Below are 72,089 nucleotides of genomic sequence, written 5' to 3' on the forward strand. Positions count from 1 at the left end.
AGCGCCTGTTACATTATCATGGGACTCAACAATGAGTACTAGAAGCAAAAAAACAGACTTTGCATTGGTTAAAATAGGCGAATTTGGGCTATTCTATATCCTCCTACAATGACAACGGTGGGGGTCGATAGGGGGCTCTGTGGATTTACGCGATTTTCATTTATACGTTGGTAAGTGATTTGACACACATCAAACATAACACTTAAAATGACCGGATTTCTCCTTTAAAGGATAATTAAATCATGATTTGATATCAGGGTTTGATCATCTCGACTTTTGGCATTATTTTACGTGTAGATTTAGGAAAAAAATATATCGGGGAAATCACGGGCCTGGAACACCCTAAAACCAACCAGGAAGTGGCCTTTTGAGGCACTTCCTGTTTTCCGAGAAAAATAAAACGTAAATATTTGGAATCAGTGTCATCATATTTGTCTAAAACCAGAGTCTCGAAGAAAAATATAATTTCTAAAATTTTAGCAAGAGTTGACCTTTGCAGTCTTTTCGCTGAACTTTGAGCTTTATCAGTGTCAAAAAAAATCAGGGCTGGTGCCAAAATATCCGGCTTACTCTCAATATGGATGGAGAGAAGTTTTAGATTTTTTAAAAATATCTGGAGCGATTAGTTCCAGATTTTGTGCTAACTTTTGTGACAAAAGTCAACGTCCAATCTTTTTGGTGAGCTTTTGTATTTCCCAAGGTCCTAGAAAATCGAGACCTATTCCATTCAATTCAGCGTCCTTTTCTGAGTCAGAAAAAGTGTTTTTAAATTTAAAAATAAAATATTTTTAAAAAATGTGAGAAAAGATAAACTTTTAACTATTTCAAAAATCTATAACTTCCCTATTAAACAATACTAGACTATTGTGTAACCTACCATTCGACTCAAAATGATCTAAATAAGAGGGTGGAAGGGTCAAAATAAAATAATAATAATAATAATATGTTTGTGAAAAAAGCTTCCAAGTTTATGACATTTTAACGCTTGTTTAAACCACTTTATAAGGGTCATACAAAATCGAGACCTAGCCTATTCGATTCAGCGTCCTCTTTTGAGTCTGAAAACATGTTTTTTAATTTAAAAAATATATTTTTGAAAAATGTGAGAAAAGCTTAACTTTGAACTATTTCAAAAATCTATAACTTCTTATTGCAGATCAGCTATTTTCTTTTTTTTCTTCGACCATTTTTTTAATATAGTTTGTTGATTACTTTTGATGCAGTATTTTTTTTTTTTTTTTGGTATTAAAAGGGTTACTTAAATTGTCACTTCACTGTCACTGCCACCTACAGATCCCCCCCAATCAGGTGGGGATCCCCTGGGGGTCCCGACCCACAGGTTGAGAACCTGACCAGACCTACAGTGCGACATTACGTCATTACGTCACGCAGCTGTTCAAGGCGGAGCTTATCAGTTTTGAAACGGCCGGTCGGGTTCAGCCAGAGAAACTAACCGTCGGCTAAGAGAACATGTATTTACAAACCAGTTGCTTCCGTGCTTCTACTCTACTAGATAACAGGTAAGATGAATTACTTTATGGAATTAAAGTGTTATCCAACTTGTTAGTATCGTAAACGTCGTGCATTTGTCGTGTATTAGCTATGGATCACACGACGCTCGTCCATCACGAGCGTCACGGCCGAACTTCAACCAGTTTTTTGCACTTTCTCCATTTACAACCTGTACATCTGCATAAACGTTCAGATTTTAAATATAAAGTGCTCAATCTATGGTCACGGATGTTACAAGTCTACTCGGGCACTCGGCAATACCCGTATCGTCTGTATTGTTCAATAAAAAGCATTTTAATTCGATCGATGGCCATTTTCTCCGTATTTCTGTACGCTTTGAACTACTTGACCCTATCGGTTGGGAGGAGTACTGCACTCTGTTATATTATAACTCTATGACAAAATGGCCACCGATCGGATTAAAATGCTTTTTTTTTAACAATCCGGAATATACGGGTACTTACACCGACCCGAAGTGGATTGTAACATCCGTGGCCATGGGGTAAGCACTTTATATTTGAAATCTGAACGTTAATGTAGATGTAGGGCATTACATGGAGAACGTGCAAACACCAGGTTGACGTTTCGTCATGACTGTCATAATACAGGGGGTTATACAGACTCACGCATGCCCAAACATCACTGATCTACAAGCTCACAGCGACGCATTGTGAGCTTTCAAATCAGTTTTTTTGGGGCATGCAACACAGTCTTAGACATGGCATTAGCATATTAATGTCCATGTGGTGCATGATGTCATTGTTTATTTCAGGTATAAATCAGACCACATCAGTGAGAGCTAATGTTGGCCTCATTTGTTTTGACTGTAATTCATTATTATTATTATTATTATTATTATTATTATTATTATTATTATTATTATTATTATTACATCTATGAATTTTGTTTTGAACCTACAGTACAAAGTAAAATCATTTAATTTAGGGAAAGAGAGTACAAATGTACCAATGGAATGAATGGATCCTTAAGACCAGGGGTCTTCAACGTTTTCAGGCCATGGACCCCCTAGCTGAGAGAGAGATGAGGCAGGGACCCCCTCTATATTGTATAAAATTGTGTTTCAGATTCAACTTTTTTTGTTTACTTGGTCTGTTCTTTTTCCCTCTTTGCCAAAAATAGCTGATCTACAAGCTTGCAGCGTGAGGCGTTGTGAGCTTGTAGATCTGCTATTTTTGGCTAAAGTTCTCCTCACAAAAGGGATGCTAAGGTTCAATTGGTTAAGGTAAAATAAATAATCATATCACACAAAGATTTGGCGGACCCCCTGTAGTAATTCTGAGGACCCCCTAGGGGTCCCTGACCCCCTGTTGAAGACCCCTGCTTAAGACAGTTAAATTAACATATAATCATATCACACAAAGATTTGGTGGACCCCCTGTAGTAATTCTGACCCCTTGTAGTTATTCTGAGGACCCCCTAGGGGTCCCGGACCCCCTGTTGAAGACCCCTGCTTAAGACAGTTAAATTAACACTGAGTTTAGTCTGCACATTTTTTACTGTTTTTTTCTAATCTGTTTTAAAGCATTGCAAATACGGAGACTATATGGAGGTCATGTTTTAGTTTAACAGTCTATTGTTATGTGGAAAGCAACAGACAAACACTGTTAACATGCAAACCATATATGTCAAATTATCTTTAGGTGAAGTTCTCACAGCTACACAATGGATGCTGAGCATTGAGGTCGGTCGTTGTGGCTCCACAGATCAACTTCCTGGCTGGAATGGCAGTTTTCCAGTTATTACAACTTTGGTGTACCAGGAGGAGCACGCCTGTTACACACTGGAATTCATTCAAAGGTAACTTTCTGCTTGAAGTAGAACCATCATGTGTAACTCAAAAGATGTGCTCTCTTGTAGAACAGCTGTGAGTGCACCTTTTCCATATGTGTTTTGTGATTTCAGATGTTTCGTTGGGATCAACCCATTGGCGCAATTTGGCGGTGGCACCAAACAACAAAGCTGCTCAGCCAGAAAAGTGGGTTTGTCCTCCTGTCTCCTCCCTCCTGAAGCAATTGATGGACTTCGATTGGCTTTGAGTGTAAGTTATGTGCAAAACATTTGGACCATTCTCTTCCCCACTATATGAATGACATTGTCATGGTCATATTTTAGTAGAGTTTTATTACTTAATTAGTTTTTTTTAGATCTCTATCTCAGGCTCTGATTTTAGGAGTTGTTCAGAAGTAAAGAAGTGGTCAGAACACTGTCTTAAGTTACATTTTATTTATCTATTTGTAAGAACGTTTCGATTAGCTGACCTTCATTAGGTAGCTAAGCAAATAAATCTTAAGTAATTGAATATGGTGTGCAGGACCACTTATTTTCTTCTCTACGTTGGCTGTCATCTCCTGTGTAACTGCATGTCCTTTGTAAGTAGGTGTGCAAAAGGACTTTACCTATTAGGTGTTGTTCAGAAAAGGGAAAGTCAACTAATGTAAGAAGAAAGGATCACAGGGCAGTTTCTGGATTGCCCCTCACCTCCCCAGACCTGCCATCTTCTAACTGTCCACACACCTTTCCTCATCACCTGTCTCACATGACAACTGTCCCCAATTCTCAGCCCTGTAGATACCTGACCTTCTCTGCTTGTCTTCCCACCTACACCTCATAATCAGCTTTCAATACTTATATTGTTCTTTTTTGTGCCCTTCCAGATTGTCATGTCACTGATTTCCAACCATGAGTTCCTCACCCCGGTGGATGCCTGCTGGTTTAGACATCCTGCCTGAATGGACTTTTGACATCTCCTTAACGGACTTGTTTGCCGTGTGAGTTTTATGCCTCAAGAGTTTTGGTTCCACGCCCTTTTTCTCTTTTTTTGTTTTGGTTTATTTTCAGATATTTTTTTCTAATGTTAGATTTCATGTCTCTCCAGCCTTCTGCTCAATGGTCTGCACCACAGCTAGCAAGCCCTAAGGCCATCACACCAGTCCATACCCAGGGCTTCTGTCCACAGATTCCTGACACGGTACAATGTTCTTTTCAATACTATGTAAGGTCTTTACTTAACCCATTTAGACCTGGGAACGATTCTACAAATGTCTTCTAAATCCTGACAGTTTTCTGAAAAAACCCTGTTTCTATGTCAGTCATTCTCAAACATTTTTATGTCGAGGACCCCCAAGATTATATGTAATTGGCTGCCGACCACCATCTGAAAATATGTTGTTCCAGGGACCCCCCTGAAGCAAAGATTTCAGTTAAAAACGCTCTGAAAAAAAATATCCAAAGATTTGCACTACATTTTCACGTTTTTTCAAAAAGTGCCGGGCTATGAGATTGTAGATCTGCTATTTTTCAATAGCTAAAGTATAACATAATGCTTAAAACACCAAAAGGAGTCCCGTACAAAATGGGTTAAAGATACAAATGTCGTAAGTGTTGGTTAGTTAATCTACAATTGGCTGTAGATTTTCAATTTGACAGACTACAAACTACCGCTAATATTATTTTGCTATGTCTCCAGCTTTATGATCCGTTTTCAAGTGGGGCTAGCCCTTGGGCCACACCGGTCTTTCCCCAGGCCCAGCTCTTGACACGGTAAAATGTTTTCAATACATTTAATGTCTACATTTAAGTTGTGACTTTGTAATATTTCAGATATACTGTAAGTGTTGGTTCACTAGTAGTAAGAGACCACACCTTCTGCTCAAATTTAACAGTATCGCAGGGCAAAGCTGTGGATGAGAAGGTTTGTTGGGGAGGAGGGGGGAATTAATTTGAGTCAACTGATCTCGGGTGTATTTATACTGTGGTGAATGTTATGTGATGAACACAACACTCCATTGAACACAACTTCATTTAGTAAATGTATTTGTACTGATCTTTGACAGACTACAAACTAATGTCATTTTTCTGTCTCTCAGCCTTATGACCCATTTAACTATGGTCTACAGCCATGCCCTCCGGCCTCTACACAGGCCTGTCGACCTGTTGAAGAGGTATGTTTTCTTTAGATTGAATTTATTTGTGACTTGTATTACATTCCACATTGCTTTTGATTGGTCTATCTAAAATCCACAATGCATTGCATAAAGGCATAGCTATTTTTTAAAGATCTTTGACAGACTACAAACTAAGGTTACTTTTCTATGTCTCTGCAACCTTGTGATACCTTTTACCCCGATCTACAGCCATACCCTCCAGCCTCTTCTACACAGGCCTGCCGACCTGTTGATGAGGTATGTCTTTCTTAACCCATTTAGACCTACAAGCTCGGAGCACAGCACTCGGTGCTGCGCTATGAGCTTGTATAGTAGCCTATAGTTTTGATGATTTTTGACCAAGTACAATTAAGGGCCTTTTCTCTTTTCTGCACAGCCGTATGCAGCTACATATATGGACTTGGATCAGTGGAACCAAGAAACACCCAGTGTACTGCAACCTCCATCTCCGTCCAGTGATGCTCCAGTAGAAGGTGTGGTTCCTCAGCTAAGTGTCAGCAGACTTGGCACTGTTGTCCTTCAAATTCAGGATTCATAGATGAGTTTTGCATTCTACTTTTTTTTTTTTTTTACTTTTCTTTACAGTTTTTGACGTGCTTTCAATCTTTCCAGGTCAACCAAATCCATCGGACCAGAGCATACCAGAGGGTCAAGGGTGGCAGCCTTGCGACTCTTGTCGGTTTGAGGTGGAGAAGCTCCAGCTCCAGTTGAGGAGGATAACCACTGTGCTCTCCAGTATCAGTAAGTTTTATTGCCTGTAATGTTGCAGTTTTCAGTTGTCTGCTAATGTCTTTGTCTCACTTGAAACTTTACTTTATCCTGTACCTCTTTTGTGAGTTCTCTGACATGACTGGAAAACTTTGGTATCCCAAAATATCCCTACATTTTCTGTTTACTGAAGAGCAGGGGAGATCGACCCCTGCTACTGAACAAATACTCATCAATGACTGCTATCAGAATATACTGTAGAGCTATATAGAACAGTACTCAATCTTATTGTTTTACAAATACACTCAGTAGACTCAGATTTTTTTGTCTTTGTTCTAGGCTCTGAGCAACTAGACGCACTGAAGGGCTTTATCACCCTGGTGACCTAGAGTCTGGAGTGTCCAGTCTCGGGCAGCAGGAGCTATATCCAGGTATGGATGTTTACGTTTGCCATACATTTCACACTGAACCTGACGTTCTTGGTAGCGAGTGATCCGTGTTGTGAGCTGCAACTAGATAGTGAAGTTTTCAGAAGGTCACAGTTGTCTGTTTTCATGGTGCACTGAGCGCAGAAAGGGGTCCATGTAGCTGAGCCTTACAAGTGCAAAACTGATGTCTTAAAATGCAGTTGGTTAATTGCTCGCTCTCTATTCACAGGCTGTGGACAGTTGATTTCCTCTGTGCAGCTGGCAGCCATACACCAGCGTGCCAGGAAGGACTGCAAGAGGCTATTCCACGCGTTGTTCGAGGTGTTCTTCACCCATGAGGAGTGCCGCAATGCCGTCATATGCGGAAAGCATGGTGTCATCCCAGAGGGGAAGAACAAACTGGATGAGGCGAAGAGGGATGCACTGTTCAGTAAGTATTTGTCACACCACTAGTTCCTCAGAGTAGTGTTATAGATGGCCAGTCAGTGGAGTTGGTAACCACTTATAGATATCTTGGGACCATAATCGACAATCGTCTGAAATTCGATTCCAATACTGAAATTGTTTGCAAGAAAGGCCAGCAGTGCCTTTTCTGTTTAAGGAAGTTAGCCAGGTTTCAGGTAAACAAATCAATGATATAGAGCCTTCATTGAATCTGTCATATACTTTGCTGCTATTTGCTGGTATGATAATCTAGGTATTAGACAGAAAAATGCCCTTAAAGGAGAATTCCATACTAAAAGGCTTTCTTACCTTTCTTTGTAGTTGTTAAGTACACACCAAAGAGGTCCAGGTGTTATTTTGTGCAAAAGCTCCTTATTGGCCTTATTTCCCCTACCATGAGCCCTAAATGAATTGCATTGAATGGGGCTATGGGGTGTTGTGCTAATTCGCTTATTTCTTTTGCTCAAAATTATTATTATTTTTGTATATATCCTCTTTCCATAATGTAAATAATATCCCAAGCGGCACACTTTACTACTTATTTCGATGGAAATAAGCGAATTAGCACAACACCCCATAGCCCCATTCAATTCCCATTCCATTCAATGCAATTCATTGAGGGCCTACGGTAGGGGAAATAGGCAATAAGGAGTTTTTGCACAAAATAAACACCTGGACCTCTTTGGTGGGGACGTAACAACTACAAAGAAAGGTAAGAAAGCATTCTAGCATGGAATTCTCCTTTTAAGGGGGCTAAAAAGATTGTTGGGGGTATCTTGTGACAATATACACATGTCTGTCTTACTGTATTGTGTTTTAGGGCGTTTATTATCTGCTGTGAAAGGCCCAGCTTGGGACATATAAATATACTTGATCCTTGACAAATCTTGGTTTTGTAAATTATATTCTCAATTTATGATGTCACCAATACATTATCATTGGGCAATTTGGCTGCCTTTGTGCAGTAAAAAAAATGCATGTTCCAACATGTTGCGCTGGTGGGACGTACAGTACACTCTGAACCAGGTTGGCCTCGTCTGTGGCTATGCTGTGCTCAGTCTGTAGAGTCATATAGTCTTTAAAATGTATATATTTAACCGGGGGAAACCCATGTTGACTGACTTGTGTCATGTCATTCTCTGTCTGCAGACTACGTCTTGCGGTGTTCCTCTCTGGCATCATGGACCAATGGTTTCAGTGAAGAGGGCTTGAAGAAAGCCATGACCAACAAGTGCCGAAGCCGTGCTGCAAAGGACTATGTACTCCCCAGTGTTTTTGGCAGCAGATTTTAGTTTTAGTCATTAGTCTCTTGAATAGTTTTCACTTAGTTTAGTCACCTGGAATGTTTTAGTGTTAGTCTAGTTTTAGTCAACTAAATGTCATAAGATTTTAGTCGACTAAATCTACAGTTGATTTAGTCGACTAAAAATGTATTTTGTCGGGCCTTGATGCGGTCGTAATGACTGTTTTTACACTTGCTGAAAATAGCCAATCTACAAGCTCACAACACGTTGCACCGCAACACGTGAGCTTGTAGATCTGCAATTTTCAGCATGCAACTAATTGTAAGATGACATATACTAGATCGCTTGTCCACTAGTCCCTTCCTAACATTTTAGTCTAGTTATTTGTTGACGAAATTGTCAGTATATTTAGTCATCATAGCTTTTATTTAGTTTCCATTTAGTTTGTCAGTGGAAAAAGGTAGAACATTTTTCGTCTTAGTTTTAGTCTCCCCACTCCCAGTATACCTAAGTTTCAACTTTTATGTAAATTGATGCCAATACATTTTTGTTTTTGTACATATAAATATATGTTAAAGCTGCCTGCTGTTTGTGGATACTTCAATAAATGTGTTTTTGCCACAATTAATGCTGTTTTTTAAATATTTATTAGCATGTTCACTCATTTATACCTCAATGAGAAATGGGAAATTAAATCTCAATTATTGCTAATGTATGTCTCAATGAGAAGCTAAAGAGACTTAACAAAGCCAATAGGGAGATCTCACCTATGCCTCATTTATCACTCAAATACAGCTCTTAATGTATCTCGCCTATGTCTCATGTATCTCTCAAATACAGCTTTTAATGTATCTCGCCCATGTCTCATTTATCTCCCAAATACAGCTCTTATTGTATCTTGTCTATTCCTCATCTATCTCTCAAATACAGCTCTAATGTATATACCGCTGTCTCCCCCTATGTCTCGCTTACGGATCCTAGTATTCAAGTTAGGAGCCATAAAATCCATAGGTGATCTTTAAGTGATCTTCAAATGAGAAATAAAAGCTGGTTGCTCAAGAGAAGCATCTGAGATTAAAATGAGAAGCAGATTTTTCCTCTGGGGTAATGGACACTTGACAAATTAGGGAGATACTTGTAATATAACTGTTACCTCCTTGGTTGTATTCCACATGTAGTGAAGTGCTGCTTTGCTCTCTTGTTGAAGCTGTGATGTCCAAAAGTCAAGCTCAGGAATCGCCAGTCAGGTCTTGACACTGAATAATGTGTGAGCAGTTTGACTAACAAAATAACATTATTATTATAATCAAAACAGACCAACAATCATCAGTAAGATGTTGATGCAGAGTGACTGAATTTGAAAAGAGACAAAGTGGGTGTGTTTCCACAGCTTGGCAGAAAAGGTAACCGTCTTCCATGCCGACATCTCGCCACTCCGACTAGTGGCTTCCGCGTGCGGTTAGGGTTAGGGTGAGGGTTAGGTATAGGGTTCGTTAACGTCGGAAAGGCGACATGTCGGAAAGCCGCCATGTAACCGGCAGAAAATACTGCATTCTACTGTTAAATTACAGTTTCTACTGCTATTAGTAAAATAACAGCATGAACTGTTGATATACAGGAAAGGGATTACTATTTAACAGTATTTGTGCTGCTAAATTACAGTTTCTACAGTGATTAGTAAAATAACAGCATAAACTGTTAATATACAGGAAAGGGATTACTATTTAACAGTATTTGTGCTGCTAAATTACGGTTTCTACTGTTATCAGTTAAATAACAGCATAACTGTTAATGTACAGGAAAGGGGTGACAATTTAACAGTATTTTACAATTTTGTGAAAAACAGTAAAGATACTGTTGAAAATCCACCGTAAATTCACAGTGATTGCCGTTTTGATACTTTTACTTAGGTAAAACATGTGAGTACTTTTTCCACCACTGAGTATACACCCCATAGCTTGGAATGATGGTTAGTCTGCGATTGCCTAGTTCAGTTCTACACCAGAACAACCAATGTCAGTTCGGTTCGACTGGACTACCCGAAACGAAAAAGAAGAAGAAGAACAAAGTATTTATTGGACTTGAGTCCATCTGGCCGACCAGTGCTGTGACTTCGTCACTCAGTGTGACTCAGAGACACTCGTGTTCATAGGGCTGGCCTTGCGGTCCAGCCAAAACAACTGTGTGTGTGTGTGTGTGTGTGTGTGTGTGTGTGTGTGTGTGTGTGTGTGTGTGCGTGTGCGTGCGTGTGCGTGTGTTTGTGCGTGTGTGTGCGTGCACACACGCTTGAGAGATGAGATAATCATAACAATAAATACTTTATTGTCAAGTATGGGGTACATACAAAGAGTTACTGCCTTTGCACATGGATCAGCTCATAACAAATACCCCACCCAACTCTGGCAAAGGTACATTCCGTCGCTTTAGGGTGGAAATCTTGTATGTCCAAAACCATTACTTTTCAAGAAATGGGGAAAAAAAGAACCTGTGTTCCAATTATAAAACCCACAGACACTTTCACTAGTAAAAATTGCCAAAAGCTGTGAAAATAGGCCATCAACAAGTCACAATGACAAGCTTGTTCTATAGTCTATTTCTGCTTCTTTTGTGCGACACTTGTACGATAGGCCTTTCATGTAGAATAAAAAAAAAAAAAAAAAAAAAACATTAGAGAGTTGAAATTATGGAGATAAAAAGAGTCTGCCCGACAGCGACAATATCTGATTCGCGATGAACTCGTGTGTGCGTGTGTGTGTCTGTGTGTGCGTGTGCATGTATTTGGGTTTCCACTTGGTCTCGGGGTGGGGGGGGACTGAAGGAAAAGAAGAACAAAATGGGTCACAGCTGCTCTGTATCTTTCTCCACCTCACCCCCCCGACCCCCCAACCTAAAGACCACCACCCCAACCCCCCCTACCCTCACTCTCACCCTCACACCCACACAGCACTGGGAGAGCTCTGCCCATCCCCAGACCTCACGTTTCGTCTGTTTATTTTTTGGGTCCCGGCGGGCGAAAAAAAAGAAAGAAAAAAAATCCATCCAGTCGACATTCCACAAAGCCGATGACCTCAGCTCCATTTAGAGAGAGAGAGAGAGTGTGTGTGTGTGTGTGTGTGTGTGTGTGTGTGTGTGTGTGTGTGTGTGTGTGTGTGTGTGTGTGTGTGTGTGTGTGTGTGTGTGTGTGTGTGTGTGCACGCGCACATGTCAAATATCCGAAGGCACGTCTACCCAACATTCTCCATTATGTTGCATGTCCTCATCTCCTGACATCGAAACCACATGGACCCAAAGACAGGAGACTGTATTGTTTCCTCCACTATGTTTGAGGGCAAGGAGTGCTTGTTTTTTGTTACCTCAACAAGACAAGCCTGCCGGCAGCGCAAGCACAAGGCTCGTCCGAGCCAGCCGCTAATAGGCGAGCGAGTGGCCGTGAGCTTCGGCGAGTGCTTTGTCCGCAACCTGTGGTGGATCGGTGTCATGTGAAACAAAAAGAGCACTCACTCCCCCCACCCCCCTGTCTCAGCCAATAACGGACCGAGTCCTGCAACCAATATCTCAGACAAGACAGGTAAACAGAGGCCATTTATCTTCTTACGAAGGTGAGAGATATTGTTTTGTATTCGGTTGTTTACGTTGTATTGTCTTATGTTCTGTGTCCATTTTATTGTTGTATATCAGGGACTGGGGATGAAAAATAGCATTCTTGCCGACTCCTTATACATTTGAATTGCTTTTTTTTTTTGCTTAAAGGGGATTTTAAGCCATTATTTGACAGGATAGTATAGGCTGACAGGAAAATGGGGAGATCGGGAGTCGAACCCGCGACTAGCTGTCAGGCTACATTGAGCCTAGGTGCCTGGACCTAGGCTCGGTCCCGGCCAAATGTGAATTGCTTTTTAATCGTATACGTAACTGTATGGTATTTTGAATGCATTGTTAATTCCTATATATTGTCCCGTCTCAAATAAACAAACAGACAAACCAAAAATAGATGCGAGGGGACAGGGGAGGGGAGGTGGAGGTGAGGAGGAGGAGAAAGAGAAGGAGATTGGTCGAGTGGTGCTCCTCTCCCAGGAGGTGACCATATGAGGGGTCATGGCTATGCCTGCCCCCATCCCTCCCTAAACGCGGGCACAGGCAGGGGCACCATATGGGTCCTCGGGGCCCTCGACCCGGGACACTGGCATCCCGTTTTTGTCTCCGGGGCTCGAACAGAAGCGTGGCCTTTCCATCTGTTCCCTCGTTTTTTTTCTCACTCGCTGTTCTCTCCGCTACGGTATATCTGTTTGTGTTTGTGCGCAAAATACTGAGTGTTCGTTTTAACTCTGAGAGTTAAAGGGATAGTTCACTCCCAAAATGACTTCGATTAGTCACCCCAATTCTTGGATTTTTTTAATTTATTTTTTGTCGCATTCCTAAGCCAATAATTTGATGACAGGCAGCGGTTCCGGTAGGAGACACAAAGAGTCTCCCTTGTGTCTCCTACCGGAACTGCTGCCTACCGGTCCGCTGGTCATCAAATTATTGTCTTAGGAATGCGACGAAAACCAAAGAATATCCATGAATTCAAGTCTCCGTGGGGTGACTAATCGATAGGAAAAAAAGTCATTTTGAGGGTGAACTATCCCTTTATATAAAGGGGTGTAACTCAGAGAGTGTGCAAATGGAACCAAATGGACCCCCATTTGCACACTCTCTGAGTTATATGAACTATGAGGATTTTTGCTGTGCACAACCAGATTCTCCTGGACCTCAAACCAGAATGAGAATGTTGCTATCCAACCCGTGAACCATGGAAAGTAATGTACATTATGTATTTATATAATTATACAGTAGGTAGCGTCATAGAGTTATAATAATATCTAGAGAGCGGACGGCCCCGCCCCCACCTATTCATTTCAATGAAAGTTGCTCACCAGCACATGAAGCACCCGGAAGAACGCTCTACTGTAAAATTTGGTGCTCAATTGCGGAAGACTTGAAGTTTATGAAGTTCCTTCATTTCCATCAACAGAAATGTATTTCAAGGACCCCCAGATTAATATATATTTGGCCTCGGACCCCCATCCGTATATAAAAATATTTTGTGGGACCCCCATACAAGATTTGCGTTGTTGAAAAGTTTCAGAAATATTCAACATTTTACAAAATCCTCCCCTCAGCCAACATCCGTTCCAAACTGTCGCTGCTCTCACTGCTGGCAGGGCGGAAACAAAAACATAAATATATCACACCCACCCAACTTCTGACCAGTCACACTGTCCTAACTCCCTTTGGACAGTCAGAACCCCTTCAACAGCGGGGTCCGGGACCCCTAGAGGATCCTCAGAGTTACTGCAGGGGGAGCCGCCAAATCTATTTATTTATATGTGTGTGTGTGTGTGTGTGTGGGTGTGTGTTTTTAAATAATAAAAGCTGAATAACAGATAGACCAAGTATATAGTCCAATCTCTGGTTAGGCTATGAAAACATTTCACACAGATACAAATACACACGGTGTGTAGAGGTGTGAGAGGTTAATTTGTGCACTGTCAGAGTAAAATGAACACTGCATTTTACAGTGTAGATTCCCAAAACGTTTTAGCTCAAGACCCAAAAGAAAAAAAAAAAACACGTTCGCCCGGGACAAAACTAGTGAAAATAGCAGATCTACAAGCTCAAGCAAGCTTGTAGATCTGCTAAATTGAGATTTTTTTTAAATATTTTGAAATAATAATAATTGACAAAAACAAAGCAAAAATATTTGTCTGCGCGACCCACAAATGGGAAACAGTGGTGTAGACAGACAGGCTGTCTCTCTCTCTACATGGTTGTGGTGAGACAGAGAAGGAAGGAGGCTCAGGTTTCCCCTGTGCCAGCTGGGAGGCCTGGGTTTCACACAGGAGACAAAGAACTGACCACACCTCCCCTTTCACCTCCTGCTCACCACACCTCCTCTCTCTCTCTCTCTACCATTGTTGGTTTGTGCATGTTTTACAAATGTAATCTGGGCTCTCCTCAAAGGAGAATGTTTGTTTGTCTTTCTTTCTTTCTTTGCCATGTTTTTGTTTTCAAGAAGAAGTTGGAGCTAGTTTTATTTTTGGGTACACACACACACCAGTGGCGTACCCACTGTAGAGGCAGGACAGGCGGTCGCCTGCCCAACTAAGATCTCGCCTCCCTTAGAAAACCCAAATAACCCGAAAAGGTGTCATGGCGTGCTTAATGCCCTCAAAGTCACGCATTCAACAAGCTTTGAACTGAGCAGATTGGCACGCACGTTTCACAAATACAGAAATACACAAAGAAAGAGCGACACACTCACACACACTTGCAGGATGCTAGGATTTTGAGATATGTGCACACGCACAAACACCCACACACAGACACGCACAGTACACACACACACAACACGGAGGCAATGCTTAGTTGGAGTCTCATGAGTGCTTATGTTGTTCAGGCGGGTAGAAAACAGGAAATTGGTAGCATCTCGCTGCTCTCTACCAGGCTACAATTGTTAATTGAGCGTATGCTCGCCCCGCACAGTACCTCATTAGAGAGAGAGAGAGAGAGAGAGAGAGAGAGAGAGAGAGAGAGAGAGAGAGAGAGAGAGAGAGAGAGAGAGAGAGAGAGAGAAAAAAAAGAAATATGAAGGCTTTGAAGACATGGGCAGGGTGGAAGAGGCAATAAAAGGTGATTGAGAGAGAGGGGAAATGAATTACGTTTAGCGGGGGGGGAGAGCGAGAGAGAGAGAGAGAGCGAGAGAGAGAGAGAGAGAGAGAGAGAGAGAGAGAGAGAGAGTCACTTGCCTTCAGGCAGTGAACTTGGCACAACAGTTGGGAGCCCTGTGGCATTCTGGGATTCCTCCCACCTACCGCCATCCCTGGCATACAACCCCAGGCAATGACAACACACACACACACACACACGCACGCACGCACGCACGCACACACACACACGCGCACACACACACACACACACACACACACACACACGCACACACGCACACACACAAACACAAAATGAACTGGCAGAAGTGCTAGCTTAGAAGAATGTTCACACCAAAAACGATAACTATGTAGTTTTAAAAAATGGTTTAAAGAGTGCTGCGTTCTAACCCCTAGTTGTGTCGAAAGAATGTCAATTCGTTCTGATGGCCGTTGCACTGGATTAATTGGCCAACATTTTGAAATGAAGCAATATTATTGTGGAGGGAGCAAACCAATCATGGGGCCTTCACCACTTAAACCCCAGCATCCGTATTGTTGGGGAAACGTTTACATAAAATAGCATACTATAGGCCACGGATCCCCAGTTAGACCGCAATTTTCCTTTAGATTTCTTTTTTTAACCCATTCAAACCGGGAACGCATCTGTGTGACCACTTTATCCATATTTTATACTTTGGCTATAAAAAAAACAGCAGTTCATAGCGCAGAACGAGTGCAGCTCTATGAACTTGTATATATATATATATATAGATCAGATTTTTTTTTATTTTTTTTAGAAAATCTTTGAATATACATTTTTTTAAGCGAAACATTTTAACTCAAGTTACTCAAATTTTACTTACTTTGCTTCTGGGGGGTCCCTGGAACAATATATTTTGAGATGGGGGACCGCGGCGAAATACATATCATTTTGGGGGCCCTTAACACGAAAAGGTTTAGGAACCACTGAAAAACGGTTAGAATTTAGAGGACATCTGTAGAACATATATTCATTCATAGATTTTCAAAAATGTTCACGATGTTTCAAAAACAGCAGATCTGGTGCCGTGCTACGAGCTTGTATATCTGCTATTTTTGAATAGCCAAATAAATCTAAAATGACAGGAATGCGTTCCCGGATTGAATGCGTCAACACAAATCTTCTATTCTGGGAGTCTCTGGCACAAAAAGAATAATCAGATGGGGGGGGGGGCATAACTCAAAGTGTACAAATGGAACCAAACGGACCCTTACGGGTCCGTTTGGTTCCATTTGTACACTCTCAGGAGGGGGAGAAACTCCGACAAGAGTGACTGATTGCTCAGATGTGTGCCTTGAAGGACGGCCGAATGTCCTCCATTTTTACCTAGACTACCCCCCCCCCCATCTTTCTCGGGCTGTCGCCCTTCCCTGTCGGCTGAGTTTAAGCAGAGCTGACGGCGCGCGTCTCTCTCCATCTCCGGAGCCCGTCTGCCGCTCTGCCCCAAATTGATACTTAAATCTTCCCCCCCAAATCATGAAAAATGGTCCTCGCCGCCATGAATTTTTAATCTGCACCGCCGGCAGGCTATGGCGCTCGCCCCCGACAGGACACGAAAACAACTTTCTATACGCGCTCTCTTTCTCTCTCTCTCTCTCTCTCTCTCTCTCTCTTTTTTTACCTTTTACTATCTTCACTTCATCTTTTTCTGTCCATCTCCCTTATCTTTTCATCTCCTCCCTTCTATTCAACATAATCTTCATGGCTCTCATTCTACCCCACCTCCTCTCTCCATCCCTCTCTCTCACTCTCACTCTCTCTCTCTCTCTCTCTCTCTCTCTCTCTCTCTCTCTCTCTCTCTCTCTCTCTCTCTCTCTCTCTCTCTCTCTCTCTCTCTCTCTCAGTACTCACACGGCAGGATTCCACACACTCACACACTTTAATTGGTTTGTAGCATCTGGGCTGACACACACACATGCACATAATTGCGCACACATACAGAGGCACGCACACACACGCACACACACACACACAATTGCGTGCACACACATAGAGACACAACGGTGAGGACAAGGCTTAATGGTGCGTCTTCCCTCTGACAAGAGACTAAGAAAAGTGGCACAGCCTGGTTTAAAAAAGTTACACTAATGTACTAATGTTTGTGTGTGTGTGTGTGTGTGTGTGTGCGTGTGCGTGCGCGTGCGTTATTGTATTACCATAGTTGTGAGGGCCAAATCTACAAGCTCACAATGCGTGATGCATTGTGAGCTGCAATATCTGCTATTCTTCTGGCTATTTATTTTGCTATTTTGGGACATTTTAGATGTCGTCCTAAAATCTTTATGTCCTCACAATTATAGTATTACAAATGTGTGTGTATGTGTTTGGTGGTAATGACACTGTGCCACCCTGCAGTGCGTTGAACAGTAAAGACAATAAACAGCAGCTGGCTGTGACAGCGGGCTAGAGCCACTTTGACTGTACTACCAATTGTACCACGACGACGACAACAACAAAACAAAACAACAACAATGCATAAGAGCAGCAAAACTCCATCTCGCATCACACTACGACCACGCAAACACAAAGCAATATGGCAGGGATCAGCAGCATGCTGATGCAATAGGCGCTATAGGCTACGATGTTTGTTGCGTACAGGCTCTTGTGGGTGTGTGTGTGTGTGTGTGTGTGTGTGTGTGTGTGCGTTTGTGTGGACCGCGTTTGTTTGTTTGTGTGTTTTGCGTGTCTATATCTGTGGTCGTGTTCTCTCTGATGTGTGTGTTTTTTGTGGGGTCGGTGTACGACTCGCGTCCTTTTTTTTTTTTTTTTTTTTTGTTTATTTCTTTGGAAACAAATTACATTGAGAGCATGTGTTTACCTACGAAATGTAGATAAACATTTAAACATTCACAAAACAAATCCATATAAAAGTTTCACAAAATAAAATATTTTTTTAATATCCAAAATGTTTTAAATAATCAAATCAAAAGATCAAAAATATAATACCAAAAGGGGCCTGGGCACCCTAGGCTGCAATGCCAGCCTGACAGCGTGTCGCGGGTTCGACTCCCGTTCCCGACAACCTTTGCTGTGTGTCACCCCCCCCCCCCCCCATCTCTCTCCCCATTTACTGTCAGCCTACTTTCCCCATCCCTCTCTAAAATAAAGGCATAAAAAGCTAAAGTAAAGTAATACGTCACTCTGCAAGTTTAACTAAAGTTTTCCACCTGTCCAAAGTCATTTCTGATACAGACATAACCTTTTTTAATCATCCTATCCTTGTTGATATAACACCGTTAAGGTCAATGATATAACATTATGTAGTGATATAATAATATATAAATAGCCAGCAATGTGTCATTGACTGGCAGTCAACCCCTGTGTTTTGGTAAGATTGACCGAAAATAATAATTTTGGACAAACAAGGTTTCCACTCACAGCGACGATTTACAAATTGCTCTGTGAATCAACCTCTCCACCTTATACTGTCTGTGGATTGGACACATTTCTAATAATACACCGACTACAATGAATGACACCCCCCCTCTGAAAATGTGATAATTTTTAAGTGCACAGTGCTCACCTGGCTGGAGGTTTAAGGTGCTAATTGTGGCGGGATCCTGGGCTAGCAGAACAAATTCTTCCCGAAAGCAAATATTTACAAACATGGTGGTTTCAAGTCCCACCGTAATGTACTAACCCACAGTATATAAACTAACTAAGTCTTCTGTGAACTAGATACTCTACTGTATACAAGGCCTTTCCTCCATCTGGGTTTCAAAGCTGTGTTGTCTTGTATGGGGGTCTGCAGCCAAATTCATATTAATTTGGGGGTCCTTGACATGAAAACGTTTGAGAACCACTGACTTATGCCACCATTTCACAGTCACTCTGGATAGGAGAATCAGCTAAATCTCAACCACTCAACGCAGTGGTTCTCAACCTTTTCAGGCCACGACCCCCAAAAATAATCTAATCTAATTTGAACTGGGGACCCCTCACCCTAAGTAACAGATCCACAAGCGACGCGTTTCGAGCTTGTAGATCTGCTACTTTTGCTACTTTTGAATAATAATAATTTGAATCCTGAAAAGTAACAGTTTTGGACATAATTGAGGTTCCCTCGCAGCGAGGCGTTGTTGTTTGCTTGTAGATCGGCTATTTTCGGCTTATGTTCCCCTCAGAATAAGCATGCTAGGGTTCAAGTGGTTAATGTAAAAAAGAAAGATACAGTTCCTATCACACAACGATTTAGTGGCCCCCCTGTAGTATCTCTGAGGACCGCCTAGGGGTCCCGGACCCCCTGTTGAAGACCTCTGATCTAATCTTTACACTAGACAGTGGATCTGCGTATGCGCTGCTGCATGCAATCTTTGGTTTTGCATGAGGGAATTACAATGAAGATGTGCCCCTCTTTCTTTGTTTTTTGTATCGACTATAAAAAGAGAATCCTCTCTTGACTTACAGTACACCGCATGCAGGGGCCTCTGGCAAATTGACTTGTTTGCGCAGGATCAAGCGTGAGAGAGTCTGTTTGCATCATTCCTTTAATCTGAGTTTTGGGAGGCGAGCGCGAGAGAGGCTCACAAATCAAAGATAGCTAGCAGATGAGCAACAGACACCAACCGTGTGAGAGAACAAACTATACAGTACACTCAGCAAACAACACAGCCAGAGCAGTATATAGGAGACCGCAACCACAACAAGAAGAGTTTAGTTTAGGAAGTTTTAGCTTTAGAAGCAGTGGTGAACGTGCGCGCACACACACGCGCACACACACATACACACATACACAGTGGTGGAAGAAGTACTCAGATATTTTACTTACGTAAAAGTCGCAATACCACAAAATAAAAATACTCAGTTACAAGTGAAAGGCCTGTGTTCAAAATGTTACTTGGGAGCTTTGAAAATCAAATAGCCTAGGTATAACATAGAGCTGAAGTGGTTAATGTACAGTATGTTTTATAATATAATAATGTATATCTGCAAAGTAACTAGTAACTAAAGTTGTCAAGTAATTGTAGTGGAGTAAAAGTACAATGTTTGCCTCTGAGATGAGTAGAAGTAAAAGTATTGAATATGGTAATACTCCAGTAAAGTGAAAATACCTCAGAATTAGTACAGTACTTGAGTAAATGTACTTAGTTACTTTGCACGCACGCACACGCACACACACACACACACACACACACACACACACACACACACACACACACACACACACACACACACACACACACACACACACACACACACACACACACGCGCACACGCACTCCACATGTGCTTACACAACATTATCCTTAGCGAGCTCAAACAACCTAGCAAATGAGGGCATATTCTTACACTCGCGACACACTCCGCAGCTACATTTAAGAAAATATCACAATTCTGACTTGAGGTTGTTTATTCCTTTACAGTATTAAGGAGATGAAAGAGATGTTGTTTTTTTTGCCTGCGTTACAGTAATTTTATATATGCATACGGCAGCGGAAATCTGTTTTCATTTATGGTGCGTTTACTTCCATGAAACACTGTGTAGCTTTCTTCTTAAAACTCTAGCCTCAAACCTGATGACAGATATGGTGCCTGCTACTTGCTTTGTTTATGTTTTGAATCACTGAGCTTAAGATTTATGTTCGGGCTCAAATGACTGATCGTTGAGCGCTAAATATCACTTACATGATCCCCTCATTTACTGTGTTGCTGTTTGCAACGGCTGAGGGAAGCGAGGTTATTATTATCTATGAATGCTAGTTGAAACTAGAATTTAAAAGAATAGAGAGAACTACCTAAAATCATAGAGAAAAGGTCCTTATAGTCGTTGTCAATTTATTTCATACAAAGGCCTGTATTTTGGGTGGATGTGAAATCTATTGTCACTTTAGCTGAGCCAGTTTTAACTATTTAATCCATCCACGTATGAGCTTGTAGATCTGCTATTTTTGAAAAATTGTGAAAATGTGTGCAAATCTGTGACTACATATATATTCTTTGTGAAAATGTTTTACTCAAATCTGTGCTTCAGGGGGGTCCCTGGAACAAAATGTTTTGAGATGGGGGGTCCGCGGCCAAATACAAATACCAATTTTTGTGGTCCTTGACAATTATGAAAAAGTTTGAGAACCACTGATATAGCAACATACGTTTTTTTAGAGAACTGTTGGGATTTAGACGACATTTGTAGAATCGGCTTCAGGTCTTAATGGGTTAAGACTTACTGTCAAAAATCATGAAAAATAGCCAATCTTACACCCTTGTGAACCTCACAATATGACCTTGTAGTTCGACCATTTTCATCGCGTGACACGGTGCACAACCAAGCATAAACTAGGCATGACAGCGACGACTGTCTCTGTTCACCCTGGCTGGCACAGGGCCAAATGAAGGCCGACCTTGATGCCTGGCGTTAAACGCCCTTCTCGCAGCTTCTCTTCTCGCCTGCGTGACCCTCGCCCACTCCAGAGCACCGCCGGGACCCCCACATCGGAGTGACACATTATAACGCATACACACCGTGCTGCCTTAAACGAAAACTTCCGCCATTTTCAACCTTATCTTCGTATAATATTGGTCCTCACTCATGCTCCTCATGAATGTTGTTTGAAACGACCAAGCCCACCGGTGATGTCACTGGTAGGCAGGTTTCTGAACTGTCCACAGCCCTCCTCCTCTGAGGCACAGAGTAGACCCTCTTGCAGTGGTGGAAAGTAACTAAGTCCATTTACTTAAGTACTGTACTCAAGTAAAATGTTGAAGTATTTGTACTTTACTTGAGTATTTCCAATTTCTAATACTTTTACTTCTTCTCCACTACATCTCGGATCCAAATATTATACTTTTACTCCACTACATTTATTTGAAAACTTTAGTTACTAGTTACTTTGTAGATTTTTATTATTATTACAAAACAAACACTAACCCCTTCAGCTCTGGGGCCATTTGAAAATAGACGATCTACAAGCCCGCAATGTGACGCATTGTGGGCTTGTAGATCTGCTATTTTCAAAAGATTGTTATACATTTGAAAACATTAAATGGGACATTCTGCATAATGAGTACTTTGGCTTTTGGTACTTTGAGTACATTTTGATGCCAATACTTCTGTACTTTTACTCAAGTAGATTTTTAATTCCGGACTTTTACTTGTAACAGAGTATTTCTACATTGCAGTATTGATACTTTCACTTAAGTAAAGCAATTGAGTACTTTTTCCACCACCTATTGTAATGGGCATTAGTGAGGACCACAACTATGTGAAGATAAAGTTGGAAGGTGCTCTCCAAAAAAACAAACAAAAAAAACATCCTCTCCCACCTAGTGTGTCCCCTTCCACCCCAGCCCAACCCCCAAGCATGGCGTATTAGATTTTTCTTCAGCCCACCGAGTTCACAGACAGACGGGTCTCAAAGTTGACACTCAAATGCGTCACCGACGATAACACTCAGGTCGCCGGCGGGCCGACAGTGACTGCCTTCGCCTGGCGTCGTCCTGCGGAGCCTCCGCTGCGGAGCTCCGACTGTGGGGACGGCGAGCTTTGGACGAAGGGGAGGAGTGGAAGTTGGAAACCTCAGGATCTGTATGGACACCACAACGCCGTCAAATCTACACAAAATATCATCATTATTATAATTATTATTATTATTACCCTTATCATTACATTGGTCACCAATACAGATTGCAAGTACAGCCACTTGAACCCTACTACAGCAAATCACTGAAAATATCCAATATGAGGTCACAACGTGCTTTAATTCGGCACTTTGTGAGCTTATATTGACTATTTCCTGTGAATGTTCGTCTATAATGACAGACCCCGAATAGGGATGCTACGGTTTGTGTGGATATTTACACCATCATGCATGTGTGTGCGCTCACATGCATGATGGTGTAAATACACACACACACACACACACACACACACACACACACACACACACACACACACACACACACACACACACACACACACACACACACACACACACACACACACACACACACGTTTCTCTCTATCTCAAAGTCGTCGTGTCCCGGCTTTTGATCCCCCGGCACTTTGTCAGTGTCCAGTCAGTCGGCCGGCCTGTCGCCCTGTGTGTAAGTGACAGAGTGAGTCCCCATGGCCCGCGGCCCCCTGTATGTGTGTGCGTGCGTGCGTACGTGTGTGTGTGTGTGTGTCTGTGTGTGTGAATGACAGTGTGTGCGTGTGTGTGTGTGTGTGTGTGTGTGTGTGTGTGTGTGTGTGTGTGTGTGTGTGAATGACAGTGTGTGTGTAAGTGACAGAGTGAGTCCCCATGGCCCACGGCCCCCTGTATATGTGTGTGTGTGTGTGTGTGTGCGTGTGTGTGACTGTGTGTGTGTGGGGGGGGGCACCAACCCCCCGCTGTCACAGCGATCATTCCACCATGGTGTGAACTTGGCCTGGGACAAAGCGGGAGCCTGGCCGACCTCAGCCTGGCCGTGGGGACTCCACAGACACAGAGAGAGAGAGAGAGAGAGAGAGAGAGAGAGAGAGAGAGAGAGAGAGAGAGAGAGAGAGAGAGAGTGTGTGTGTTGCAGAGGACCGGTGCCCAGGGAGGTGCCCCTGTGGGAGCAGCTGGCACCCTGGCAGAATTAGACACAGAGCCAAAGCCTCGGCTGACATAGAAAGATGGAGGGCATCAAACTCCCACACGCTCTCGCCCTCAGTCCCTTTTCCTCCTTTCTCTGTCTGTGACTGTGTCTCTCTCACTCTCTGTCTGTCTGTCTGTCTGTCTGTCTATCATTTCCCCTCGTGCTCTCTCTCTGACTTCAACTCGTTGTCTCTCTCCCACCTTGCAGAGGGTAAACAAGTCAATAAGAACGGTGCCAGGGACACCAGCGATGCCCAGCGCCGTGCCGCTGTGCCCCGGGCTCCTCCGACCATCTGATATCAACACCATGCAAGTTGGAAGCTATAAGGCACAGACTTGGTGGAGATGCTCGGCCGGCGGGGCTGGCAGTCACCGGTCCGTGCAGTAAATACGTCAAAAGGACAAACATCCGACCGAGAGGAACACCTTTTGCTTCAGCTTGAGCCCATGGTAAACACCATTCTTCAACTGTCTTCTACAAGATCCATGCTGCACACTTTTAGGGACATTGGGGTTTTGTTTCTGTGTTGATTTTGGGGCTTTTCCCCCCTTTTTTAGTGGAGAGCAATGACAGCAATGAGCAATGACGCACAGAAAATTGTCCTTCTGACTCTCTATGCACAGCAGCCATATTGGAAAGAAATTGGGCCTTTTACCTACTTCCTTCACAGGTGTTACCAATTATTCTAATGAAGGCTCTGTTCCATTTAGTGTAGCACAGCGATTCTCAAACTTCAATTTAATAATTTCCATAATGGGCCATTTGAAACCCCCTCAAGGAACCATGAGGGTCCCTGGACCACACTTTGAGAACCACTGGTCAGCAGTGTGTTTCCAGTGAGCCAACATGCACAACATCGGCACCCCGACTCTGTTTGACCAGAATGGACCACAACCTGAATTAGTACCATTTGTAATACCTACAGTATGAAGGAAGTTAGGAAGAGGCCCGATTTCTGCCTAATATGGCTGCTGTGCATAGAGCCTATTGTCCGTCCGACTGGGAATTGAATCATTGCATTCTGCACCCAATGGCTAGTGTTACTTGATGTGACCAGTGGTGGAAGACTCTGGACTTTTTTGATTTTGGACTTGAGTAGAAGGAGCAATACCATAATGTAAAAAATACATTTAATTTAAAGCACAACAGTAATAGCATCATCATATCAACTTATTGGACTATCATTATTGGTCATTAATCACTGAAGCCCTATTTTTAGTCTATTTGAAAATAGGTGATCTACAGTACAAGATCACAACACAATACGGCGCGATGTGAGCTTTTAGATCAACCATTAATGAATAATGTGGTTAATTACTAATAACCTAAGTACGTAACGTACCAGCGCAGTGGCTTCCTGGTTAGAGTGTCCGCCGTGCGATTGGCAGGTCATGGGTCAAAGGTTGGATTGGGGGTAAGTCCCTGCTACATACTAGCATCATGTCCAGGGGAATACCTGGAACCCCCTCAAGGACCACTGGTTGAGAACCACTGCTCTACAGAAACAGATTGGGGCTCCTGCCCTATGGGCCACGTGGCTCTGCAACTAAGGTGTCAAATTAATGTAACGGAGGAGGAAGTACAACAGTTGATTCTGAGATGTAGTGGAGTAGAAGTATGTGAGTAAATGTACTTAGTAAATGTACTTAGTTAGCTCCAGCTGGATAACCCCCCCCCCCCCCCCCCCCCGCCTGTGCACATAGGTGCCCACATCCTTTCTGTTGATTACCACAATTTCACAGTTCATGTGAAAGTCCTCGAAAAGCCAATTAAAATGAGTTCACGCTACATTCCTCCTGATTTCCACACATCACAGGGAGAGAGAGAGGGAGAGAAAGAGAGAGAGAGAGACAGGAAGAATTAAAAGGTAAGATCTGGTAATTACCTCCCAAACCGGGCCAAAACTCCAGATCTATTATGTGATTTCTCCAGCGGGCTTATCGCGCTCTTATCGAGGGGAGAGGCGATTACAGAGTGCCAACCGTGATGACCGTGAAGTGCCATGGAAAAAGAGCCACGCGGGGAAGCCAACAATCACACATAAACGGTGGCTTCCTTCAGTCGCTGCCGCGAATCCCGAGGCCGCGGCGGCGACGACGACTGTGGATTCTGGATAACAACTCCACAGTGGGTGACCTCCCCAATCCCTCTCCCTCGCCCCAGTGGCAGTGGACGGGTAGGAAGATGAAAGGAAGGGACGGACGGACGGAAGGACGGACGTGTGGTGAAATGATGGACGTGTGGTGAAATGAAAGGCAGATAGAGAGACAAGATGAAAGAGAAAAGGTCAAACAAGAGAGACGGGGCAATGATGATGGGAGTGTTTTTTGGTTGTTGTTGTTTTTTTTAACTTTTGGTGCTATTAAGGTGTAATTGATAGCCTTGTTTTTGTAAAACTCCACATATTCTGATAGTAATCATTGCTATAGTGTGTTTGTTCGGTTACATGGGTCTTCCCGTCTCTCCGGCTCTCTATAGTAAACAGATTTCAGGCGAACTCAGGGATGAACTTAACAGAACGCTCGCTGTTAGAGTTATTTTGACCCATATGTTTCCAATCAGTTTTGGTCAAAGCTTTGTGATTTAATGTCAAATAGTGTGTTAACTGTCCTGATTAACTGTATCTCTGTATGATGACCTGTATCTGTATGACCGGGACATGTAATTATTTGTCACTAATCCCCGGTGTCAGCTGTCATCCAATCACAGATAAAACCAGGCACATGCCCTACCATATCGAAGGAATACTTGTTTATGGAACCAAGAATTGTACACAAGGACACCATAAGATGAACAACAACTTGTTATTGAGACAGCCAGACGCCTGTCCATCCTACGACTCCATTCTACGTCTGAGGGTCTTAAAGCCAATCAAAAGGATGCACCTATGTCTGATGTCATTGAAGTCCAACTGTGTATAAATACCATTGTATGTTATTACAATATCAGTGTGATTATTATTCTGGTCTGTAACTTGTACTGTCTCCGTGTGCACACTCGGGCAATACAGATCTTGGACTTACATCCGTCTTTGTCTGAGTCTCATTTCTTTGGTGTCGGCTGGTCAACACTTGGGGTCTTAGAACGAAAACCATCTCTTCATCCTTCGTGGGCTAATGCCTTATTTATAGGGTTCAAATTCAACTCTATTAATGGTCCTTCGATTACGGTTAGATACCCATCCGAGATTATAATTATTATAATTTTCTCTCGGCCGGTGTGTTTAGAATCAGCAATCAGCTTACAAATTTTCTTTATTTTTGAATTCCTTTTGGGTGACGACTCAGCGTGAATTTAGAAACAGTTTTTTTCCCCTTTCCTTTTTTTGACCCCTGCATCTTCCTTGTTCCGGGCCAGTCGACACTGAGAGGGCTCTGGTTGCTCATCTTCGCGCGGTGAGACTTCCTTATCACCTGCCCCGGAATCCGGCAATTTGGGTATGTCACAGTTCTGTATTACTCACACGAGAAGTTGACAGTACAAACTTTGTTATATGTTTGTCTTTGTTTTTGTTGTTTTAGTTATAGTGTTTGATTGCTTTTGGTGTGCTGCACACAAGAGAGTATGCTCCGCTCTGTATATGTTCATACCACCACTGCATGCTCGGCCCCAACTGTTTTGTTCTTACACTAGTGGGGGCTTGGTCTGCCGTGTGGCCTGTACGCATATACTGGACCCATACTTTATTTATACAAACATATTTGTTTCATCATTTCCCCGTGGCTCACCCTGTGGGTTTTTGGCTCCGAGGTCTTGGTGCTTACACAAGGGTGTATGTATAATACGTTCACACCATTAGCCTTTAATTCTGGCCGTATACACCGGTAGCGCTGCTGGTTATACATGATATATTTATATATTTGTGTCCCTCACCTCCTACACACCCCCAAATACTCAACTGAGAGGGTTTTGTTTGACGTCTGGGGGCCTGTTCCCCACTTCAACCTCCTCCCTATACTCAACTTGAAGGGGCTTTGTTTGACGTGTGAGGGCCTACACACTTATATTTGATATATGGAACACAGCGAAATTGCGGGTTCCCAAGATAGATGCCAGCCTATCTTAACTTCAATTACTGCATAAGGTTCCAAAGCAGACACTCCTGTATAGGGTCCTGCATTGACAGCTTATGTTTTTGATTGATTACTGTTATTTACTCTACGAGTACATTCTCTGTTTGTTTGTCTTGGATTGATTATTTGACATTCATTAGTTCAGTTTCTGGTGGTCTGGTCTTAAGTTAAGTCTGTTTAATGTTTCTTTCTCGTTAGCAGATAGTTTAGTTTTTGTTTTGTTTTGGTAGCTGAGGGGATTCTATTTATGACGACGGGGAAATCTTTTCTGGCATAAACGGAATCCCACCTTTTTGTTTCTTTGATCAAACCCACCATTTTTTACTTCATGTTAAAATTCCACCCTATAATCAATTAAGAAAAAAAAAAAAAAAAGGGGGAGCGTTTCGAAACTAGTGTCACTCATGGCTTACACACGCACATGGACCGTCATTTCTGTTCTTTTTCTTTTCTATTGTTTCTTCCCTTGTTCTATTGCTCTTGTTCTCCCTTGTCAGGCGGATCAGAAGAACATTCTGTGGTGCGAAGATGGCAAGGTGCTTCTCCCACTCGCTGACCTGGCTCGCTCCTCTGAGGATCTGGACCCGACATCTCCTGTCACCATAAACCCAGTAGACAACGCTGTTTTTTCTGATGAAAATATAAACCTATCCACCTTATTTGGGTACACTCCTGCACACACCCGCACACACCGTGCTTTAGAACTTTGTGAGGATAACATTGCCTGTGCTCATTCAGTGTTACATCACCAAGCTCTATCGCCAGGTCATGATTGCTGGGTGTGCCGTCACATGAGACATCGTTTTACAGTAACACCCCTGTCCTCTAACTTATTAACGCACCTACATTATGAACGGGCCCTAGGTCCCAATTCCAATTGTTCACTGCCACATGCCATGCTCATGTTATTGCAAATATCACTGACCCACTCCACTAATGATTTCTCCCTGTTTCCTCCGCATAACATCTCCTGTATGGACACTGGTGAAACTGTGACCCGCAATGAAACGTTCCTAGTTCCAGTTAAGAAAGCCGAAATTTGTGTCTGCAGTATCTACGGACACCATGTCGGGTACAGTCAGTGTGACATTAACATTATTATTAGAAATGGAACTTCTCCAAACTGTATGGTTACTTGGCAAAACACCACTATACACACATTTAACTGCCCTTTTAATCAGTAGACGTCATCGCCCGGCCTGTTTTGGGTCTGTGGAAAACATGCCTTTGCCAATCTTCCCATTACAGGATGGTCAGGCTGCTGTTATCCAGCCATAGTGCAGCCCGCCATAAAGATGTATGAGGTCGACACAGATGAGGGTCCTACAGTACACCACACCCACAGGTTAAAGAGATCTACGGAGAATAAGTACTTAGGGTACATTTTGGCAGACCCGTTCACATCACAGGGACAGACAGTCGCGTGGGGAATGTTTCCATTTGGTGGTGTTGTAGCTGCTTTACAAAAGATCAATCAACTTGGTGTCGAGATTCTCACTCTGAACAGTGAAACTACTAACAGTCTAGCAGCCCTTAACTCAGAACAGCATCAAATTAGAGAGGCTGTACTTCAGAATAGAATTGTACTAGACATTGTTGAGGCAAGGCAAGGTGGCGTGTGTAGAGTGCTCAATAAGACAGATTGTTGTTTCTTTATTCAGGATAATTATGAGAATGTCTCTTCTGCCATAGACAGGATGCGTGATGCGGTACGTGAGCCCCTTCCTGCTGATGACTTTGCCACCTATCTCAGGAACTTAGGCTGGGGCTGGATCAGCTGGGTGGGGGCACTCGTACTACCAGTTTTGATACCTCTGGTATTGGGTCTATTGGTCCTGCAATGCTGTATCATTCCCCTTGTCAAACGGTTTGTACACCATCTATTCTCCACTGAACGAGACATCCTCCTGGCGGAGCCTACCTCCGACCCAGACTGGCATGAACTCTACCCGTTGGGGCCTTCTGCCAGTGTCTAATTTATGCCTTCCCTTCTTACTGTCATGAAAAAAAAAAAAAAAAAAAAAAAACTATTCACATATTTGTCATACAATATTGTACTGACAAGAGAAGGGATTGTATAAAGGTTAATATTTATCCTAGCCCACAATAACTCTGATCTCCATTTCATCCTTTTACAGATTAAACAATTGTCCTGGTTAATGAGTGACAAAAGCTTCTCCTCTCGCCTGCTCAGGAGGAAAAAGTGGGTCCTATATGTCTGTGTGAGTAAAAAGGGCACATCACGTGAGTTTTTCCCATTATAAAGTGTTTTTGTAAAAATTTGTATGGACACATTTCTCAGATATGTGTCGGACAAAAAATACCTTTTTAGGTTACTGCTTCTGGAGAGCCGCTGGTAAGGTTGTCCAATCGTTAGTTAACATATAACATATAACCCACAGTATTGCTTCAAGGCGAAGTAAGGCTAAAATATGACGGGGCCTTTACACTCTTTTTTTTTTTATATATATTTTTATTTGGTTTTCAACATTAAAAACATTTCGTTACCCCATTCCTTTCCCCCCAGCACAAATACAAGTTAACTGTTTTTCCTTCTCTCTTTGTCTTCTTTTCTGTTCTCTTAATTTGTCATTTCATCATACCCTCAGTTATTTTACATAAGAAAAAGGAAAAAGAATTAATAACAAATGATAATACTAATAACAAAAATACTTAACTAATAACATTAATGATAATAACCATAATAACAGTAATAATGATAATACATAACAAAACAAAAGCCAGGTACATAGAGAACAGCAAACAAGAAGAAAAAAAAAAAAAAAAAAAAAAAAAAAAAAAAAAAAAAAAACAGAAGCATAGTAACAGATATTATTCGAGTGTATTGCGTACTCAGCATTTTTATCATTTCGTACTTAATTGTTTATACATGATTATTCGACTTTCCATGCTGTTTGTCGCCCATGGACCTGGATGTTGAGAAGATCGGTACCACTATTTATTTCTTTTTCTTTTCTCTTTTTTTTTTATTGTTATGGACTTTTTCTTTTTTTTTTTTCCCTTTCTTTCCCCCTCTTTTTATAGTTTTTTTTTTTTTTTTTTTTTTTTTTTTTCCTTTCTTTTTCCCTCCTATTGGGATAACTTCCCTTCAATATTTCTTATGTTATTGATAATGTTTCCCCATATACTATCAAATTTCATTGGTTTCCCTTTCACATTGTACATGATTTTTTCTGAGGTGGAGTATGACAGGAGTTCTCTCCACCAATGTGTGAGTGTGGGCGGTTGGTTAGCTTTCCAATTGGTCAATATACATTTTTTTGCTGCTGTCATTATTAATAGTATCGATTTCCTCTCATCCTTGTTAAATTCCTTGAGCATCTCTACATCTCCCAATATGGATATTCGGGGGTCAGGGGGAACCTCTTTTTGTAAAATCTCAGACATAAATTTATAAATATTATTCCAAAAGCTGTTCAGATGTGTACATTTCCAAAACATATGTATGAGGTCCCCATTCTCTGATTGACATCGTGGGCATGTAGGTGGTGTGTTGGGGCTAAATCGATGCATCCTCTGTGGGGTGTAATACACACGATGGAGTATCTTAAATTGTATAAGTCTGTGATTGGTGCTAACCAGAGTTTTCTGTGAGCTCTGTAGTAGATCTTCCCATTCTTTCAACGTATATACATATCCAATATCATTTTCCCATTTCTGTTTGTGCTGTCCAGAGTTATGTTTTATTTCACAATTCATAGCGGTGTATAATTTTGAAATTAATCCTTTTTGTGATTTTGCATTCCATATAGTTTTTTCAATTGGGGTTTCTTTAATACTAGGAAAGTTCTTATTTATATTGGTTTTCACCCAGCTTCTTATTTGCAAAAATTTAAAAAAGTGTGTTCCGGGTATCTGATACAGGTTTTTTATGAATGTGAAATCCGCAAATATCTCCTTGACACAGAGATCCCCTAGTTCTATAATTCCTTTGTCTTTCCAGCTTGCAATAATGCCATATCGTATGTTATCTGGGACTAAAGGATTGTTCCATAAAGGTGTGTGTTTGAATAAGACAGGCCGAAGTCCAAGCATTTTATGGCTTTCCTGCCAACATTCAAATGTGTGGCTAATGATTTGGCTTTTTGTGATCCTATGCAAATTTTTTAATGAGCCTAAAAAAGGAATTGATCTCAATGAAATTGGTTTCACCAGTTGTTGTTCTATAGTTAACCAGGCTGGATTTGTATTGTCTCTTTGGAGCCAGGACCAGACGGTTCGTAGTTGTGATGCCAAATAGTATAATTTAAAATTAGGTAAATTTAATCCTCCTTTTGAGATTGGGGCTTGCAGTGTTGATATCTTTACTCTGATTTTTTTCTCAGCCCATAAGAACCGTGAGATGGTTCTATTTATTTCTATAAACATTTTAGAAGGACATTTTAACGGGATTGATTGAAAAAAATACATGAATTTTGGCAAGACATTCATTTTGATTATGTTAACTCTTCCGATTAACGATATAGGTAGGTTTTTCCACCTATGCAGGTCACTTTTAGCCTTCTCCAAAAGCGGTATGTAATTAGCTTGGTAGGCTTTGTTCAATTCATTTGTGACAGTTATTCCTAAATATTTTAATCCCTTTGGTTGCCATTTGAATGAGGATAACAGTTGATAATTATTGAGGTGGGTGTGGCTGTTTAGTGGCATTACTTCAGTTTTTTCGTAGTTAAGTTTGTATCCTGATAGATTGCTATATTCTTTTATTGTGTTAAATAGTTCTGGTAGAGACTGATCTGGTTTTGAGATGTATAACAATAAATCATCCGCATATAAAGATACTTTAGTCTCCTCCATACCAAATTTTATCCCTTTAATTTCTGAATTTGTTCTAATAGCGGCTGCCAATGATTCAATAGCAATAGCGAATAGTAATGGTGATAATGGGCAGCCTTGTCTGCTTCCTCTTGCCAAGGGGAAAGGTTTTGATAGAATCCCATTTGTAAGAATCTGTGCTTTGGGTGCTCTATATAATAATTTTATATGGTTAATAAATGTTTCGCCAAAATTCATATGTTGTAATGTGCTAAATAAAAAGCCCCATTCCACAGTGTCAAAGGCTTTTTCTGCGTCCATTGACATAACTAATCTAGGCTCCGTTTCATTTTTGGATAGCTCTATAATGTGAAAAAGTCTGCGGATATTATCTGCTCCTTGTCTTTGTTGGATAAATCCCGTTTGGTCCTCATGAATTAGTGAGCTTATTACCATTTCCAGTCTTAGAGACAACATTTTAGAAATTATTTTAAAATCAACATTAAGTAGTGATAGCGGTCTGTATGACCCACATAAGGTTTCATCCTTCAATGGTTTATGAAAAACATTGATTGTTGCCAGTTCGAGTGTAGGCGGGAGTCTCCCTGTTTGAAAGGAGTCATTAAGCATGTTTAAGTATGGTGTGAGTAACCTGCCTCTGAATTTTTTTAGGAACTCTATTGTAAATCCGTCCGGTCCCGGCGCCTTTCCCAATTGTAGATGGTCCATTGCTTTTATAATTTCATCTGGTGTAATCATTTCATCCAGCTTTTCTTTTAAATTATCCGATAACCTAGGTAGCGATATTTTGTTTAGAAATTCTTCAGATTTTGATACGTTTAATTTTCCCCTGGATTTGTACAATTCCTGATAAAATGACTCAAAGCACCCATTTATTTCTTTCGGTTCAAATACCATTTCTCCTTCTTTGTTTTTTATGGAGTGAATTATTTTAGCATCTTCCTCTGCTTTTATTTGCCAGCTGAGTAGTTTGCCCGTCTTATCTCCGTTTTCATAGTAGTGGTACCTAGTCCTAATCATGTCCGCTTCTGCTCTGCTTGTTGTCAAATTGTTATATTCAAGGCGTTTTTGAGTAATGATGCTACCTGTGTCTGGATTTTTTGTGATTGCGTGTTGGATTTCAAGTGTGTGGATTTCTTCTTCCAGTCTGTTAAGATATAGCTTCTTGTTTTTATTTTTATTTGCTGCGAATGACATGACTTGTCCTCTCAAATATGCTTTTAAACATTCCCATATCGTGGTTGCTGAGGCTGAGTTTGTATTTAATTCCAAAAAATCATCTATTTCATGTTCTATATATGTAATGAACTCCGGGTCATTTAGAAGATGGTTTTGAAATCTCCATCTAAAAGTTTTCGCGTGATTGGGAGTCTGATTTAATGTCATTTTGATAGGGCAATGGTCCGATAAAGTGGCGGCCAGGTATTTGCAATCAATAATCTTAAAACTTAAGGGTTTGCTTATGAGTATATTGTCGATTCTGGAATATGTATCATGTACATTTGAGTAGAATGAGAAGTCTTTTTCTGTTGGATTGCGAGATCTCCATGCATCGATAAGCCCCATATCACACATTCCTTCTTTTAAAGTTCTTGCTGCTCTGCTTAGAGTGCATGAGTTCCTTGTCGATTTATCAAGAATCGGGTCCAAAACCAAGTTGTAGTCACCTGGTATGATGCATTGACCATGTGAGCAAGTTAGTTTAGCCATTATATCTTTAAAGAACTGTGGCTCGTCACTGTTTGGTCCATAGACGTTAACTAAGGTATATGGTTCATTATTTACATCACATTTGACCATTATCCATCTTCCCTCCTTATCTTTGTCAACCGAATGTATTTTCAGAGAAATTTGTTTATTTACCAATATAGCGACTCCTCTAGATCTTGAGTTATATGATGAGTAAAGTACTTTTCCAACCCAGTCTCTACGTAATTTCTCATGCTCACTATCTGTGAGGTGAGTTTCCTGTATAAATGCCAAACCACAGTCTTTCATTTTTAGATAATTCAATATTTTTCTCCTTTTGATAGGGTTATTAATTCCTTTCACATTATAAGATATTACTGTTAAGGTACCAGCCATGTCACATTAGCTTGATATTTAAAACACTTAGATGTCCAATTCTCCACATAAAAATGGGCTTTTAGGTTCAATAACTCCAATATGTTCGACATGCTCAAGGAATTCTTCACAATTAATGATTTGTCCATAATAGGTATTACAGTATGTTCCATAACTGAGTATAATCTGAGCATCAGTCTTTCTGACAAAGGAGAGAAAATAGTTGCATTGCATTTCCACCCCCCACCCAATCCCACCCCCCACCCTCCACAATATTTCCCACCCCCCTTCACTTTCCCCCTCCACCCTGTAGCAGAGAATAATAAAATCCAAATAACACCACACATGAAACCCATTTTCTTGTGGCTGAGATAATATCCCTCTACCTTACCCTTCTACCTTGCTGGGCTCCATACCATAAATCCATTTTACATTTCAGTTCACAGCAAAAAAGGAAAAAAAAAAAAAAAAAAAAAAATGTTTTCCCCTTTTTTTTTTTTTTTTTTGAAATAACATAAATATGTATCTACTGTAGAAATCTCTTTTAATCAAAACATACTCAATAGAAAATAAGCAATCCTATTTATAAAATGTAGAAATGAAGGAAAAAGTAACCCCCCCCTCAAACAGAGTCTCACACACACACACATTCCGGAGAACCGTGGTTACGCCAGTAACCTGGCGCCACCCAGCTGACGTTCCTCATCTACAGCGGCCACTATAGCCCACCGACGCTCCCCCACACACACACACACACACACACACACACACACACACACACACACACAGTCCAGAGATCCGTGGTTACGCCAGTAACCTGGCGCCACCCAGCTGACGTTCATCATCTACAGCAGCCACTATAGACCAACAGCGCCTCCCCCCCCCCCCCCCGCCCCACACACACACACACACACACACACACACACACACACACACACACACACACACACACACACACAATTCTCTGCGACCGTTACGTTCCAACTCACTCCGACACAAGTCTGCGCTACAAGATCCAAACGTGCACGCGCGCACGCAGGGGAGAGCGCAACAAGCACACCCTCCCCCACGCGCGCGCGCACACGCACACAGAGAGGGAGTGAGGGAGAGAGAGACAGAGCGGGTGCGCGCCTCGCGCAGACCCACTCCGCCGTCCGATCCACCGCACCTCCCCTCTTATTATTTCAAACCCAAAGACAACCACCTCACCCACAATATGCCCCTTTCATTTTTAAGTCATATGATTGTCCATCAACATAATCACAAACTTAATTGTAGCGACCATACCCTGCTAAGATATAAATCGTCCATGAAGTGTTTTTTGTGTCCTTTTTTTTTTTTTTTTCCTCTCACATTCTCCCCCTCACGCCTCTTCATTAGACATTTAGTTAATTCAACATGCGATCTATACGGCATTTAATATCGATATGGTGTGCTTTTCACTTATCTGTTGTTGTCTGTTGTTAGTCCATTGTTGTCTTTTAGCATAGTGAGGGAAAGTTTAAGCTCAAGTTCCTTCATAGAGTTCACGTTCGCACCGCGGCTCAACAGTTCTTTGTCGGGCCTCTTCCGTCTTTAATCCATCACATCCATCTCTCGTACAAAGTCTTCAGCTGCGGCTGGGCTGTTGAGTATCGTTGTAGTGCCATTATATTGGAGTCGGAATCTGGCCGGGTGAATTATAGAGTATGATGTTATTCCTTTTTGTCGTAATGTCTCTTTCACTCGGTCATATTCCTTTCTTTTGCTCCGCACTTCTGGGCTTAGATCCGGAAAAAGGAATATTTTCGTGGTATCATAGTAGAGTGTCTTCTTCTCCCGTGCCAGACGAGCAACTTCGTCTTTAATTCTGGTGCTTTGGAAGCGGATGAAGACGGCCCTCGGCCTCGGGTTGCTTGGGTTCTTGTGTTTGGAGGCGATGCGGAAAGCCTTCTCAATGAGTGAGGGTGAGGCGAGATGTTCGCCCAGCAGCTTCGGTACAAACCCCACAAGAAAGGCAATCAGGTCCCGCTTCTCAACTCCCTCGGGGAGTCCGACCAGGAATGCATTTGCCCTCCTCATTTCGTCTTCTTTTTCTTGGTTTTTGCGTTTTAATAAAGCCACCTCTTTCTCCAGTGTTGCAATGGTCTTCCCGGCGCATGTAATGTTGTCTTCATTAGCGCTGACTCTCTGTTGAATCTCCTCTATTTGTTCTCCCAGCCCAGCCAGGGACGTCTGGATGTTACTTAATTTACTTTGCACTTCTCCCATCTTTGCGTCGATCTGTCGGCTAATGCCCGCATTGCTTTCTTTGATCTCATTCATTAGTTGAGAGAGCGTTATCTCCTCGGCTGCCATCTCAGGAATGGTCAGCGCGTCAGCGTGGCTGGAATGTTTGTTCTCTGAGATACTTAAACGTCGCCTTGTAGCTATTTAGAAAACTTTTCCCCTCATTTCCCTATATGCTTCAAATCATGGTTACTTTCATCATGGCCTTTACACTCTTGAAGGCGGAACATGAAACAACACTTCTTGGGAACGAGACTATGTTGGGACTGTAAGTTCCTGGTGGTACATAAATTGTGGGGTTTTTAGGAAAACAACCCCCAGACGGCTGGAGTAAAAAATTCGGATCCTGCCATCCTGCAAAGGGGTGGCCTGCAAAACAAAGAAAGGTTTGACCGATCTGCTGATGCTGTTCATAATTATAACTACCTTCCTGGGAACTTGTGAAGTGATGTATTCTTTTTCTCATTCAACATCCTAGAGCCCACTTACTCTTAAAATGATTATGAAGATTTCTATGTACTAACATATGTATTCCTCCTTCTTATATCCTCCTAACGCTTATTATTATTTACTCATTAGGAGACCAAGTCTACCTATTTTGACTTGCCTTTGTTGTTAATTTTTGAAAAAATGTCACAAGAGCAGAGATTTGATGACGCTGCTAGGTAAACCTGAAAAGAAGCCTTGTTAGTTGACTACACCCTTGTTGCCTTTTGACATTCGACAAAACCTTTACCACATGGGGGATTGTTAGAGTTATTTTGACCCATATGTTTCCAATCAGTTTTGGTCAAAGCTTTGTGATTTAATGTCAAATAGTGTGTTAACTGTCCTGATTAACTGTATCTCTGTATGATGACCTGTATCTGTATGACCGGGACATGTAATTATTTGTCACTAATCCCCGGTGTCAGCTGTCATCCAATCACAGATAAAACCAGGCACATGCCCTACCATATCGAAGGAATACTTGTTTATGGAACCAAGAATTGTACACAAGGACACCATAAGATGAACAACAACTTGTTATTGAGACAGCCAGACGCCTGTCCATCCTACGACTCCATTCTACGTCTGAGGGTCTTAAAGCCAATCAAAAGGATGCACCTATGTCTGATGTCATTGAAGTCCAACTGTGTATAAATACCATTGTATGTTATTACAATATCAGTGTGATTATTATTCTGGTCTGTAACTTGTACTGTCTCCGTGTGCACACTCGGGCAATACAGATCTTGGACTTACATCCGTCTTTGTCTGAGTCTCATTTCTTTGGTGTCGGCTGGTCAACACTTGGGGTCTTAGAACGAAAACCATCTCTTCATCCTTCGTGGGCTAATGCCTTATTTATAGGGTTCAAATTCAACTCTATTACTCGCCATGACAGAGAATGGACACGTACTTTAAACACCACAAAATGGCATTTAACATGCATCCCTGATTTACTAGACTCACATTAATTCAACATTAGATCAGATTGACACAAAAACCTGATGACATCAGTTGTCTCAAAATCATTTAAACAGGTGCCAGCCATGCTATACTTCTTGCAGTGTGAGAGACAGACGGACTTCCACAAACTTCTCAAAGTCAGAGCGAGACGGATTTAAAAAGACGCTTATGGTTGCTAATGAGCTTCCAATTTGTCGAGAAATAGCTTCTCTGATTGGAAAAAGAAAAAAGAGGATGAAACGCAGAGAGGAAATGTGACGATTGAGCCGGGGAGAATAGACAGACAGCGGGAGAGATTTACAGACAGAAAATTCTGTGAGCATCTGTTGTGGAAGCCGGCAATAAAGGTCTCATTACTGTAGTCATTAGTGAAGATAGGAATGGTGGCGAGAGAGAGTGAGAGAACATGAGGAAGATGAAATTGAAAGAATAACATCAGAAACAAATTAGAGATGAATCGATACAATAGATGTGATACTAAACCCCCTCCCATCTACAGCTATTATGTATAGCTACTCTTAACAGCAGTCGTTCTCAAACCTTTTCCTGTCAAGGACCCCCAAATTAATGTATACATTTATTTGGCCCCGGACGGACGGACGGCGATCTGATTTTTTTTGACGAAAATAGCAGATCTACAAGCTCACAACATGTCACATTGCGACGTGTTAATATAATTAAACAGATATTGATGCTATATTAACTCATTTAGCTGAGGACCCCCTGAGACCCCTCGGGGTCCCCGGACCCCAGATATTTACCCTGCATCTGTACTTAAACTGCAGTGCTTCCTCTGACGACTGAATTTCCCCGTGGGATCAATAAAGGTCCGTCCTTTTTTTTTTCTTGATTCAACGTTTTGATATTTGATATTCATTTGATCAGACACGCCCCCTTCCTATATGTGTAAACCCATTAAACTTCAAACTCCATGTTGACCATGGTAGACTCATGGAAAACACAAACGTCCCTGTTTCTGGTGACTGATATATTGTCCTTCTAATGAATCTTAGACTCATTAAAAACTACACGTCCCTGCTTCTATAGTTACTGATATTGTCCTTCTAATGAATGTTAGACTCATTGAGAACTAAATGTCCCTGCTTTTGGTGACTGATATTGTCCTTAAATGAATGTTAGACTCATTGAGAACTACATGTCCCTGCTTTTGGTGACTGATATTGTCCTTAAATGAATGTTAGACTCATTGAGAACTACATGTCCCTGCTTCTGGTAACTGATATTGTCCTTAAAATTAATGTTAGACTCATTGAAAACTATACATCCAAGCTTCTGGGGACTGATATTGTCCTTCTAATGCATGAGGAGAGCGTACATTCTTTCTATTAGTTATTTCATTATGTTAATATTTCCAGTCCATGCATGAAATCCATGATATTCATGCATGGGAATAACTAACCATATCTATAGCCGGGCAACAGATCTCAATTATTAAACACATGCCAGAGTATGTTTGTGTATAAATCCATGCGTGAGTTGAATTATGTTCTACAATGTGCAAACGTGCTAATTAAGGTGTACCAGGATAATATTACTAATGGGACATTTTGCTTTAGGTGCAGTGGCGGAGCGTCCGGGGAGGCAAGGGAGGCGGCCGCCTCCCGGCCCGCGACCCTGGAGGGCCCGGCCGCCGGGCCCTCCAGGGTCGCGGCCCCGACCCGGTCGCCGCGACCGGGCCGGGGCCGCGACCTCTCCGCGGCGCCTCTCCGCCTCTCATTTAATTAAAGCAACAACATAACCCTAACCTAACCCTATCCTAACCCTAAAACCGAAATAAAGTGACAAAAAGCCCCCCAAAAGGTGACCCGACCCGACCCAAACCCGCAAAATTTTCCGCGCGCTTCGCGCGCGGGATGTGCACCCACGCACGCGCGCTGCGCGCGCGTGCGTGGTGGCACGGGGGGGGGCCTGATCACTGTGCTCTGCCTCCCGGCCCGGCTTTCAGTTGTTCCGCCACTGTTTAGGTGTGAATATGTGCTGTCCTTTTTGCTACTGTGTGGCGCTCATTTGCATAACCCAATTTGAACCGTATAGCTAGGGGTGTGTGTTAGTGTGTGTGTGTGTGTGTGTGTGTGTGTGTGTGTGTGTGTGTGTGTGTGTGTGTGTGTGTGTGTGTGTGTGTGTGTGTGTGTGTGTGGGTGTGGGTGGGTGTGGGGGGTTATGTGACCACAGACAGACCGGCAACTCAGCAATAAGCTATTGAGTTTCCACACAAAGGCACACTTTGTATTACTATACTTGTGAGGACAAACATTTTTGCATTTTATGAATGCCTTTTTTCTTTCTTTCTTTTTTTTTTGTCGCCGTTATTAACCCTAACCATAAAGCCCGAGTTTAACTACGCCGGTGCCACGCACACGCAAAATAGCCGATCCACAAGCTCACAACGCAGCCCAACGCGACACGTTGTGTGCGTGTACATTGGCTATTTGGGGCGTGCGACAGCAGCAAACAACTTCGTATAAATCAATCTTAATACCACGTTTTGGGGAAAAAATTAAAAACACAACTATGAAACAACATTTTTCTTGCGAGAACCAGGAACATTGTCCTCACAATGTCTATTCCTCAAATTCTACTATACTTGTGAGGACATTTGGCCCTCATAAGTAGCCTATAGTAATACAAGAACACACGCATTTACACACGCGTGCACACGCGCAAGCACACACACGCATACATTATCGATGTCACATACTGTATTGTGCTCCAGCTACCCTAAATCCCTTTAAACCTTGAAAGTGCATGCTGCATCTTTCACGCAATTACTGTGCAACCTCGGGCACACCCCTAATACAACCAATATGTTAGTAGTTCTGCAGCGAAGGTGATGTAGCCTAAACACACACCACAGTTCAGCACACCATAGCACTTTTTTCCCCTTTCTTCTTTTTTATTTAGTCATTATAAAAATGTACCCTCCACACATGTATGTGGTGCCACTGCTGTCGTACCCTGGGCTTAACTGAGGAGCCCACACCGAGAGGATTTAAATCCTGTGGTTGTATACAACGCTTACTGGTTGACAAGGGGTATTGCATGAAACTGAAAATGGAAATAACTCACCATTACAAATGTGCTCTCTCTGTTATAGCTCAAGATCAAAACAATTTGACACCCATTGGGGGAAACAGGTGTAACAGACCATAACTATACCTGGGGTTAATACGGGATAGTCTGTTTTATACTCCAGGGTATGAACTGGACTAGCCCAGAAAATATACCCAGGGTATTAAACAGGCTAGCCCACCCCACTTTAACCCATGGGTATAGTTTGGCGTGGTTACCGATTGCAAAATGAACCACTTATACAATAGCCAGTCTGGCTGACAATGCATCGTGTCGCGATGCTTTGTGAGCTTGTAGATCGGCTATTTCCCTGCATGTTCACCTATATTTGCCAAATGTTCGCTTATTATGACGGAATAGGAACTGTAGGATTCATGTGATTAAATGAGACCTGACAAAAGGGTGCTTTCCAGTCAGTCAGAGTAATTTCAAGCTTGAGGAGTGACATGCCTATGGGTGAACCCCTTGAGCATTGCTGAAGACGTCACATTAGCTTAATTAGCTAGCTGCACAGGTAGACGCCACCAAGACCTAAAAGCGCATTTTCTTTTTTACTCCAGGTGACTGCGCTCCCTCGTTGTCTTTTTCCCGTTGCGTTCTTTGCTTTCACCAATCTCGTCAGTCTTCCCTCCTAGGCGCTAAGGCCTAATTTGTGATGCGTTGTGAGCTCGCATATATCGGCAATTTTTTTCCCGAGCTACGAATCGGAGGTTTTACCCCCCCGACACCTCCCCGCCCTCGTTGCCTCGTTCCGTCCTTTCTGCGGTAGCTAGAAACAACAGAGAGCTGAGTCAATGCGCGGCGGGTGACAGGTGACGCTTCGGATGAAAGGCCCTGACTGGGATCGGGAGCGCCCCGGAGCTGTCACAGCGCTCAGCACACAACAGAAAGAAAGTCAGGATCTGGTTGGAGGGGCGGGTGTGTGTGTGTGTGTGTGTGTGTGTGTGTGTGTGTGTGTGTGTGTGTGTGTGTGTGTGTGTGTGTGTGTGTGTGTGTGTGTGTGTGTGTGTGTGTGTGTGTGTGTGTGTGTGTGTGTGTGTGTGCGTGTGTGTGCGTGTGTGTGTACTGCAGTTGGGGAACGTTGCCCCCAGGCTGTGTGCCTCTAATTGACTCCAGCAGGTTGACATGGGCTTTTTGTGACTGTCAATTCATATGCCGACATACACACACACACACACACACACACACACACACACACACACACACACACACACACACACACACACACATGTGCATACAGTACGTGCAGGTGTGTGTGTGTGTGTGTGTGTGTGTGTGTGTGTGTGTGTGGTGTGTGTGTGTGTGTGTGTGTGTGTGTGTGTGTGTGTGTGTGTGTGTGTGTGTGTGTGTGTGTGTGTGTGTGTGTGTGTGTGCGCGTGCATGTACGAGCACACACATTGATATGAATGGCAAAAGAAAAAAATACAGGAATTGCAGAAATTCAAAGGCGGGCGCATGCAGGCAAACGCGCACGCACGCATGCACACGCACACACACACACACACACACACACACACACACACACACACACACACACACACACACACACACACACACACACACACACACACACACACACACACACACACACACACACACACACACACAATCTCCATGTATGCCAACCTCACAGTGGTTGAGTTTGAGCAAATTACAGTCTATCCCCTTTACTATCTCTGCCTGCCTTCTGACTGCCTTCTGACACACGCATGTGCACGCACACACACAAACACACACACACACACACACACACACACACACACACACACACACACACACACACACACACACACACACACACACACACACATAACTATACTATGATGTCACTTTTTGTTTTTTGCGCATCATATAGCCTAGTTTCACTCACTGTTCAACAAAACAAAACTAATACACTAACAACCAAAACACTAGTTGCATGCACGGTGGCACATCAACAAGCCACACCCACGTTAGCCTGTACAACCATAACTGCACAGCAACAGTACAAAGAAATACATCTGATTGGCTATTATAGGTCCTGCATGCACACACTAACTGCACGGCTGTAGTATCTACTGCAGTGGTTCCCAAATGTGGAGGGTCCCCAGATGAATAGCTTAATGTGCAACATTGTTTTCTCACTCAACAGTAAACAAACCAACATACAGTAGTATAAGTGTATACAGGGTATACATCTGCACATTTCTAAAGTTACAATTGAATGACTTTTAAGACCTTTTTATTACAAAATTGGCCAAATTGCTAAATGCTACGTACTGTAAGACAGAGGCAAACATTGTGATAATAGCCGATCTACAAGCTCACTAACGCCTCGTTGTGAGCTATAGTTTGGCTATTTTCACAATATGTATCTGTGGAACCGAGTCAAACTAAACGTAACACCTACAATTCCAAGTGATTGTCAGGGCGCGGGGGGGGGGGGGGGGGGGGGGGGGGAAGTTCACATGTGATTATTTTGGGGGCTTGAGGCCTGAAAAGTTTGGGAACCCTGGCTCTACTGTGCATCTCCCGTTTTTTCATTTCTTTGCCCTCTAAATGATTTAGCGTGTTGTTGTTCTACAAGGAAGACCCCATCCACTTTCACACAAATCAGGCTCTAAATGTGTGCACGTGTGCGTGCGTGCGTGCGTGCATGCGGGTGTTTGTGCGCACGCACGCACGCACGCACGCACGCACACACACACACACACACACACACACACACACACACACACACACACACACACACACACACACACACACACACACACACACGTCTTCTCTGTCACACTGCGGTCACAGATGCACGCTTGCCATAGTGCCATCCGGTCATGACCCGACCTCAGGGGACATCTCCAATGTCCCCCCCCCCCCACCTTTCACCCCGCCTCTCCACTTAGACCCTCATCCATCCATCCATCCATCCATCCATCCATCCATCCATCAATCCTGCCATCCGTTCATGCATCCATCCGCACTTCCATCTATCCAACCATCCGTTCATCCAAATAAATAAACACCCCGCGCCGAACCCAGTCCCATTCCCCCGTGCCCTTGTCCATCTGTCTGTCTGTCCCTCTCCAGAGGGGCCATTATCCATGTGCTTGTGTCACCGTGGTCAAACCCAAACGGCTCCCCCTGGAACCCTGTGGAATGATAAAGGCTTCAGAATGCTCTGAGAGTACATCTGTTTCTCTTCCACCGCACTTAATAGCAGCTCTGTGAGTGTATGCGCACGCGTGTGTGTGCGCGTGTGTTGTAATGCTGGACACAAATTTGGCACAATGTGAGAAATGAACATTGCGAGAACAATTTCCTTCGTCCTCACAAGAGAAACTGTTTGTTTTATGGTAAAAACAAAGATTTTTTTTTGTTTAAGGTTCACGATTAGGAACAGATTCAGGTTGAGGTTATAGGGGTTAGCATTGGGCATTTAGAGGTTAGATTTAGGGGTACTCAAAATTGACCTTAAATGTAGTACTTAACGACTTTCCACCAACCTCTGGCTGAAGGATTTCTCTGTGTTCTGTGGCTCTCCACTCCAGTCAGACTGGGTTCCTCTGCAGTGAGTCTAACGTAGCTCTGAATCGCTGGTCTCTCTCCACATTTGCATGGCGTCAGCTCCTGCAGTGGAATGGAGGTTGTTTTGTTTAGAGAACACAGGTGTGTAGGTGAACGTGAATCACTCGCTTCTTTCAAAACTGGCCTGAAAATGCATCTGTCAGAAAACGTGGACATTAGATCCCCTTGAAATGAGGGGTAATTTTTATTTGTATTTGTTGATGTCATGTTAATATTCTATGCTCTGGTGATGAATTGAGTACATAGGACCACGACAGGACTTGTTTGTGTTATCCCTTTAGCCCAAGTGTTTTACTGTACTACTGTGCTGTTTACACTTTTGACTAATACAGCATTCAATCAATCAATCAATCAGTCAATCAATAAATCTATGCATCAATCAATCAATCAATCAATCAATCAATCAATCAATCAATCAATCAATCAATCAATCAATCAATCAAGGCTCAACGAGACAGAGAGACAATCTGCCAGATCTATTGAGAACATCATGGCACCACAAGTGTGATCTTGAGAACGTTGAGAACCCCTGCTTTAAAGTGTCCTTTCTAGTTGCCCTTAAAAACACTTGTGATGCCATGATGTTCTCAATAGATCTGGCAGCTTGTCTCTGTTCCCAAACTTTTTCACATCGAGGTGCCCCAAATTAAAATGCATTTGGCCTCAGATTCATTTTCATGCCAGTGAACCCCATCAGAGAACATTTGGCAACATTTATAAAAAATAGCTGAAAAATGGAAATGAAAAAATGGACCTACAGTATACTGTTCCTCATTTTTCTGGGGACCCCCTCCCCTGGAGGTCCCCAGATCCCACTGGAACCAGCGTCTATTAATGTTTACATGTACACTAATATGCCCAATGAAGACAATACTCTCATTATTGAAGTAATAGTCATATTTAACCACTTCAACCATTATGTATACTTTGTTGACTGGAGTGCCCCAGGGCTCTGCACTAAGTCTGCTCCTTTTGTCCCTCTACACCAAATCTCTTCACCGGAAATAGCCAATCTACAAGTTGTGAGCCTGTAGGTTGGCTATGTTCGCCGAATGTCTGCCCTAGAATGGTATATCTCTGGGTTCATGTGGTTAATACAGTATAAGTACAATGTTACTTGTTTTATTGTATTTGTTTGATATATTGAGCGAGGCTTGACTTGCAGATGACCTTTGTAGTTTGACTATAGTAATATGAAATATATATATATAATATAAAAGTCATTTTATATTATAGTTTTTTAAATGGCTGATGGTAGAATGGAATTGAATATAAAAAAAGGCAAAGACATAATTATTCCAGCATATGTCCAGAATAAAGACAGAAGTGTTAATATGCGTAAATATGTGTGATGTATTATAATCACATTTAGGCACCTGAGGCAATCATTGGCTTTCACCACGTAAAGTGGTCCCTCAGGGCGCTATGCTCTTTTGTCTTTTGTCTTTTCTTTTCTGTTTTCACTTGACATTAACTATCTTCGCAGAAATATACAAGCTTGCCATTAGTTGTAAGCTATTTTACTGCAAAGGTCTTACCAGAATATGGATACTGGGGTTTAAGTGGTTAAAACGGAGTAGGCAAACTAAAGCAAATACAGACGTAGGTCACACACCGTTGCAAAGGCAAAATCAACTCACTCCAAGCATGCTGGGTAACATGTAAAACGAGTGATGAATTCAACACACTGACACACAGTAACATCCTCAGTGTCTGTTCCATTTGTTAGTCAGAGAGTGTACAAATGTAACCAAATGGCAGTGGTGTGAAGTAACTAAGTTTTCTTTTACTATACTGGAGTATTTCCCATTTTCAATACTTTTACTTCGACACTACAGTACATCTCAGAGGCAAATATTGTACTTTTACTCCACTACAATTATTTGATAGCTTTAGTTACTTGTTATTTTGCAGATTTAGATTATTATTACAAAACAGACATTAACCACTTCAGTCCTATTATTTTGGCCATTCGAAAATAGCCGAAAGATCTTTTGAAAATAGCAGATCTGCAAGCTCACAATGCGTCGCATCGCACATTCTGCATAATGACTGAGTACTTTTACTTTTGGAACTTTAAGTACATTTTGATACCAATACCTTTGTACTTTTACTCAAGTAAATTTTGATTACCGGACTTTTACTTGTAACAGAGTATTTCTACACTGCATTACTGATACTTTTACTTAAGTAAAACAAAATGTAGTACTTTTTCCACCACTGTAAATAGGCAGTTTGGCAGTGGTGTCCATTTGTATACAATGAGTTAGATTTTACGGTGTATGTGTTGCCATTCGATTTTAGGATCTTTAGATCACTACAGTAGACAGAGTGACCAAATTAAAACCAACTTTCGGAGTGACATTAACATCCACTGCTGTCTGGGCTGGGAGCTGTTTTTCTTAGTTTTTGCATGCCTTCCTGACATGAGGTTGATTTGTTTGTTGAATGAAGCAGGCAAATACGCACAATGACATCTGAGACCATTCTGATTACACAAGAATACTCACCGACTACTTTTACATGTCTGTCTGTCTGTCTGTCTGTCGTCACTGTTGGGCATACACCTATCTCTCTCTCTCTCTCTCTCTCTCTCTCTCTCTCTCTCTCTCTCTCTCTCTCTCTCTCTCTCTCTCTCTCTTATTTGTATTACTACCCTTCTTATATATTACAGTGTCACACAAAATCATCAAAAATAGCAGATTTGCAAGCTCAAAACGGGTATTTTTGGCTATTTTAGAAATCTAATCCTGAAAAGGGACAGTTTTGGACATATCAGTGTACACTCTCAAGAGTTACAGACCCACAAGGGTCCATTTTGATATTGAGAACACTGACTTAGAAGTTCCAGCTGAGGTATTTGAGGCCATTTGCACCCTCGTCAATAAACAATAACACAAAAAGGTCCTATATTTTTTGCGACTGTAGAAATATGAACACACACTGTAACTGGATTACAACTTTAAGAACAGAAAACTGTTTACGATGTCCTAAAAAGTATATTACAGCAATAAGCAACGGGCACTGAGGCACTAAATATGGTCATTTATGCTCATTCAGTAATCCAATATGTGTTCCCTCTGTGCAAATGTTTCCCTAATGATACCATCTCTCAAGACGAAAAGAAAAACAACCGCAACAACCCAAGATTAGTAATGTACATTCTCATGCTACTTGCACCCAAACAGAAGAGAATTCCGTTTTCCATTCCCTGGCTGTAAACTGCCTGTTTAGCATCACTCACAGTGGTGGAAAAAGTACTCAAATGTTTTACTCAAGTAAAAGTATCAATACTGCAATGTAGAAGTACCCTGTTACAAGTAAAAGTCTGGAATTCAAAATGTACTTGAGTAAAAGTACAACAGTATTGGTATCAAAATGTACTTAAATTACCAAAAGTAAAAGTACTAAAATGTTTGAATATAGCAGATCTACAAGCTCACAATGCGTTGCGAGGCGACACATTTGTGAGCTTGTAGATCGCCTATTTTCAAATAGCCTAGGTACTGTATAAATAGGGCTTAAGTGGTTAATGCGTGTTTCGTAATATCATAATTTATATCTTAAAAGTAACTAGTACCTAAGTTTTCAAATACTTGTTGTGGAGTAAAAGTATTATATTTGCCTCTGAGATGTAGTGGAATAGAAGTAAAAGTACTGAAAATGGGAATACTTCGGTAAAGTAAAAATTCCTCAAAAGTGTTATTTATAAGTACAGTACAGTACTTGAGTAAACGTACTTAGTTACATTACACCACTGCTTGCACCCAAACATTCCCTGGCTGTAAACTGCCTGTTTAGCATCACTCAAATAGCTCTTATCCACTATGAAGGGAAAGCCCGGGACTTCCATAGCTTAAGGTTCTTGAAACGTCCCAGAACCCGTGAAGTTCTGTCATAGCAGTTTGTTTTCATTTCCATTACAACCATGTCATTAAATATTAAAAAATAGCCGATTTGAAATAAAACTTCAAAGTTCTGACTTTCCTTTGACGGATAGTTTTTCCTATGTTGGATCTCCTCCCGTTGTGTGGATTGTTCCCCTTTGAGGACTACTTTTCCTTTGTGGATCTACCATGTGGATTGTTACCTGTGAAGTTTCTGTTTCATGCGGACTGCCTTCTCATCCTTTGTGGATCTACACATGCTCACATGAATAGTTTCTGACTAGTGATTGGAATGATTATGTCTACTTTTGTGTTACAAGTTAAAGTGTTAGGTCTAATTTTGATCATGTTAATTATTATACATAATGTGCTATAGACACTTTAAACAATGCATCATTACCCACTGATTTACACCTGTAAACCTGTGATGTGACAAATGCGATTCTGATTCTGGGCATGTAAGGGCATGTCTTTAATGTCTTTAACCTTCCACGAAAATACACAGGCGTTCAATCAAAATAGCTGATCTTCAAGCTCACAATTTGTGGCAACGGGTCGCATTGTGAGCTTGTAGATCGGCTATTTTCTGAGATTTGGAGTAGACTTAGTGAAATACTATCATTCCTAGTATTCCTGAAGGACCCTGGTCAACTTATACAGGGTTTAAGTGGTTCATTGTTCCCACTAGGCCAAGGAAGAAAAGCCACCCTTTTTCACATTGGCCTGTTATAGCGCCACCAGCAGGTCTAATTTAGCAAAACACATATTTGGAACAAAATGCCTCAAATCAAGAATGCAGTGCCTGATTGCCGTGAACGACCTAAGAATAAATGGCACCCTTTTCACATTGGCCTATTATAGCGCCACCAGGAGGCCACAATAACGTACCTGACCTGGCGGAGACCTGTGCTCCGAGGAGCACTTTTTCTAGTTTTTATTATGATTGTTTTTGTTGTTATTGTGCAATGCACCATACATGCGATCATAAGCACTGGTTCTCAACATGGGGTCCGGGAACCACCAGGGGTCCGAATGGACAGTCTGTTTGGGTCTGTTGGTTCAAATTGAACCAATTACAGCTTCATTTGGTTCCACTCAGAGTTAACTCATTGAGTGCCATTAACGTGTTTCACGTGTTTTTACTGCTATGGCTCAACGTGCCAATGACGTGTTTGACGTGTTTTTGAAAAAAAAAGTAAAAAAGAAAAAAGAAAAACTTTTTTTTTTTTTTTTATAAAGATGTCCAATATATCATCATCTGAAGATTTGCAGCTCCATCCACTCCTTGTTTAACTTAGAAATGAAAAGGGCTGTATCTCGCTTTCTAAGCACTTTTTGTTTTCTGTGAAAAAAACTCTGGCACTGGGACAACATAATATAGAAATATTTTTTGTTTATTCGTTTCTGTTCTTTTACAAAATCATAGTTAGTACAATTGAGTGCCAGAATTGCCAAATGTTTAAAAGAAAAACAAAATTCTGGCACTCAATGAGTTGTTAAATGAACAATGAGGATTTTACAGTGTAAACTGGGATCCCATTTAAAAACTAGAAAAAGTGCTCCTCGGAGCACAGGTCTCCGCCAGGTCAGGTAAGTTATTGTGGCCTCCTGGTGGCGCTATAATAGGCCAATGTGAAAAGGGTGCCATTTCTTCCTCTGCCTAGTGGGAATGTGCGTGCAAATTTTCACGGAAATCGCACGCCGCGTTCATGATTTGAGACATTTTGTTCAAAACGGACCAATCTTGCAAACTTTGGAAATCAACCTTAGCCAATCAGGATGGAATATGAAATATCGGACAGATGCATCTTGATCACATGACTATAGAGATACTGTGTACCGATTTGCATGATGTTTGGATAAAATCTGAAGGATTAATATCCAAAAATGTATTGTACATAAGTCGGCCTCCTGGTGGCGCTGTAAAAAGCATGTGAAAAATGCAGTGCAGATGTTTTTCCTTGGCCTCTAGGGAGTGTGCGTGCAAAGTTTCACGCAGATCGGTGCAGTTATAGTTAAAAATGCAAATCGGCCTGTTATAGCGCCACCATGAGGCTGATTTGAAACATTTCAAGTGGCATTTCTTCCTCGGCCTAGTGGGAATGTGTGTGTGCAATTTTATGGAAATGGCAAGCTGCGTTCATAATTTGAGGCAGTTTGTTCAAAACGGACCAATCCTGCAAACTTTGGATGGCAATTCCTTAACCAATGAGGATGGAATATGGGAAAGCGGACAGATCAGGGTTGATCACATGACTATAGAGATACTGTGTACCGATTTGCATGAGGTTTGGTTAAAAACTGTAGGAGTAATGGGAAAAAAATGGGTTTTGCACAAATCGGCCTCCTAGTGGCGCTATAACAGGCCCATGTGAAAAATTTGAGGCAGAGGCTCTGAATTGGCATCCAGGGAGTGTGTGTGCACAGTTTCGCAGCGACCGGGCCAACCGTGCCAGAGATTAGCTGCTAACACACAGACAGGACGGACGGACACACACACACACACACACACACACACACACACACACACACACACACACACGGACACACGGACGGACGGACGGAGGCTAAAACATACTCTCTCGCCATGCCTTCGGCCTGGCGGAGACAACAAATGGCATCAAATGGGGGGTCTGTGACCCAATGAATATACAACTGGGAGTGCCTGACTAAATTAAAGAAGGTTTAGAATCACTGAGCATAAGCGTTCTACACAAACTGGAAGATATGAAACTGTTAAACGAGTTACTGTAGCTCAATGTCTGTAAATACCCTTGAAACAGACTCCAGAGAGAAACAATTTGTTGGAACAAAATTATCCCTCTCACTGTGACATGTGTTCTTCTGTAAAACACAATCAAAGCTGTGGGTAAGTGAGAATGGTTTTGCATACGGGCCAATGCTGGCTTGCGGAACAGTAAAGAGAGAGAGAGAGAAAAATAGTGATTGAGAGTAAGTTTATGCAAAGCAAACTTTCCGGATTCAGCTCGACAGATATAGTGTCTGATGATTCTGTCTAAGCTGTAAAAAAAAGAAGGGAACATGGACTGTTTTTTTTTCTTCTTTTGTTTGTTTTCTTTTAGTTGGCGAGGACAGGGAACAGTTACAACGAGAATTGATCTGTTCGAGTTTTTTCAGGTCAGTCAAACTGAAGGCCTTCTTTGCGAAGGGGGCCACGAACATACTTTCTTCCTCTTCCCGCAGCAGACTGTTAGTGATGCTTCGACATCCTCCGTGGATGTTGTCAAGAGACTGATGGCTAAGAGTTCCTTTGTCCCACCTGCTTTTAATACCTCTGTTGCCACATTCTGCAGACTGATAGAACAAGATGTGTCCACAAAAGTGTCTGTTAGCAATACAAAAAATTGTTCAGTCTAATGTAGACTTGCAAGAGAAAAAGGCTTTGTCTTACTTGTGTAAGGGTACTAGTTTTGTGATCAAAAGTGCTGACAAGGGAGGTGCAGTGGTTGTGCAAAATAAAGACTCATAGGAAATAAATATTAAGACACAGTAATGGAGAGTTTTACTCTGTGGAGACCCCACAGTGAAATGTTCACAAGACATTGAGTCATTCTTGATCAGAACTTTAAGTGAGTCCTTTATCTCTCAAGATGAGTTTAACTTTATCTTCCAGAAAACATCCTATTTGTCCTGTATTTCATACATTACCTAAAATTCACAAATTGGCACCTTGACAGAACCTGTACCTGGCCGTCCCATTGTAGCCGGTATACAATCTGTATCAGAACACATATCTCAGTATGTCTTCCCTCTTTAAAAGACAACAAAGTAGACTCCATTGAGGCATTCAGGCACGTCCCTGCTCTCCCAATTATGCAAATCTGTTCATGGAGAAGTTTGAGGAGGATTTTGTATACAACAATAATCCTTTTTATATACTCTGTTAAGATGTTGGTTCAGGTTTATCGGTGTGTTTTGTGTGTTCACTAGTTCCCTTGAACAGATACAACAGTTTAAATCATATATCAATAGTAGAATGCCCACGATCGAGTTTACCTTACTTAGAGCATACTGTAGCCAGCAGTCTATTTCTTTTTTTGATGTAGTTATAAATAAGTCAGAGCAGTTAGAAAATAGAGTATACAGGAAAGAAACAGATCGTAACAGCTTTTTGGATTTTTCCAGTTATCATCTTCCTGGCCTTAAAAAGGGCCTGCCATATAGTCAACTAGTGAGAATGAGAAGAATTTGCAGTTCAGACAGTGCCTTTGGAGAACAGGCTGCTGCTTATCTTAAATGACGCTCTACAGAGAGCAAGACATTTAGATAATAATTTGTTAACTCCCAAACCACCTTCGTCCAGAATATCCAATATAATTGTATGTGCAACTACGTTTTCACCTGTCTCACACTGGCACATCCTGTCTAGTGATCCTAGCAGGTCTGGTTTTCAGAGAGGAGCCTATATTTGCCCACAATAGGGCCAAAAACAATGTAACCCCCCCCCCCAACACTTATGGTCAACTTTACCCTCTGGTAATTTCCCCTGCCATAACTGTATACATTCATTGCAATGCCATGATTAAGAGTGAGTCATTTTTACATCCGGATTCTGATTAAAAAAAAACAATATGCCGTCAAAGGTAGGATTTCATGCAAAACAAAACATGTTGTGTATCTTTTGAAATGCCCCGGTGGGTTATGTTATGTTGGGAAAACCATTAGAGAACTTAAAACTAGGTTTTCAGAACACAAGAGCTCCATCCGGAACAATGATGAGAAATCCTCGGTGGCCAGGCATGATGTCTGCAGAGGTTTCAGGGGATAGAGGCGGTCAGCCCATTAAAGAGAGGTGGTAATAGGGACAAAGCGTTACTCCAGAGGGAGGCCAACTGGATCCACACACTACAGACAGAGCACCCGAAGGGTGTCAATGAGGAGCTTCTATTGAGCTGCTTTTTGTGAAGTGTCAGATATTCAGTCAGCCACATGGGGGATTGTGCCAATTTTTTAAATTGGCACAATCACATTTACATTTTCTAAATTAGATGTCCAAAGTAATATAATTGACACCGTTCAAACATATCCATAATATGGAGGTGTGGGACCAAAGGCCTCCTTCCTATGTTTTCTCAGTTTTATTGTCACATCACAGGTTTACAAGGTAAAAAAGTGGGTGAAATTCGTTTTTGTACATCACTCCAATCGCAACGTTAAATTCCGTAGAAAGAAGAGTGGGGAGAGAGAAGAAGAAGAGGGGTAGGGGGCAAGTGGGAAGGAGATCGAACAAGAGAACAATAGAAGGCCAAAAACAAGTTATCTTGTCAGAATGTTCAGGAGGACTCAAATGCAGAAAACAGCAGGCAAGAGGCAGAATGAAGTTAACTCAGTCTTTACTTAATTCCCATTAAACAGAACAAAAAACAATACCAGAGGTATGTAGTCAAAAAACAGCAAACAAGGCAGGCAAGGGCAAGGCAAAGGTTAAATCCAAAAACAGACGGTCAACTTCTTAGTCCAGGAGAAAACAGGTAAAGGGCGGTGGTTCAGGCTGGAACAGAAGACAGGCGTTACTAAGACAAACTGACAAATGATAATGTCGAAGCACACTGACATATATACCCTCAAACTAATGGCAGAAACACACAGCAGGTGAGTAGCAACCTGTGAGGAGTAGACAATTAGCTAGGGGGAGTGAACACAAGGGCAGGTCTAGAGAGGATTCCTGACAGTACCCCTCCCCTCACGGACGCCCCTAGGCGTCCTAGAAGGTTCCTCAGGATGACAACGATGAAAGTCTTGAATAAGGACCGGGTCCAAAATGTCCCGAGCAGGGACCCAACTCCTCTCCTCAGGACCATAGCCTTGCCAGTCCACCAAGTATTGCCGCCCACGGCCACGTGGACGAACCTTGAGCCGTCCACCAACCTGGGCGGAGGGGGGGGATTGGAGGGCGGGGAGTACGGGCCTTGGTTGACAGGTTTGACTCTAGAGACATGGAAAGATGGATGAATCCGACGAAGGGGGCGAGGGAGTTTGAGACGGACTGCTGAAGGGCTGATGACCTTAGAGATAGGGAAAGGTCCCACAAAACGAGGAGCCAGCTTGTGTGATTCCACCTGTAGTGGCAAGTCCCTGGATGACAACCACAGTCTCTGGCCCCGTTGGTAGGAAGGAGCTGGGCGACGACGACGATCGGCATAGTGCTTGACCCTGGCAGATGACCGTAGCAAGGAGGACCGGGCGGCCCGCCACACTTTGCGACAGCGGCGGATGAACTGCTGGGCAGCGGGCACATTAGCTTCCTCCTCCTGGGAGGGAAACAGAGGGGGCTGATAGCCGAGACAGCAGTGAAATGAGGAGTGAGGATGACTGTGTTACCTCGTGAGGGCGGGAGCCCTGTAATAAAATCCATGGCTATGTGAGCCCAGGGTCTAGACGGAACAGGAAGTGGCTGCAGAAGGCCAGACGGTGGTTGAGTGGACGTCTTGTTCTGAGCACAGGTAATACAGGCAGCCACAAACTGCTTTACGTCCTTCGTCATCGAGGGCCACCAGAAGCGCTGCTGGACCAGATAGAGGGTACGTCGCACCCCAGGATGACAGGCAAGCGGTGACGAGTGACCCCACTGTAGAACCTGAGACCGGGCAGAAACTGGCACAAAAAGTTTATCAGGAGGACAATTACCTGGCCCAGGGTCCTGTTGCAAAGCAGACCTAACAGTGTTCTCAATGTCCAGACGAAGAACCCCCACCACACAGTCTCTAGGCAATATGGTGTCCGGATGTACAGGGCGATCCGGAGTGGGAAACTGACGGGAGAGTGCATCAGGCTTCCCGTTCTTGCTTCCTGGTCGATAAGAAAGGGTCAAGGAAAATCTGGAAAAGAACAGAGCCCAACGTGCTTGCCGGGAGTCAAGGCGTTTAGCAGAGCGCAGGTATTCGAGATTCTTATGATCTGTCCAGACTAAAAATGGCACTAGAGCACCCTCCAACCAATGTCTCCATTCTTCAAGTGCCATCTTAACTGCCAGCAGTTCTCTATTGTCAATGTCATAATTGCGTTCAGAGGAATCCAAACGGTAAGAAAAGAAGGCACAAGGATGCAACTTGTTATCAACAGGAGAACGCTGGGAAAGAATAGCTCCAACACCAACCTCTGTAGTCGATGCAAGGGCGCAATGTCTTGTCTCTCTTCCCCACGAAGAAGAACCCCGCTCCTGCTGGGGATGAAGAGGGGCGGATAATGCCAGCAGCCAGAGAGTTACTGATATACTGGTCCATGGCAGCCATCTCTGGACGGGCCAGTGAATATAGCTTCCCACGAGGAGGTACTGTACCCGACAACAATTCAATGGCACAATCGTAAGGTCTGTGAGGAGGTAGTGAAGTGGCTCGAGATTTACTGAAGACTGGTTTCAAATCCAAATACTCTGGTGGCACCTCTGATAGGTCTGGAAATTCCTCCTGCAGTGGAGGCACTGGGGAAACAGAACAGTGAGCATCTCTGAGACAATGGGAGAGACAAAACTGACTCCAACCTAATATTACATCCTTGGTCCAGTCAATATGAGGGTTATGCCGTTTAAGCCAGGGTCGGCCTAAAACAACCTGGACATGAGGTGAGGAAATTAGGTGTAAAGCTATCTCCTCTCTGTGATTGCCTGAGATTAACAGGCCTACTGGGGCAGAAATGTGGGTTACAGTGGCCAGGAGGCGGCCATCAAGGGCATTGGCCCTGAGGACGGGCTGCACTGGAAAAGTCTGCAGATTAAGCTGTTCTGCCAGAAAAGAATCAATAAAACTCTCATCGGCCCCTGAATCAATCAGAACTGAAATAGGCAGTTGTTGGTTAACATAACTAAGAGTAGCATGCATTGTGGACCTGGTCAAAGGAGGGCTCTTGTATGTCACACTCACCAGTAACCCTCGCTCTACTGATGAGCTCTCCCTTTTACTGGACAGGAAGCTTTGAAATGGCCAGCCCCGCCGCAGTATAGGCAAGCTCTCTATTCAATCCTCCTCCTGCGTTCCTCTGTAGACAAAGACAGGCTGGCCCGGTCCACCTGCATGGGCTCCGTGGCATCTGTGGTGACAGTAGAAGGTGTCCGGACTGCTGCAGATTGGGAAAGGGGGAAGGATAGGAAGGCGCTGCTGAGGAGGACGACTACCCCCCTTCTCCCTCCAGCGGAGTCGCAGCCGGTTATCAAGGCGGATGGCCAAATCCACAAGTTCATCAAAGGTGGCGGGTAGCTCCCAAGATGCCAGCTCATCCTTTAAACTCTCAGAGAGACCGTCTAGAAAGGCATCATATAAGGCATCATAGTTTCGGCCACACGTAGCAGCCAAAGTGCGAAAATCAATGGCAAAATCAGAAACAGTTTTATTACCCTGCCGCATGTGGAGCATCTCCCTTGCTGCTTCCCGGCCTGTGACTGACCGGTCGAAAACCTTTTTAATTTCCTTGAAAAAATCGTCCATAGTGTTGCACACAGCAGAATCAGCCTCCCATATAGCGCCCCCCCACTCTCTGGCTCTTCCAGCCAGCAGGGTGATGACGTAGGCAATCTTGGAGCGGTCATTAGGGAATGAAGATGGTTGCAGTTGAAAAATCAGATAACATTGAGAAAGAAAAGACCGACAGGAACCGGGTTCCCCGGAGTAGGTCTCAGGATTCGGGAGCCTAGGCTCCCTAGCTGGTTGAACTGGCTGGACAGGAGCTGGTGGTGCAGCTGCATTGACTTGGGGTTGAGGAGGCTGAACGGGTGCAGTACGTTAGTCCGACAGCGCATTCCTCCGACAGCGCAGCGCTCCGACGTTTCCAATACTAAACCCGAACCAAACCCGCACCCTAACCCTAACCGCACGCGGATGCCACATAGTCGGAGAAAAGGTCTGTCGGATTAACGCATGCCTCCCAGGCTGAACAACAAGCCCCTGGACTTGCTGTGACAGCGTCGCCACAGTGTCAGTTATCTTTCTCAAATGTTCAACAACCGTTCTGTTGCTGAGTTCCCAGAAAAACACCCTGATTAGCAAGAGCGGTCTTCACCTGGTCAAATTCCGCTGAGTCCATTCTTGGTCAGTTTGTACTGTCAGAATGTTCAGGAGGACTCAAATGCAGAAAACAGCAGGCAAGAGGCAGAATGAAGTTAACTCAGTCTTTACTTAATTCCCATTAAACAGAACAAAAAACAATACCAGAGGTATGTAGTCAAAAAACAGCAAACAAGGCAGGCAAGGGCAAGGCAAAGGTTAAATCCAAAAACAGACGGTCAACTTCTTAGTCCAGGAGCAAACAGATAAAGGGCGGTGGTTCAGGCTGGAACAGAAGACAGGCGTTACTAAGACAAACTGACAAATGATAATGTTGAAGCACACTGAAATATATACCCTCAAACTACTCACAGAAACACACAGCAGGTGAGTAGCAACCTGTGAGGAGTAGACAATTAGCTAGGGGGAGTGAACACAAGGGCAGGTCTAGAGAGGATTCCTGACATATCTACATATTTACAAAGTACCTGAGATAAGAAACAAACTAAGGTGCCTGAGCATAGCAGCAATGTATGTATACTGTGCATGATATACTTATAGACGCTAAGGTGCTTAGAGAGAAAAGCGCAATAAAAAAACAAAAAAAAAGTTTGTGCATTATACATGGGATTAAGGTGCAGAAGGTCCTTTGCCATTCATCTCAAGAAACTTTTTGGTTTCAGTCTCGGTTTAGTCTACAGCAGCCGCCCTGTGTTTCAGTGCCTCATGTGTTTGGAGCGTTACCTGGCCGTCATGCACCCTTTGGTCTTCCAGAAGTATCGAACCCTGAGGTACAAGGTGGCCTCTCTGAGCGTGGCCTCGCTGCTGGTCGCGGGCTGCTGCACCGCATGGCTGTTCATGGGCGTGCACCCGGCTGCCCTCGTCGTTGCCTTCATCCTGTTTTTGGCTTGTTTTTCGGTCAATCTCTTCTGCTGCCTGGCCGTTCTGAAGGCACTGAGAAATCCCGGACCCGGGGATGGGGACGGGAACGGGGACAAGGGGAGAGAGGGGACAAACGTCAAGATGAGAGCCTTCAGGGGCACGGTGGCGCAGTCGGTAGCGCTGTCGCCTCACAGCTAGAAGGTCCTGGGTTCGACGCTGGGACGCTGTGGGCGCTAGGGGCGTGTCTTCTCCTCCGCGTCATCAGCGCCCATACCTTAGGTGGGGGTTGGCGAAAGGGCCTACTCTCTGTGGAGTTTGCATGTTCTCCCCGTGTTCCCCGGGGAACTGGTTGGAATAACGTGTTCCTTCCACGCGCTACGTCCAACCAGGGAAACTCCCCCCTGTCAGGTGACAAGAAGGTCAGTTGGCTCTCATGCATTGAAAGAGGCATGAGCTCGGCCCTGGCCTCCCTAGTGGTGGGGGGAGTGTAGTGCCCAGGATCACTTAGCAAATTGGCACCGGGTGAAAAAAGGGTTACAAAATCGCGGGACAAAATATGTAGTTAAAAAAAAAAAGAAAAAAGATGAGAGCCTTCAAGACCATTCTCCTCAGCTTATGTGCGATGGTGCTGAATGGCATTCCAATGACAGTGGTCATGCTGTGGTATTTTGTTTATTGTGGAGGTGGTTGTGAGCAATTTCGCACAGCCTTTGCTGCTCTGTACACTTGCGTAGCGGTCGCAGGTTATGTGCAGCCGTGCTTGTACCTACTGTACACAGGATGGGGAAGCTGCCATGCAAAAAGCCCTGATTGGAATCACACAAATTCTGTTCTACATATTACTGTAGTTTCTTTGCTATACTCTCAAAATTGTCCGCTGCCCATTTATTTTTAATGAGCAAGTAGTCGACTGTGTTCCTGGCTTGGATCAATGGAACTAACGTAGTATACTTTCAAGTAAAAATCAACAATGAAAACAAATTCATTATTTCAAGGATTTAAAGAAAACAATTACATTGACGTTTTTATGTTATCTTAACATTACAATCTTAGTGTTTTGCCAATGATTTGTGGGCCCATCCTCTCGGCCCACCAGTGGTCCCCAGCCCACAGGTTGGGTTGCTTCACTAGACCAGTGGTTCTCTAGCCTGGTAAACCCTCCCTCCAGAAATCTCATTTCCATTTGATTTCTGGAGTGAGTCTGGCATGAACGCCCATTCTGCAATATTGGCTCTGTACGCCAAACTGATGAGCCTATCAGCGTCGTCGCACATCGTTCTGTGATTGACAGCGACAGTTGGCCAATCAGGTGGCGAGTTCGAGTGAGCCCGAATGAAGCCGAGTGCAGCCTGAGTGAGTCAGTGCCGCCGACAAAAGACGAACGGCAGCCATTGTTGTTGTCCGAGTGCCTTCACTTCTTAGTTTCGTTCTTAAAACGGTCTCAAACTTCTTTTTTGAGGCACGGAATTTACTATTAAGATATCGTTTGGATAGAATTTAGTTGTTTAACTTCATATATGTGGTCAATTAATCATGACAGAGCCTATTTAAAAATATAAATTTAGAGAACCGTTAGGGGCGGGGAGTGACACGCATGTATCCCAATAAGGCAACCTATTTTGGGCATGGCCATCTCAAAAGTCCCGTTGCGTCACATAGTCTGGAGGTGGTAAAAAATGAACTGCTGATTGGCTGAAGGGGTTGTCAGTCAACGGTATTACTCCCGCCCAACTCCAGCCCGCAGCCAATATTGCAGAATGGGCGATCATGCCAGACTCACTCCAGAAATCAAATGGAAATGAGATTTCTGGAGGGAGGGTTTACTAGGCTAGCGGTTCTCAACCTTTTCCCCCAAAATAATCACATTTGAACTGGGGACCCCCCGCCCTGACAAGCACTTGGAATGTAGGATTACATTTAGTTTGACTCGGTTCCCACAGATAAATATTGTGAAAAAAGCAGATCTACCAGCAATGCCTTGCGAGCTTGTAGATCGGCAATTTACAAAATGTTTGCCTTATTTGAAAATTTGGCCAATGTTTCACAAGTTTTTATAGTATGGTTTGTTGAATACTTTTGTGTACTAATGGTCTTTTTTTTTATTTCAGTCCTTAAATTGACACTTCACTGTCATCTGGGGACCTCCAAAATATGCCATATTTGATAGTTTATACTAATGATTTGTAACAAAATAGTGGAAATAGCTGATCTACAGGCTCACAACGCGTCACGATTGTGAGCTTGTAGATCAGATATTTCCACTATTTTGAAAAATATATGAACCTTTCTCAACGACTATGACGATTATGCAAAATAATAGTGATTATCTGAAATAATTGTGATTAGGTGATTATGTAATAATTGCAGGGACGCACCGATATGACATTTCTGTCCGATACCGATAACTGATGTCAACATTGCTGTCATGGTCGATAACTGATATTTATGTCAAATAACTGAATAAACACAAGTTCAAATGTTGCCCTTTCTGAAAAATGCATATAAACACTGCATTTGGAAAAGCAATGCCTCTTTATTCCAAAACTACATGCACCATATTGGAATTTTGGCACATATCCCAATAAACAGCTTGAATGTTATTTATTATTTATTTAATATAAAATGTTTCAGGAGCGTTTTGAAAGCTTCCCCAGAAAACACAGATTGGATCTGCAGCCTTCATTATCACAAAAGGCCTTTTCAGTTCACATTCAAGCATAATTATTATAAAATAATAATTATAATACTAAAATGATAAACATACAATATCAGCTAAAAATGATATTGATGGATTGAGGGGTATGGTGTGATGTGGTAGTGTTGGCGTCTGTATAAATATGATATGTATATTTAAATGTGCGTATATGGGTAGGCCTATATGCACACATTCGGGTGTATATCTTACACACACTTTCACACATGTGATGGTGTGGGTAAGTATGAAGTCATGAATGCAAATATTGAAACATTTTGAGTGTTCGATTAATACGAACAACTGAAGTAGTTTTGAATGTAATTGCGGATCATTTTTGAGTCTTCATTCAATATGAACTTTGCAACAATGAATGACTTAAACCAAAATGTGTAAAGGATAGGCAAAAAAAAGCTATGAGCTTCAGCCTATGCCTTTTCGATCAAACAGTATGAAATATTGAATTACAGTGTGTTATGGTTTGTGTAACTGTTGATGTGGATCGAAATAAACTAAACTAGATATATTATTTTGATATCGGTTCGATACTGATATTGCATTTTAAGGCCAACATAGGGCGATACCAAAATGATGACCGATTAATCACGCGCCCTTATATGATTATATTACGTAAACATATGTAGTGTTATTACTAGAACATATATTGTATTAGATAATGTGTTGTTGATATAAATGTACTGCGTATAAAAGTTGATACATTTCTCATAAACTTTAATTGTATAAAAGTGTGTGCATTATTTGTATTTGCACTGAAGAACATTCTCCTTGCTCTGTGTCACTCACCATCTTAACTTTAATAAATAATTTAAATGGTAGGAATTTCATTTTCACTGTGTAAGTCATCACTCCTTAACTCAATCTACTTCATGTGCTTACTGCATAGCAGTATGCTATGCTGTATACCAGGGGTTCCCTGGTATATAGGATGGAACCTGGGAACTTTCCCAAGCCTGGCCTCTCTTCCCATTCAACTACCAGTGGACAGTCCACTAGTCTACACCAGAATATTACTCTATAGTCATGACACTGTATCGCAAACACTGTATCTCATTTTGGGGTTGAGTACCCATTTTTATGGGTCGTGAATAATATCCCTTTTTTTTGTTTGTTTCCTAATTTGGTGTTTAATTATCATTTCAAAAGATTTAAAAAAAATCCCCACAATGTTCAACTTGTTTAATACATTGAAAACTCATTCAAACATGTTTTTAAAAGAATTTCATAAATTAAAAAATATATAATAATAAAAAACTAAATAAACAGAATTTCCATACATTTATGAAGATAAAACACCTTTTAAGAAGTAGTGAAAGTAGCAGATGTACAGGCTCACAACAAATCACATCGCGCTGTGAGCTTGTAGATACTGTAGGCTATTTTCACTAGTTTGGGTCCTGGGGAGACATTAAATGTCTCTTCTATCTCGAGCTAAAACGTTGGAAACCACTGCTTGACTAGTGTATACTGCCATACTAGAACACAGGCATTTTATTCATTTATTTATACATGCAAAGTTGTAAAAGTTATTCAGTAATGCAGTTACAGTGAGCAAAATCCATAACTTTGAAGTCATGCTAATCCCATGCAGCCCAGCAGCACGTTGCAGTTTCCACAGTGGTTGATAACACACTTTTATGTACAACAGCAGTAAGAGTTGATTTCACCCCAACCCAACATCATTAACATTCACTGGTATTGCAAAAAAATGTTCATACTGTATCTAAAGTGAGAGTAAACATGAGAGTGCCATCAGGCAAAATTATGTCACATCCCCTGTGAGCAAGGCATTGATTTCAAAGCCTATATACTGTAGCCCTATAGCAGTGATATTGAACTGGTGGCCCGCGGGCCAAATCCGGCCCCAGTAGAGCTTTCTTGTGGCCCCTGGAACACATTCCATATTACAATTTAAAAATAAATGAAACCACCTAATTATTATTAGGTGGTTGGTTGTACAGGATGACCATTTTTAATGTTTTTCCAAACCTTTAACCAAAGCTCGTTTTGGTTTTGGTTAATCAAGCACCAACCAATACGAATAAAATGTAGGCTGCTATTTAGAATGGAGGCATGTTGGTGACTCACTCAAACATTAAAACACACCAATACTGCATTTGCAGTCAAGAAGCTGCTACAAGAACCCAAAGGCAGGTAAATGTAATCTTTGGTGAGTAAGTCCCCCATAAGAATGTACAGCTCACTTCATATGTACTTAAGACAAGTATCTGGTGTGAGTAAAAAGTAAAAGTAGGCTATAAAGACCTTTCCAGAGTACAAAGAAACAAAACAGCCAGAAATGTTGTCGACTTATTCTACTAACTCTATACTACTTTCAGAATAATGTAGCTTTCAAGTAGTACATCGCTACATTGACGCATCAACATAAAAGAGCTCAACAGAGTGTAGCCCTGAACCAAGGACGCCCTGAACAGTTCATTGCAGTTCATCCATCACAAACCATCCATTTGTAACTATTTCTGGGTCTTGAGTGGATGTTGTCCATTTACACCAAAGAAATAATTCACCTGGATTTTGTCAATATTCCATCTTCACCCTCTTCATCCACTTCCACAAAAACCTTTCATTCATACGAACATGTAAACACTTCAACCTGCCTCTAACACTCTTCTCACAAAGACGCTATCATGCCAATGACCCGTCCACAGAACCTACTGACATATCTACTTTCTTTCTCCTTAATATCAAAATCTAAGCCTGTGCACTATAAAGGACTGGCACAGTAATGTTCCTATCAAACATTAAAATGCATAAATGTAGTAGTATGAAGCAGGACCTAATACATTACCATATTGTTGTGTCCTATCGGACATATTTCTGTTGTCACAATCCTGTGGCCCCCGACTTCAAGTCATTTTTACAATTGTGGCACCCTGCCTAATCTAGTTGAATACCCCAGATGACTGTGAAGACTTTTAAGACCTTTTTAATACCTACAAAAAAAAAAGAAAGACAATAAATAGATCATTACTGCATCAAAAGTAATCAACAAACTATACTGTAAACAAACAAACTTGTGAAAATAGACGATCTGCAAGCTCGCAATACGAGGCGTTGTGAGCTTGTAGATCTGCTATTTTCACAATATTTATCTGTGGAACCGAGTAAAACTAAATGCCTCAACTCCTACAAGTCCAAGTGCTCGTCAGGGTGGGGGGTCCGCAGTTCAAATTATTAATTATTTCGGGGGGTTGCGGCCTGAAAAGGTTGAGAACCACTGCTGTAAACAAATGTATACTAGTGAATAAGCCTACAAACAACACTCCAACCAAACCGAGCAGACATGGAGTAAGAGCCTTAAAATGAGTGATGAACCTTATTACCTATAGTATCTGTGATGCATGAAGGCTTTGAGAGGATGTATGCATGCATCATATGGTAGCAGCAACCTCTCAACCTTTCTTTTTATTTGAATGTGAGGCTTAAAAGTTGAGTAATCAATACAAAGTCCCCTAACGATTTGTACAGGGATACAGATTCAATCTAATTTCCCTGAAGTGTAATAATAGATGGGACGTTCAATAGCTTTGTCTTTGAATGGGGTAAACATGAGTTTAGTTTTTTCCAGAATTCAGAACAAGTTTCAGATAATGAAGGGTGTTAAAATAAACTTGTACTAGCGTTGGTCTGATTCTATGTCGGAGCAGAGCAGTGTATGACAATCGTGAGCATAAAAGGGAAACCTGTGTACTGTGTGTACAAGTTACAGGTTTACAATTTAGGCATTTAACAGACGCTCTTAATCTAGAAGGAAAACGCGAGGTAACACATCAAATGCATAGAAATAGTATTCTAGGATCATAGGTAAACCAAGAACCTATATCATTAGTCTAAACAGTGAAATATATATATTTTAAAATCAATACTCTGTACATTGAAACTATACACACTATATACTGTAGGATGCCGCAGGTCTACAAATCTGTCTACATGCTATCTAAAAAAAACATTTTAGCCTTTGCATATAAGCCTGCGAGGTCGTCAAGGCTAGGGCAAGTGCTACGGGCTGAGGTGGAGTCTGAAGAGGTGAGTTGTTGATTTGTTTGCATACATGCCAATGCTATTAAGAGAAAATATTGGTTTGGGCTAGTTTGGGTACATTTAAGCTAAATATTACTAAGTGACTATGTTGTAACCATAATGTATTGTTGACTTTATTTAATTGCTGATGAGGAAATAAACATTATATTTTAATATATTATATTATACTATAAGTCAGAATAGTTTCTGGAGAGGAAGGAAGGCAAGTTCATCTTGGTTATTGCTTGTTATTTTACAGAACCATTATTATAAATATTGTCATTTCTTTCTTCAAAATAGTTCTATTGACAGGAGGTGTGTAACAATCCCCCTTTAACTCGGAAAGGGTAACTATTAACTAAAAAGGAAACAACAGGATCGGCAGGTTGCTAGTTGTGGTTACTTTATTTCAAACCACAAAATGATAATTGTCTTCACCAAATGGTAAATAATAACACACCCTCTTGGGTTTTTAACTACTGTCCGTGTGTCTTTCCCTAACAAATAAAAGAAATAAACCAACAAATCAATCAACAACAATTATTTCACATGCACCCCCCCCCAACCCAAACAAACCCCACTGTCCTTTGTAACTCCGCAGACCGCAACTTATTAAATAATAGACAGTCCCCGCGACGGTCCTCTTCTTTACCGCGCCTCCGTGGCTGTAAAGTTCCTTAATCCAAAAGAGATGAAAAGTCTCTAGGTACCCCTAGTATATGTAATCCAAAAAGAACTGGCTTGGTATCGCCTCACCGGCTAGTCGGCTCCTCGTCACTCCAACACCGACCGGCGTCTCGCACACCACCGCAGCGATCGAATACCCACGGCAGCAACCGCACGTTCCTCTTCCACTGGGCTCGATAGTTCTTTCTTGGTTGTAGGCTGCAGTTTACTGTCACGTTTAAACTTTGTCAGGCAAACGGCATAAACTGGCGCCTCGGAGATCTCCGGGTTGTTTGTTCGATTCCCCTCCCCCCGTGGCACACCCTCTATTTCTAACGTCGGGTGGCTCCAATGTTCCAATCACCCGCAGCACTCAGCCCCATTACCTCTCAAGTGAATAGGAATACATCTCAGTGTCCAACATGTCACATATCACTCGTATACAATAACATGCATAAACTTAGACCAAATGTTACACATCAATCAGACATAATAACACCCATAGATCAAGTGGATACATAAATAAATATAATGTGCATTTGTCACAGGTAGGTGTGTGTGTGTGTGTGTGTGTGTGTGTGTGTGTGTGTGTGCGCGCGCGCGTGCATGCACGGACGAACGCAAATGAATATGTCCCTGACAATGGAATATGATCCTCATCACTAGTATAATAATGCATGTTTGCATCTTCGTGACAGAATTTGAATGCAGAATGATGCACCAAATCATACAATAAGCATCATAATATGCCAGACAAGCCAGTCTGCTATGATTGACCCTTGACTAAAACACTGTACTCAACCTGTGAATGCAAGACCAAAATACCAGGTAAGCTTAAATACATATTAGTCTTTGCAGATATAAAGGGAAGAGTAGAGGCTATAATATTATATTGTATTTGTACAGTATATTATATGCTTCATCTAACAAAGAAACAGAAAAACTATACAAGCAGAATACAGTGGACAATGTGACCTTTATGTCACAGATTTCTGTCCACATAGATATGACACAATTTCATTGTCATGAATTCATGTAAATAGTTGCACATGATGTTGCACGCATCAAAAGTGGAAGATGTGGACTCAAATGGGCATCTATGTTTTTATTTAATTTTTTACCTTAAACTAACCTAAGCTTAATTCAAACCCTAACCTCAACCAACCAAAGTAACTTTGCCTATGAGCCAAACCTGAACTAAAATCAATTAAGTAATATTAAGGTAAGCCTTAATCATTCCATAAAGTAAGCCTTTAAGCATCCTTAATGAAACATTGAAATGATCAGTCTACATAGTCTGCACTGTCCACATGGATCCATGTACAAAACCTTTACTGTATGCAACACATTTGAGGAGGGAGTGTGTTTTTGTAGAATTTGAATTAACACTTAGATTTTTGCGAACCATGACTGTGGCTTTTTGAAGGGCTTAAATACATTTCCTTTGCTTTTCAGAAGCTACAGTATATCACTTGAAGATGAATTCGACTGTCAACAACGGAACCTCCAGTTCCAAAAAAAGCTTTTTATTTATTTCTATTCCTTTCTCAATGAATATGATTGTGGGCTTTCCCACCAACACCTACGTCCTTTGGCTGATGGCGAAGGGAGGCAGAGAATCTCTGGCTACCGACTTCTTTGCCTTGCAGTTGACCTTGGGGGAGTTTCTTAACTTTTTTTCACTCTGCACCATTTATTGTATTTTTACACCAGTCTACACCAATGACGAGAACCTCGACCTCGACAGGATTTTGGGTTTCGCGCTCGGTTTAGTCTACGGCAGCCGCCCCGTGTTTCAGTGCCTCATGTGTTTGGAGCGTTACCTGGCCGTCATGAAGCCGTTGGTCTTCAAAAAATATCGACCCCTGAGGTACAAGGTGGCCTCTGCAAGCCTGTGCTGGCTGCTGGTTTCAGCCTACTGCTGTTCATGCGTGTTCACGTTCACGGACCGGCCCGGCTTCTTCGCTTCTTGTGTCCTGTTTGTGGCTTTTTTGTTTGTCAAGCTCTTCTGCGGTCTGGCCATTCTGAGGGCACTGAAAAGTCCCGGACCCGGGGACAGGAACAGGGACAAGGAGAGAGAGGGGACTAACGTCAAGATGAGAGCCTTCAAGACCATTCTCCTCAGCGGTTGTGCGTCGATGCTCAGCGAGATTCCAATGATTGCGTTCATGGTGTGGAATTGTGTGACACCAGGAGATGTAGACACGATTAAAGTGTTTATTGCTGTTTACGTTTGTGTAGCGGTCACAGGTTATGTGCAGCCATGCTTGTACCTACACAGGATGGGGAAGCTGCCGTGCGCAAAGCCCTGACTGGAACTACACAAACTGTTGTACATATTTATGTACAGTATAGTTTCTTTGCTATACTCACTAGACCACTGTTTCCCAAACAGTTGGTCGGGACCCATGTGTTGGGTCTTGGATCAATTTTTATGAGCCCCCCCGCCCCCTTTTCGTTTTACATTAAAAAATATATATATATTGTTTAAATGTATTTTTTTCATCAATTAAAAACAATTCCAACATTTTTCAAAAGTATTTCATAAATAAAAAATATACAAATAATAATCTAAAAATGTATATAAAAAATGTATAGAAATGTTTAAGAAGTAGTGAAAATAGCAGATCAACAAGCTCACAATGCAGCGCAAAGCTACCACTAGTTTGGGTCCCGGGCAAACGTCTAATTTCTCATTTGGGTCTAAAAAGTTTGGGGACCACAGCACTAGACCAGGGGTCTTCAATGTTTTTCAGGCCAAGGACCCCTTAGCTGAGAGAGAAGCAGAGACCCCCACTACATATTGCATAAAATTGTGATGCATTAAACTCTTTCATACATTTCATAGATAGACTTGTTTAACAGTACTATCATCAGTGTTGTGTTGTGTAAGTTAATGTATTGTGTTTGTTTGTTTATCTTTTAATATGTTGAATTCATGTCAATGTGTATTTTATATATGACCTTTGGCTCTGTACTTGGTCTGCTCTTTCTTCACCGGAAATAGTCACTCTACAGGCTCACAATGCGCCACACGTTGTGGGCTTGTAGATCGGCTGTTTTTGGCGAATGTTCCCCCCAGAGTAGGGATGCTAGGGTTCAAGTGGCTAATGTAAAACAAAAAGTTCCTATCACACAAAGATGTGGCGGCCCCCCTATAGTAACTGAGGACCCCCTGTTGAAGAACCATGACCATAAATTATAGACATATCTGGATTTATTCAGCCAGAATAATGTCCAAAACCATGTAAGTTAACACAAAATAAAAACAAACAAGAAAGACAATAACTCACCAAATACAAAGACTCACATTACTGTCTCACGCTGTGTTATTGAAGATTAACCATTTAAACCGGAGTCCCTCAGGGCTTTACACTAGTCTTTTCTTTTTCGCTCTACATTAAATACCTTCGCTGAAAATATAATAGCAAATCTACAAGCTCAAAATGCGTCACAACGCATTGTGAGCTTGAAGATTTGCAATTTTTCTATCCCCCAGAACAAGATGCTGGGGTTAAAGTGGATAAGTATATTCGGTTGTCTTGCTACTCGTTCACAACAATCAAACTGAATTACTTGCAGGGGTGTACAAAGTACTCAACCCCAGTACTTGAGTCAAAGTACTGGAGTACTTGCTTTTAAAAATACTTATAGGAACACCCATTTTCAAACTTATCTCCATATACTTCATCCTTACTAATGCTCATTATAAGATGGCAACATTTACGTCTACTCACTCTGTGTTTCATTGATGGGGATTCCAAGCTAATAGCCAAGCATTTATCTTCCTGCAACATTAGCATGCTATAATATAAGCATAATGCATTAATAAATAGTAAATTAAGTTTGAATTCTTGTTTGAAATGACCATGTCACTGGTAGGCAAGTTTCTGAACAGATCTTCCGGAAAATATATATCAAGAATAGTGAATAGCAGATCTACAAGCTCACAACACGTCACATCACGGTGTGTTGTGAGCTTGTAGATCTGCTATTATCACTATATTTGATTTGGGGTGGTTAATTCATGATGTACTTTTTCCCTTGCTAGAAATGTAGTCAAAAGTACAATATTAAGTATTTGAAATGTAGTGAAGTGAACATAATAAATATCCAAAAATACAAATACTAGTAAGTAAAGTACATTTATTTGAGTATCTAGTTACTTAAAGAAATTAGTTACAGTATACACAAGGAAATGTACTTTGTTACAGTCAAGTGTCCACTGAATACATTCATTATACCTCTGCAATTTGCCTAAAAAAAACACGTGAGCACTTTAAACCTATATACACACCGGCAGTGGTGGAAAGTAACTAAGTCCATTTATAATAGTAATAGTAATAATAATAATAGTAATACTTCTGGTGCAGGGGGGAAATGGCTCATCTAGGGTTGAACCCTGCCCATTGAGCAAGGAAAAGGAGGGTATGTTTTTATTGCAGACGTCCCGACAACCCCACGCTGAATGAGCGTGAATGAGTGTGTGTGTGTGTGTGTGTGTGTGTGTGTGTGTGTGTGTGTGTGTGTGTGTGTGTGTGTGTGTGTGTGTGTGTGTGTGTGTGTGTGTGTGTGTGTGTGTGTGTGTGTGTGTGTGTGTGTGTGTGTGTGTGTGCGCGCGTGTTTAGTGTTGGTCCCTGGGTGTTTGTCGCTGTCAGGAGCATTTAGTCTGGCCTGGCGGTGAGGCCCCTGCCCCATGACCCCCCCCCCCTCTCCCCACGTCAACTGGTTGCAGGAGGGACATTTTCAGGTCAAGGACATCCAAATTGATATGTATTTGGCCACGGACCCCAAAATCCAAAGGCTTTGTTCGAGGGGACCTCCCATAAACCCCATCATTTTGGTCCCCGGACCACACTTTTTTTTAGAAGCAGTGTTATAGTATTCTCCTGTCAGGGCTGAGACGGACAACTATGTGTCATGGGGGCATGTTATCATTTCCCACGGGCCCTCGATGTGACACCAGTAATGTGTTTCCACACCTCGAGTGTGGAGTTCAGGCGTGAATCATCCATATTCAGATACAGATTTATACATCAAAGCAGTGTGTCACTACCGTATAGCTTTGACCTCTCCATCAGGCTGGGAGTCAAATAACGCATAATGCAATCGATGCATGTGTGTGTGTGTGTGTGTGCATTTCCAGAACTGGTCCTCAAACGGTGTACAGAGGCACACTGGTGTGCCATGAGTCCCATGACACAAGTCCAGGTATGCCTTATGGGACACCCACACATTATTATCGCAATCGATACAAAAGGTTTGGAATTATTATTAGTATTATTATTTTCTCAGTAGCCTACTTATGTCCACTAATTTCCCAATAGATTTCCCTATCTCTATTCTAGCGCAGGACACTATAGGGATATCTATTTATCTATCTATCTATCTATCTATATATCAATCATCGTTTTTTGCTACGAATACCGGTGCGTGTTGAGATTTTGACTTGCCCCATTGGTGTGCCTTGGGCACAAAATGTTTTTATAACCACAGCCCTAAGGTCTCCTGATACACATGCCGTTCCAGTTTCAATGGCGATCCCGTCATCGCCTCTTTCCGATGAATGAAAATTCCTTTGAAAAGCAGGTCAGGATGGGAAGGAGGAGCGTGACTAATGAAGCGTGGTGGAGAGGGAGGGGGGGTGAGGTGGGCTAGTACCAACGCCGGTGGATTTCACGGTAATGTGCGCCCGCGCTCACTTCGCCCCGAGCCGACACACTGCGTGTCACATAAGCCCCCCCGAGCGCCAAGGAACTCTAGAAAGGCCGCTTTGAACGTGCCTTATAGGAACGCCAGGGTGTAATCTACTTTCTCTCGATTTAACTCACACACACGCACGCACACACATACATACACATACGCACACCGTCTCACAGAAGCGTAACACACAGCCGCGAGTACACTGTTTATAATGCTAATTCCTTTGAAATAAACAGGGTATGCACAACAACTTCACATGCTTTTAATCCATAGACTATATACTAGACTATATCACCAGAAAGGGGGTGGG

This window comes from Gymnoscopelus microlampas (genome assembly GCF_963454915.1).
Source record: "Gymnoscopelus microlampas genome assembly, chromosome: 18".
In the NCBI taxonomy this organism is placed as follows: Eukaryota; Metazoa; Chordata; class Actinopteri; order Myctophiformes; family Myctophidae; genus Gymnoscopelus; species Gymnoscopelus microlampas.